The sequence below is a fragment of the Spermophilus citellus genome, assembly GCF_964194105.1.
Source record: "Spermophilus citellus genome assembly, chromosome: 12".
NCBI classification, from domain to species: Eukaryota; Metazoa; Chordata; class Mammalia; order Rodentia; family Sciuridae; genus Spermophilus; species Spermophilus citellus.
The window spans coordinates 77648566-77720654 of record NC_138198.1 but is presented as its reverse complement, the minus strand read 5'-3'; the positions used below and the strand labels follow the sequence as shown (position 1 = coordinate 77720654).

General features: G+C 39.6%; 2 protein-coding genes across 4 annotated transcripts; both read left to right on the top strand.

Moving 5' to 3' along the window:
* Nucleotides 1-14034: 14034 nt before the first annotated feature.
* Nucleotides 14035-23504, top strand: LOC308632084 (myosin regulatory light polypeptide 9). 3 transcript variants are annotated; one of them, XM_081263753.1, is made up of 4 exons: nucleotides 14035-14158; nucleotides 19390-19588; nucleotides 20044-20205; nucleotides 22998-23504. In XM_081263753.1, exons 2-4 carry the CDS (start codon nucleotides 19405-19407, stop codon nucleotides 23168-23170), a joined length of 519 nt encoding a protein of 172 aa, XP_081119879.1. In that variant the 5' UTR covers nucleotides 14035-14158; nucleotides 19390-19404; the 3' UTR covers nucleotides 23171-23504. The 3 variants fall into 3 exon arrangements, with proteins under 3 accessions (XP_081119879.1, XP_081119878.1, XP_081119877.1); XM_081263752.1 differs by lacking the exon at nucleotides 14035-14158 and adding an exon at nucleotides 14219-14376; XM_081263751.1 differs by lacking the exon at nucleotides 14035-14158 and adding an exon at nucleotides 18156-18311.
* Nucleotides 23505-26531: 3027 nt separating this feature from the next.
* On the top strand, nucleotides 26532-47849 carry LOC308632085 (myosin regulatory light chain 12B). Its single transcript, XM_081263754.1, has 4 exons — nucleotides 26532-27124; nucleotides 39734-39932; nucleotides 43437-43598; nucleotides 44818-47849. Exons 2-4 carry the CDS (start codon nucleotides 39749-39751, stop codon nucleotides 44988-44990), a joined length of 519 nt encoding a protein of 172 aa, XP_081119880.1. The 5' UTR covers nucleotides 26532-27124; nucleotides 39734-39748; the 3' UTR covers nucleotides 44991-47849.
* The last annotated feature ends 24240 nt before the right edge of the window (nucleotides 47850-72089 follow it).

Genomic DNA, 72089 nt, shown 5'->3' with positions numbered 1-72089 from the left:
GTTAATTTCAAATTTCCCAGAAACCCATATAACATAACATACTTTTCCCCCCCTCTCGTTTTTGGTACCAGGGATTGAACTCAGAGGCACTTAACCACTGAGCCACATCCCCAGCCCATATTTATTTTTTTATTTTGAGACAGGGTCTAACTAAGTTGCTTAGGGCCTCACTAAATTGCTAAGGCTGGCTTTGAACTTTTAATCCTCCTGCCTCAGCCTCCCAAACTGCAGGGATTACAGGCGTGCACCACCACACCCGGCTAATTCAACATACTTTTTAAAAAAGCATATAACTATAGAAGTTGGAAACTTCAGAAGATATTTGCTTCAAGAATTCTAGCTTCTGGGCTGGGGATGTGGCTCAAGTGGTAGCGCGCTTGCCTGGCATGCGTGTGGCCCGGGTTCGATCCTCAGCACCACATACAAACAAAGATGTTGTGTCCGCCGAGAACTAGAAAATAAATATTAAAAAAAAATTCTCTCTTAAAAAAAAAAGAATTCTAGCTTCTTAAAAAGTAGTCTTATTTAAAGTAGATACATTTTCTCTTTAAACTGTGAGGACATTAATGTTTTGTAAGTGTGAAGTAACAAGTTTAACTAACAGTAGTATATTCTAAAAGCCAAAATAAATGCATAAAAGATGTTTAGCAATCTAGCATTTTGCCAGCTCATTTTTGTTTTACAGTAGTAGAGAAGACATTAATAGCAAATTGTTACTCTGTGCACAAGGGAATAAACAACAAAAATATTCTTTAGAGATGAAATGTAAAAACAACAAAAACTAAACTCCAACTGAAATTAATCAAGTTTTTTTCTAAGTTGCTGGTTTTAATTAACAAATAAAACCCATACACCAATGACATGGAAAAAAAAACTGAGCAATTGCTCAGTTCAGTTCATAAGACATTTATGAAAAACCTACCAATGTTTCAGGCTTTGTGCTATCCTCTAGGGTGCAGAGGTGACTAACCCATGTCCTCAAAATAGCTGCCAGGTAGTTGAATAGACAGATTCCTCAATAGTAATTAATAATTATTAATAATTAATGATAATTATATTACAATAGGATAGATGAAATAGTGGATTTAATACAGAAGGACAATTTGGTCAGTTGTTACATCTGTACACAGCAAAACCCCAAAGAATCCCTCTCTTTTAAAAGATAGAAACTGAAGGGACAAATCCAATGACTTCATTCACTGTCCACCTATTATGTAAAGCACCATGATAGGTACAGAGAAGCAAAAATGACTGACACAGACCCTGTCCTGAGATCAAAGATTTCCAAATTCTAAGTAGTAACATTTTTCCATGCAGATGCTTTCAGGGCTGTGGATGTGGTTTAGTGGCAGAGCGTTTGCCTGGGATGTGTGAGGCCCTGGGTTCAGTCCCCAGCACAGCAAAACAAACAAAAACAGATGTTTTCAACAGACGGAATAGCTTAAAGACATTGTTCAGTGAGCTCTTTTGCAAGCAGTACATTTGTTGTAGCCTATTCATCTAATTAAGTATGTGTGTGCATGTGCCTGTGTGTGTATATGTGTGTGTGTGTGTGTGTATTGGGGGTGACAGGTTCTGGCATCTAATTCTGATATTTATTATTGAGGGACTTTAAAAAATCATTTCATAATTCTGGAGCTCCATTTTCTCAATTACAAAATAAAGTACTGGGACTAATGATCTCTAATATGATTTCCAGCTTACCTGGGTTATTGATCCAAAAGTGACTAGTCTAGTCTTGCCTTGCTTATGAGCTGATTTAGCAACATCCTATGTGGAGCAATTTGGGTGCAAAGGAGGGAAGGGTAAAATAAATCCTCCTTGCTCCAAAAAGTCTGCTTGTAGTTGATAGCTCACCTCTGAAACGCTCCTTCCTGAGAGCATCATTTCATGACTTTAAACCATACTATATTGGAAATAACCCGGAAATGTGTTTCAGATACACTATCATTACTTTAAGTCTGTATGTCATGCATACAGGAAGGGCGGTGAAGGAAAGAAGGGATGAAGGAAAGGCTGGAGGATGGGGCCGAGGACCCTTATCAGAAACCAAATTTGACCTAGTTATTGAATGAACTGGACCTCAAGTACATGAACTAGATCTAGTTCTAAAATTAGAACTGATGCTCATGTTGTCCATATCTAGGTATTGGAAAAATGAAGCCAAGCAGGCCCTCCAGGATGGGAGGGGGCTAAGTGAGCTCTTTCCCCAAATGGGGATGGGATAAGAATTCCTTGGCCAGTTTTCCTGAAAAAGGGCAATCCTGCAGTGATAAAGCACTGGCAGGTAAGTGGTGGGACAGGGCCCTAATCCCTACTCAGACCCTTACAGACTGCCCTGTCCCCTAGACTTGACTCCAAGCCTGTGGAATGCTGCAGTTATGGCTACAGAAATGCAATCACTTTCTATTCTTTATGACTTGCCCATCTTTATTCCTTTTTTCCTCAGTTCTCTTTTCCATCACAAGAACCTTCACTTTGGGCTGGGGCTGGGGCTCAGTGGTAGAGCGCTTGCCTCGAATGTGTGAGGCCCTAGGTTCGATCTTCAGCACCACATAAAAATAAATCAAGATATTGTGTGTTCATCTACAACTAAAATTAAAAAAAAAAGAACCTTTATTTTGCCTATCCAAACCTCTTCCCCTATTTGTAGGAGAAGAAAGGGAAGCCCTTGGCTGTTCAGGTACACCAGGCCTAGGATTGTTGGATGACTGGGCAGAGGCTGTATTAATAAACATTTCCCTATGAGCAGAAAAAGCAGTGGTTATCAAGAGGTCCTTGTGGAAGCTCTTGCTGATCCAGTGCTGAATCTGTGACCTTGGTCTCCCCCAGAGCTCCAGACCCCAGAACCAAGGTTTGACCCCACCCTACCTTTCCTAGAATGTCTACCTTTGAGGGTAAAAAAAGGGAAGAACTCAGTATGAATGGGCAGCATACTGAATGCCAGGCATGTCCAAAGTCCCAGGTGAGTCTCACCACCTTCCTTTAATAGAACCCAAGATGCTGGGCATGCTGGTGCACGCCTGTGGTTCCAGCTATTCAGCAAGCTGAGGCTGGAGGATGGCAAGTTCACAGCCAGTCTGGGCCACTTTATGGGACATTGTCTTAAAATAAAAAATTTAAAAAGGGCTGGGGATGTAGTTCAGTGGTAGAATTCTTGTCTAGCATGTGCTAGGCCCTAGATTCAATACCCCAGTGAGGGGGGTGGGGTGGGATATATATATATATATCCCTCCAAGATAATGAAAAGTTGACCGTAGTTATGTTCTTTTAACCTCGATCCATACCTTCCATTCACAATGCTCCTCCTGCCCACTACTCTGGTGATTGAAAAGTTGTCCGTGTGCTCCATAATGGCTAAGGACAGAGAGCAGTCAGGCAGTTAAGGCTGATCAATTTTTTTTTTTAGAACTTCCTGTGGTCTGCCAGGATCTTTGTTTGAGTTGGATTGAAATCTGTCCTTTCATTATTTACTAATACTTGTCAGGAAATGATGCCTTTGAATTTCCAGAAATATGATAACACTTCAACATCCTTCATTTCGGGGGGGGGGGGGGATTGGCTTCAGCAGTGTTTTCACGCTATGGCATTAGCAACTAGAACTATAACCAAACTAGAACCAAAATTCCCATTCATGAATCTGTTCATGCTGTCTGAGAAAGCCTGTAGACTATAGGAATCCAGGCACTGGTGCTGAGGACAGAATGAGGGCTGTGATTACGGACTGATGGAGAATAACAAGCAGAGCTCATTACGTCCTCTATCCCTTGAGACCTTCGCATGGCCTCTCATCACTTGTTCCTTCCTACTTGCCCTCTTCAGCATGGGATGAGGAAATCTTCGCCATCTGGCCCGGCATCCTTCTCCAGCTCCACACCTCTGTTTCCCTGCTTGCCTTCTGAGTTCCAGCCATAGGTGACTCCTTGCAGGTCCTGAACCCCAGGATGCTAAAGCCCCAGTTCCTTCACACATATTGCTCCTCTTGGTCCTGCGCGACACAAGCGTATTTCTTCCTTCACTCCTATTCCTTGAAGACCCCATGTCATCTCCTTCTGGAAGACTTCCCCAAGTCCACTGGGATGTGAAGTGTATACTACAATATACAATTTAGGTGTTTACTTTTCTGTCTTTTGCCCCGTGAGTGACCTGTAGGCAGAAGCTGGATCTCTTTTTTTGCTAAGTACTCCCAGTACGTAGCTCCTGACACATAATAAGAATTTGGTAAATAGTTGCTCAACAAGGAAAAATGGAAAATGTATGTAAAGGACAACTCAGAGTCAAGAGGGCCTTATTATTCCCAGCAGAAGCAGTGGCCAGAGCATATTCTTTACTGCTTGCTGACCCCCCAGTTCCCACAGGGAAACCACATGAAGACCAGGTGATACCTATTCACACAGTGGCTGCTTTACAAGAAAAAGCATCTTGAGCTCAGGAAAACTGTAGACTTTATAATGAGCATCAAGGGTACCTCCCCTTTGCTGCAGAGGGAGGCATTATCTTGATTACACCAGACAGTGAGCACTCTGCTTTTTGCCCTGCAGGGAGACACTTTATCTTCAAAGGCTGTTCAGTACACAAACATCCCTGAAAAGCTGGTTTGGGACCAAAGGAAACTAGCGCCTCACTTAGAAGATGAGCAGAACATAAGAGAGCCATGGGGAGCTGTCTCCCCAAAATGGACACGATCTCCTCTCAATCACAATTAATGAGCCACTGTACTACTCTACCATAATTTGTTACCTGGCCTCTAAATACAGAGCATGGGGATATTTCCAGTCATTTCCCAGCACTAGTCGTTGGAACCAGGCATTAGGAACATCTTCATTTTTCTTCTATCACTCCTAAGTGTGTTCTTTGGGCTTTTAACCTCTCTGGTTATTGCTTCCTCTTTGTTTCCATAGGGAGTGGGACTAGAAGAGTGTGGCTCCCTCCTGGCTGCACATTAGAATCACCCGAGGAGCTTTCAACAGTACTCAGGAGCAGGTCATATTCCAGGACAATTAACTCAGAGTCACTGACTTGGGACGTGAGTGTTTCTTAAAAGTTCCTAAATGAGTCTGACATGCAACCCAAGAGGAAGATAATCTCTTAAGTCTCTTTCAATTCTAAAATTATGAAAGCCTCTAAATTAAAAAAGAAAGCTATAAATATTTCGTACAAATAGAAGTTTTCCTTTCCAATTATCTCCTTGGGAAATATTTTTCCCAGAAGATACTATGAATCAAAGAGTATGTTTTATGAAATTGCTATTTGGAATAATTAGGTTCATCTACAGTGCTACTAACCTAATATGAATGTTCTCTTTCCTCATTGCCCCATCAATATTAGGATGTTTGACTTTTATTTTTTATTTTTTGGCAAGTTTAACAAATGGTGGAAATATTTATTTCTAATTGTATTTTAAAATTATTTGTGATATTGAACATTTCCTTAAATGTTCGCTATTTGGCCTTTATCTTGAGTGAGTTATCTTTTTACCTCTGCCATACAGATTATTTTTCTTGAGAACATTACGAGTCTCTTAAAATAGTAATACAACAGCCACCATTAGTTAATACCTGCTGTATTCTGAATATTATACCAATGCTTTACAGACATTATTTTACTTTTTTACAAAAAATTAAATATTAGTTATGATCCCCAAGTTACAAATGAAAAAAACAAAATAAAAAACAAACAAACAAAAATAAAAACTATGGTTCAGAGAGGTTAGGTAAGCCATCCAAAGTCACAAAGATAGTAAATATTGGAGCTGGGATTTGAATTCAGTTCCAATCAGCTCTAATGATCCATTCTCTTTACTAGTCAGGTAAGTGCTCAATACCTGTCCTACTCACATCCCTTCCTGAGGAATTCTGCCCTGCTCACAGTACCTGTAGGTGTTTAGTACTATATGACTCCTGCTCTGGGACCACAGGTGATGGGTCCTTTCTGATCCAAAGGTAACTAAGGTATTTCTTCTAACCAGCAACCTATAGTCAATGGTCTGAGCCAAAAAGGTGAGCCAGTCACATACTCCCTTGAGAATTTAAATTTGGAAATACTGAGTGTCAAGACACTTAATAGGAACAAAAGTCAAAAAGGCTGAGTCAAAAGATGTCTTGGGTATATATGTGGAATCACTAGACAGTGAGCAAGCCACCAAACTGAACTTATGGGGGACCATAAACTGAAGTTAGAGAAGGACAGTTGGTATAGAGTAACAAAATTGATGTGCTTCAAAAACCATCAGTGCAATGAGAAAATGGCCCTTGGACCCATAGAGAGAAACCAAGCGGCCAATCCCTCAAGCTACCTGTTTTCAGCAACTCTCCAGTATAGATCATCCAGTTCACGTGTACCCCTAAAATATGTATCCTTTTTCTTGAGCTATCTGGACTGTATTTCTAAATTCCTTGCTATCAAGCAAGCAAAAATAATCTATTAAATCTTGTATAGTCTGGCTATTAAACATTTATTTGTCATCACAAAAAAACTTCCATTCAATTCTTCCCTTACTTTTTCCCATTACATTCTGACTTTCATATAAGTAGATTCATCAATTAAATAATCAGTAACACTTTCACCCCAAACTGAAATACATGTCAAATATACTGACAGAAAGCAGATCAGTGGTTGTCTGGGGTTGGGGTGGGGGAGAAGTGAGAACAGTGGGTAGGGATGGACCACAAAGGGGATGAAGAAACTTGGGGGTGATGCATATTTCATGATCTTGATCGTGGTTACAGTTTCACAAGTAGATGCATATGTCAAAACTTGTCACATTGTGCAGTTTAAATAGGCATAGCATATTGTGTGCCAATGACACCTTGGTTTAAAGCCATTAAAAATATCTATATACTCCCCAACAAAGTACTTACACAATTCTATCTCATTCAACTTATTGTGCTTTGTGCTCAACTATAACTCACTTACATTTAATCGTGGTACACACTATGTGAGATTAAGTTAGTCTCAGTTTTAATATTCTGTTTTTCAATTGTATTTCATTAAAAATTATTTCTTTCACCATTGTTTATTACACTTGGAGAATCATGTGTTAAGCTCTGTAGTTTCTAATCTATTTCCATTAATATTTTTTTCATTTGTTAGCCAATTTTTTCTGTTTTTAAACTTTGTACCATCTGGCTTGGAGATCTGAAATTTTGTTCCTTTCTATTATTATGAAGTTATGTTAAGGAAAGGAACTTAATGAGGCATTTTATATAAAAAGAGTATACTTTTTAAGAACTAACATAGTAATACTAAAGATTTTATTCATTGTCTCTTACCCTGCCTTGGAAAATAATTTTTATTAGGCCTGTGTATCGGAACAAGACCTAACCTGTTTGTGGCTGATCTGGCCACCCATGTACCAAGAAAATTTCATTCTGGACCTAGCAGTTGATACAGAAATTTGATTACATTCAGCTGGTTGAGTTTCAACACAAAATTCCTTTCCCCATTTACCACTTCCCCAAACACCCTAATTTTATTTCTACTGTCTTTATCTCAAAGTTAAGTATAGAGTCTTAACTAAGGTTTTATTGAGCACATATGGTGTGCCTGGTATTCTGAAATGTAGTGGAAATACAAGCAGAATAAGGCACTTTGGAGAATTAGAGCCACCTTACTATCATGGTTCTTTAGGTAATAAATTGTAGCCACTTCAGACTTAGCCTCTGGCTCTTTGGTCTTTTGGAGATTACCAGGTTGCACAGCAAAGCTAGTGCTCTGATGCTTGCTTTACTGATGTGGCACTCTTGGGGGGGGGGGGGATGCAAAGGGAGGTATTCCAAGTGAAATATTGACAAGTTATATAAAATGCAAACTGTCAGTGGAAATTACTGTTATTTATTATTTCTGCAAGGAAAACTCAAGTTCAAATCCCAATACACTTACAGGTGGCTGGCAAAGTAGTTATTTTCCCAAGGCACTTATTTCACTGGAATTAAGCCTTGCTAGAAAATTACACAAGAGATCACAGAGTCTCTTTCCCTGGAGAGAGGGAAAAAAAAACAACAACACAGAAATAAGTCAATGCCAGATAAGTGTTCCCAAGGCTCGTGCATTGAAAGCTTGGTCCCCAGCTCATGGAATTATTGGGAAGTGGTGGAACCCTTAAGAGTGGGTCCTAGTGGGAGAAACTCTGGCTAGTGGTATGATCTTTAAGAGGATATTGGGACTCTGGCCCCCTCTTTCCTCTCTTCTTGCTTCCTGGCCACCATGAGGTAAAAAGCCTCCTACATGCTCTTACCATGACACATTGCCACCACAGGCCCAAAGCGACAGGGCCAATGCCCGTGGACTGCAACCTCTGAAATCATAAGCCAAAATAAACCTTCCCTCCTTTTAAGTTGATTACCTTAAGTATTTTGTTACAGTAACAGAAGGTTGACTAAAAGAGTCAACATTTTGTGTAAATATTTCCACTCCAAATTAAAGGGTCATTCTTCTTAATAGTGTGCATGCTTTGCCAATCAATATGACACAAAGGCTGAAAGCTCAAGCTCTGAAGTCCTACAGACCTGTGTCAGATTCCTGTGTTTTCCTCTTATCCACATGTGACGATGAGCAGGTCTCCATGCTCTTAAAGGACCAGGTCCCTCATTTGTAAAATGGAGGATGGGAGTGACAGTACGTTGCAAGTAATGTTAATGAGAGGAAATGTTGATAAAATGCTTAGCAGAAAGCCTGGCTCATAAGATGTGCCCCCAAAAGAATAATAACAATAAAAATGTATTACTTGATTATTGTTGCTAAAAGTATACATTCAGAAATTCTACTGAACCATTATAAAAGTAACAGAATATGTTTACAAGGTAGTTGGGAAACAAGTCAAACATACATAAGAAGGTAGAGAAGAATTCAAAATTATTTAATGTTTTTCAAGATAATGTTTTCATTTTAATGTTTTTCAATAGGACATTAAATATTATGTTCCTATTAGCTCAGAATTTTGGTGATGTTCCAAAGGCTGACAATGTTAGTTGTTAAAACATCTATTCAGGACATGGTACAAGATTGTGAAATCAATGTTGTGATCCTTAGTTAATTATCCAACTCAGGAATCATAAGAGGTAAGATTGATCTCTAGACCCAAGAGATACTAGAGAAACCAGCATCCAGAATTCTTTGGAAAGAACGGTCAGGTGTTGTCCACCAGGCCACACACACACACCCCGTGGTGCTTCTCGCAGCACTTTGAAGACATCACTGCTCCACCTTCAGTGTGTAGTGTTGCTGGAGGGAAGCTGTTGCCAGCCCTTCTTCCATTGTTCCACCGTAGACAATCTATCATTCTTTCAGGCAGCTCTTATGATTTGCCTTTTACCCTGGATGTTCTGAAGTTTCACTGTGGTATGACTTTGAATAGATTTTAATTTATTTTTTGCTTGATATTAGAGTGTAATTTTCATCTGAATGAAGAATTTTGACTCTTTCAATTCCAGAAAACTCTTATCCTTTTTAACTTTTTTTTTTTAACCTAAGTCCTGGTTTTTATCTTGTTCTGAATTTCCTATTAAGTACACATTGGTCACCTCAACAGAGTCTCCGTTATTCCTAATAGCTCTTTATATATATATATTGTCTCTTTATGCTGCATTTTAAGGAAGGCCTTGGTACTTACATTGTACTCACCTCAAAATGTTCCAAAAAATAACCATCAACTCCTGCAATCGCCACACCCTATTGTCCAAACTATTTCTCCTCTTTCCTTCTTTACTTGAATTAGTGGTGTTATCTATCAGAAATCCTGATTGCTCCTACCAGGCTCATCTTCTGCTGATCCTTCAAACTACTACCAGAGCAATTTTTTAAAGAGTACAATTTTGAGCATATTAATCCCACTGTTAAGACAAATATGTGGTATCCCACTGACCTGCAAAAACATGGCTTAGAAGTCACTCAGGATATGGTCACAGCTTACCCCATGGGCGTCAGATACCTACTGTTTTCCGATCATACTTTACTTTCCAGGTGTTCATTCATTCAACATGCATTTTTATGTATGGAGTACCTGTAATGTGCTGATTACTTTCTGGGTGTTGGGATACTTCAATAAACAAAGTAGGCAAAAAACAAACAAACAACAACAACAAAAAACTCTCTTCAGGGAACTTAGTAGAAAAGGTAAATAGTAAACAGATTAAGTGTATAATATGTCAGAATAAGTGTGAAGGAAAAAAATAAAGCAAGAAAAGGGGGGGGATGCTGGGAAGATAAGTGATGCATGTTAAATTGAATGACCAGAGAAGGTTTTTCAGAGATAGTGATGTCTGAGTGAAAACTTGAAAGAGTTGAGGGTGCAAGTAGCGAATCTACTAAAAGAAAGAACACGGAAATCAGGAGGAATATCAAATGTAAAGATCTCTTTTTAAAAAAATTTTTTAGTTGAAGATGGACACAATACCTTTATTTATTTGTTGTTATTATTTTTTTAATGTGGTGCTGGGCATTAAACCCAGTGCCTCACGCATGCTAGGCAATCGCTCTACCACTGAGCCACAACCCCAGCCCACAAATGCAAAGATCTTGAGGTGGAAAAAATACCTGACTTCTTTAAGGAACATTCAGGATATCAATATGTCTGGGCAAATTTGGGAAGGAAGGAAGTAGGAGATGAGGTCATAGAAGTTCCCAGGACATTAAATCATTGAGCCTTGTAGGCCATTGTAAGGCATTTGGCTCTTGCTCTGAAGTAGATAAGACTCCATGGGAGGGTATTAAGCAGAACAATGACATGATCTAATTTCTGTTTTGAAAGGATCACTCTGTCACTATGTGGAGAACAGACTGTAGGAGGACAAGGAAGCCAGGAGACCTGTTAGGAGGCTATTGCAAAAATCCAATCTTGAAATGAAAATAACTTGGACTAGAATGTAGCAGTAGAGGTGGAGAGACAATCAAATTCTGGATATATTTTGCAAGAGTTAAACAAAAGCGTTGTGCTAATTACTGTTTTAGGTCCTGGAGATACTTCTAGGACCTAAGTAGACAAAAACCTTATCAGGATTGACTGATCAGTTGGATGAAGGACGTGAAAGAAAAAGAGGGGGTTGGGCCTGGGGTTGGGGCTCAGAGGTAGGGCCCTTGCCTAGCATGTGTGAAGCATTGGGTTCCATCCTCAGCACCACATCAAAATAAACAAAATAAAGGTCCATTTACAACTAAAAAATATTTTTAAAAAGAGGGGAGGGGAGGTAAAGTTGTGTCGAAGGGTTTTAGCCTAAACAACTAAAAGTAGAATTAGCTTGATGGAAAACAGGTTTTGGAGGTAAAGAAGGGGAGATCAGTTTCAGAGTATGAACATTTAGATGCCTATCAGACCTCCTCATGGGGATGTCAAAAGAGCATATAGACATGAATTTGGAGCTAGAGATACATGCTTGAAAACAATCATGTATTAGCAATATTTAAAGCCGTTCAAGTGGATGAGGTTAGCTAGGAAAGGATGGTTGACAGAAATGAGAGGAGATTCAAGCACTGACTCTTAGACTACTAAAAATGACTAAAGAAATTAGGAGGAATTGGCAAAACAGACTGAAGGGTCTCCATCAGGAAGTAAGAAATCAAGAGAAGAGAGTGTTTAAAAGGTTGGAGTGATTACTCTGTCAGATGCTATTTGTGGACTGAGAATTAGCTATGAGGATATGGAGCTCATTGGTGACCTTGATGAAGACCTGTTGGGTGGAGAGGTAGGGAAAAAAGATTTATTCTAGTGGATTTAAGAGGTCATTGGATTTGTACACCCATGTTCATAGTAGTACTATGTCCAACACAGGTCTCATTGGGAGAAAATCAAGGTGTTGAGAAGACTGTGTTCTCCCCTAGGAGCTCTAGGGGAGAATAAATTTTCATCCCTTTTCCAGCTTCCAGAGGCCACTTGCATTCCTTGGCCTTCTTTCTCCAACTTTAAAGCGACAACATCGCCTCTTTCTGAATATGCTTCCACATATCTCTCTGATTTCTTCTGCCTCCCCACTTATGGGATACATTATATAATCCAATACATAGAGAACCCAATAATGCAGGAGAGGCCAGAATTATTGGTATGACATGAGCAAGAAAATGGAGGAAGTGAATTTTTTAGGAACAAGGAAAGTAACTCTAGTCTAAATAGGAGAGGTGGGAAAGGACATCTGGGGACAGATGTTAGCTGGTGAGCAGATGTGCTGGGTAGGAGTTTGTGGGAGTCATTTATTTTCTCAGTGACTTATGAACAAGTTCATCAGCTGAGAGTGAGGATGAGGCAGAGGGTGTTACAGGTGTGAGAGAGGTTGCAAAACTGCGAAAAACATCATGAGCACCACAGGCCCACTTGAGTCTGTAATCACTACAGTTTGAGTTGAATGATACTCTGTCATTGTTAGCTGTCTTATACATGACACCCTCTATAACTCTGCATCCTTATCTACTAAACCAGCCCACCCCATCCCAGAGGCAGCAACTGTTTAATTTTAAAACATGGTAAACCACAGTCCCCACCACAGACCTAGGCAATGCCGTTGCTGTGTAATACCAGTTGATTGAGTAGAAGACAGACAAGACAATTATCTGACACTGAGAAGCAAAAGAAATGTTTCTTTCAAGTTGGGAAGAAAACCCGAACTGTCCACTTCCTTATGATCTGAAGGTTTTTTTTTTTTTTTTTTTTTTTTTTTTCCCCTGAGAGGACACAGGTGGAAGACCATCTTCACGGTGATAGGCCACCACCCAGTGGAGGTGAGAAGCACTGCAGGTGCGTGCTCTGCCGCCCAAGACAAATGACAAAAACACATGGCTGTTCCCTTCCTACGGAGCCCTCTGGAGTGTGCACTGCCACTGCTTGCCATTCAGCTGTCTTCTTCTTCCCCGATGAGTCACTAGGGACTGTTAAATCCATGGCTTCCCAGGATCTGCCCTTGAAGATTCTGACTCAGTGAGTTGAAGATGTAACACCCAATTATTTGTATTTTAAACTAGTACCCCATGAATATTTTTGTCGAGGAAGTCTAGACAAACAAATCACTTTTGTTTCAGCCATCTACAGAATTGGGGCAATTTCTTTCTCTCAGTGACTTAACCTTTAAGTTAACTTTGAGTCTGTGTGTGTGTGTGAGATTACACGTGTGCAACACCACGCCCAGCACGGAATGTGTCATTGGGTAATGCTCCCGAGTTCCTGGAAAGCACCTGGATCTTACAAATATTTAGAACATGTTACATCGCAGCATTTAGGTATAATCTTCCTTTTCATTTCAGATTAATGATTCAAGTCAGAGTCAGCTTTGAAGGCGAAGACCACAGGGTAACCCCAAACTTCAGAACTGTGCTGGTTACAAGAACCGAACTAGTCACTGGACCTTAGTGCCAGGGTGATGGGCTGAGTGTTCCCGGATCCAACACAATAGGTTCACCGATGAGGTCAGAAAGCTGAGTAACAAGAGGCATTGTTAGGAAGCCGGACTAGAAAGAGAGCTGAGAAAAAAAATAGATCCAACTTTCTATTCCTATTTCCACCAAGCTGCAAGTCCTCATTATAGGAAGAGGTGAGGCAAGAGTCACCTTCCTGCCTTCCTCGGGCTCTCCTTGTTAATCATGGTCAGAGGGGAAAATAACAGCTACTGTTTCTTAAGAGGGAGGAAATCTTCAGCCACTCATGACCTTAGGAAGCCCGTCAAGAGTCAAAAAGATAAATAGGCACTTGGCTGGGGGCCTTAGGACTTCACAATGTTTATTCTTGTGTGGAAGGGGTGGACTCTTCATAAAACACTGCATAAAGTGACCAAATAGCCCGCAAGGGTCTGTTGAAGGGCTACACGCACAGCTACGAGAAGCGGCCGCAGAAACGGCTCAAGGCAACCCCTACGCAGGCGCACTAGAGCCCAGAGGGAGCAGCCGGGCCCTCGGGGGGCGGAGCAAGGGCTAGTCACGTGGGCCGAGCTGCCCTCTCGACGATTTCCCTACAAGGACTTAGGCTGTAGGACCCCGCCCCTCGCCGTGCCCTGGAATGTGCCGAGAGGCAAAGCCACAGGACAGACCCAACCATACGCAGACAAGAGAGGGGGGAATAGGAACACTTTCAATCAAGTAGAGATACACCAAAGACGGAAGCTCAGTAATCAGACCCAGCGAGCCATTACACATTCCGTTATGTTTCAAGTCCCTTTCTTTATGCTTCCTACCGGTGCACTCGGTCAGTATTTCGCCGGCTGACCACCCTAGCAACTTCCCTCCTAGGCGCCTTTCCATTAAGTTGAGCCCACTTTGTGGGCAGAGAATGGTGACTGTGCTTCCTTCCGGTTTGCAAAGCGGAGACCGGAAGTGTTGGTTTTCAGAGGCTCTGGGGCAGAAAGGTGGTGATAGAGGCAGCGAGGGATTCGCTAAGGTGCTTGGTTCTCGTGGCTGTGTAGGGTGAGTGATGCTCGCGGTCGGGCGCGTGAGGCCGGTTCCTGGGGCCCATCTTCGCGGGGCCGCGAGGCGGGCAGCGGCGCTCCGCCGTGGGATCCCGGCGCCCGGAGCGCACCTGGGCAGGTGTGCCAGCGGATCCCGGGTTTTCAGCCCAGCGGCCAGCTGTGGAGTCGAGGGCCGCGGCCAGAAGTGGCCCAGATGGCCAGACTTCGCTCCTGTGCTGAAACTTGTATCTCGGGAAATGTGGCTTAGCTTGCTGGCGCCTAAAGCTTGGGTGTCTGCCGGGCCCGCGAAACCCGAAACCGGCAGAGCTGACTCTGGGATCTAAGTTTAGTTTCTAACGTAAACTTTCCCGATTCCAGGGAGTTTGCGCTAAAATCGTGGCCCTCCCCGCCCAGCCCCCGTCCTCCCTCCGGTTGCAGCTGTTGTTTAGGAGGAATAACCAACTCAAATCGCAGCTCGATGTCCGTTTCTGTAATTAGAACTTCTTTTCTGATTATAATGATATTAGGCAGAGAGGAGTGTTGGGGTTTAGTTTGCAGCTTAAGGGAAATCCCCAAAATGACAATTTCCCTTTAAGGTGGAGACACAGGGCTAAGTCAGTGTTTCCTTTGTAAGTAGTTTAGTAGGTATACGAAAGCATATGCCAGTTCTTTAGAAATCTTCAGAACAGAAATGTGGGTTCAATTAAGATTTTAACATTTTTAAGTAAGAAGTTTTATTTCTAAAGATGAAGAAGGCAAGTGTTGATTAAAACTACTGGTGTTTGTTTCGTGTTCTGGAAGGCCTTTGATAAGGAGTTAACCAGAAAAGCATTTTATTTTAGAAAGAGGCTTTACTGCCAAATCACCTCTGACAACTAATTGTCTTTATCAAGTGGCAAGAACTTTTGGGTGTGGCAGTCGAAGAGAACTTTTCTGACTTCCAACCGGAAGTTTTTGTAAGAAACGAAAACTTGGTTTAGTTGGAACGGAAAAACCAACTTGCAAATATACTTTTGAAAAACTGGGTTAGCACCAAAAAATAAATCTCTTAGTTTGAAAAAAAAAAGTGTGCTGGTTAAATGAGATATATGAACTGGATTTTCACACTCTGCAGTTTTAAGATAGGAAATTTTCATCAAAGGTTATAGTACATTTCCCAGAGTATTCTTAATATAAGTGTTAGTTCTATAGAAAAAGTTTCTAGATTATTTTACATTTATTATCGCTGTAGAAATGCAGAACTCCAGAATTGTAACTATTAGTCACACTTTATAGATTTTTACATGGTTTTCAAAAATCTTTAGATACCATCATTTCTAGAAAATCTGAAAGATTCTGTTGCCCTTGGTGTTTAGGGAAAGTGTGTTTGAAGATCTCTGCTTTCTGGTTCTCCTCCTACCTCACCGTCTAGTCGGTAACATTTAAGCATTTTTGGCACACCTTCTTTTGTCTTGGCTGCTACTGATTGTCCTTACTATCTTCTTGATCACCCTCGACTCCCCAGTCATTCCTGAAATCCTCATGCATGTTAAAGAAGGCTGTTTTACAAATCTCCCTGCTTTTTAAATTTCACACAACAAATACCACTTCCCGCCAAAATTCTTTTTAAATGTTTCCAAAATAAGGACTCAGCTTTACAAGTAAGGATCCTTATGATTTGGAAATCTCAAGTGCTTCCCATCCATCCTAAATAAAGAAAACATGTACTGGTGTATGAAGTATTTTCAAATTTATTTTACCCTAACTTTCTAGACTGACACAGAGGTGTGCATTTCTAAAAGACTTGTTGCATGAAGAGTTATAGCATCACTTGTTTGAGAGAGAGTAAAATGGACAGCAAACCAGAATCATAGCAAAGTGGAAACACAATATCAAAGATGATGATCTTGATCACAGCACTGGTTTGATTCCCTCCACCTGTGTTTATTTTAGCCATGCTTTTAGATTGGTAGGAAAAAACAAACCAGTTTCCTTATTTTGGAATAAGGAATGTGAATCTGAACAATTCCTTGCTGCAAGGCTCCAGGTTCCTGGTGGGAGATAAACTCATAGATCAGAATCAATTTCCTTGAAAAAGTTAAAACCCAAGTAGTAACTTGGGCAACATGACACTCAGTTTTGGTGGAATTAACTGCCTTAATTGTTAGAATTAAAACTAACACCAAAATCTCTTTAACAGTATTTCATAGCCTGTAAGTTATACTCATGGTTTTTCAAAGTTTTCCCTCTATCCAATCTTTTAGAAATACACACATTTTTTTCTGAACTCAACAGTACTTGATAGTCATGTGCCACCTTATGGATTATTTTTCATTTTTGTCATGTTATTTTAACTTTTAGAGTCATACCTCTAGAATGAAAACTATGTGACCCATTTCCTAAGTTGAACCAGTCGTTTCATTTTTTTATAGTTGCCTCCCCAACTATATCTTAAGCTCCTTGCAGGTAGGACATGTGCCTTACATTTCTTAACTAGTATTCAGCCCTAATGATATTTGATGCACAGTAGTATGATTAACTGATCATAGTAGGGTTGATAAGATTAACTGTTGAATGATGTAAAGTTCTCTATGAGACTATTGTCTGTGCTGACCAAAAAAACCAAAAACAACACCTTTAGAACTATTTTTTTTTTTTTGGCAGTATTGAGGATTGAACACAGGGATGCTCTACCACTGAGCTTCATCCTCATCCCTCTTTATCTTGTATTTTGAGATAGGGTCTTGCTAAGTTGCCCAGGCTGTCCTTCAACTTGCCATCCTCCTTGCCTCAGTCTTCTGAGTTTCTGGGATTATAGGCATGTACCACCTGCAAGGTTTACCTTTTAAATTATTTTATGATGCATGTACATATTCAAAAAAATGCATGATTAAAATAATAGAAAGTACTCAAAAATTTACAAACTATCTATTACTTTACAACCCAAGCTAAGTAATTTAAAAAGGTATGTAGATGACCCCCATCAGCATATTTTTTAGATTAACCATTTGATTTATAATTCTCATCAGTCTTTGTTCTTAAAATAACTGACATTTTTGCATCATTAGAGAAAGACAATGTTGTCATACCAAACAGACTATTTTTAAAGATGGGCTTGCAAAGGCATGGCATACCTAAAATATTAAAGCGGTGTGGACTGGTAAGTGCATGCCATTCATTGGGTCTTGACCACTTGTGCCAAGTCCTTGAGTACATTTAAGAGACAGAGGAATAATATACTCCATAAATTTTTCTAGTTTTTAAAACAACATTTAGAATAGAAGGCGAAAATACAATTCTGTACAGTTTAAAGAAGATTTACAGGTCCCCCCCCCCCCGCCACAAAAGTATTAACAGAAAGAAAATATGCATTCAAGAATGCTTACATGGGTCATGAAAAGTACCTTCATAAAGAAGTGATAAAAGGAAATTCAGGAGGAACATATAATTTCTATGCTGTGTATGGTATATTTCAGGAATACATTGCAGTGTATTGCAAGGAGAGCTATATTGGATGGGCTGGAATTTGTGACTACTCTTTATGGAATTCGGAACTAAAATCTAAAAAGAGATTCAGTTAAAAATAATACAAGTAGAGCTTTTCTAATTATTTCCATAATTGAATTTAGTCTGGGTGATATAGTTCAATCAAGGAAAGAATGTGAAAAATAACATTTTAAACCCATAGGAAGCATTATATTCCAAGGGTCACTTTGAGTGCTGAGATCTAGGTAGCAGTTCATTCTTTGCAGTCCAGAGACTTATTTTTAGAGCAAGGGCATAGTGTTTTGCCACATCATTGCTAAATGTTGTTTTCAGAACGTAAGCTTTAAAATTGTTATCCTGGTCAGAGAGTGAAATCAGTAGTGCCTATTTTAGACCTGCTCAGAAGAATATAACTCAATACAGTGTCTTACTCTTGCTGATCAGAGGTTTTGCAGACTACCTTCTCAACCACATCACCTCTAAAGGATGGTACAGTAGAATTTTATCTGATGACTATGGGATTTGTAGCTTCAAATAAATATTATAGTCTTAAAAATGGAGTGTTGAAAGGAAAATTGCCTTTTCATTTTATGTATTAGACATTAGTTTTAACTTAAATTTTGTAGGGATAAATTTTGGTTATTAGAAAGCAAAGGTAATCTCTGTGCTTTTTAAGATGTTCTCTAAAACAAACTAAATTTAAAATCTTTAAGCTTTAAAAAATTGTACTCTGATTTGTTTAGATGTTTTAGTAATATCAATGGTTTAATATGGCTCTAATGCAAGAAACTGGTTTGAACGGAGAGTAATGTTTATAGAAGTTAATTATAGGTGGATTAACTTCAGTTTTCTATATTTTCCCATTATCTTTTCAACAAAATGTTTCTTGAACTATTTTGGATCCAGAAATGAAGGTGCACTGAGAAATGTTAGTTGAATGTGTAAGAATAGTGCTTGTGAATAGTGATTAGGAGAGAAGACCTGTTCCACCACTCAGTCTCCCTACTTTCTTACTTTCTGTCCACTATAGAATGAGACCTTTAGGTGGACCTACTAAAGATGAATTAATATTTCTCAGCACCCCCATAGAACTATACCTAAGTTTTGGGGGGTTTGTTTCTTATTCTTATATTGTTATTAAATATTAGTGTTATGGTTATCAGTTGTTAGGCTATCCAGCAGTATTGGGGATATGTAATTTTGTTGAAATGCTTTTATAAAAATTCATGATTTTAAGGATAATGTCTATAGAAGTTAATTATAGGTGGATTAACTTCAGTTTTCTATATTTTTCCATTATCCTTTCAACAAAATGTTCATTGAACCAAGTCTTTTTTTTTTTTTTTTTTTTTTTTTTTTCATTTAGTTTGGTTCTTTGAGTAATGGTTTTGATAAGTTGAGAGATTTTTTACCAAGTGATATTCTCCTGCTCCAGACACATCTCTAAGTAACTCAAACATATCAGGAAGGTCAATTCAGTTTACTTTTGCTAATCATTGTTTTTATTCAAACTTAAATAATTTTGGATGTTGATTTTGTTTTTCTTGAATTTCCCTTCTTAAATTAGGATTCAACCACCACCATGTCGAGCAAAAGGGCAAAGACCAAGACCACCAAGAAGCGCCCTCAACGCGCAACATCCAATGTATTTGCCATGTTTGACCAATCACAGATTCAGGAATTCAAAGAGGCCTTCAACATGATTGACCAGAACAGAGATGGTTTCATTGACAAGGAAGATTTGCATGATATGCTTGCCTCACTGGGTAATGCTCAGTTTTACTATTAATATACTGAATAGAATTTCCATGATGCCTTTCATGTTTATTTTGTGATTCTTAAAGCTCTGTGAAGCCAGTTTAATGTCTGTTAGATTCAAATAAAGTCCCACATGGACACCTGCAGATTATTATTCCTGTCTCAGAATTGGGGTGGGCGCCACATGTGTATGTTGGTGGGAGACACACTGGTCTTGAGTATGAAGCAGTACTATTCTTTCTAACACCCTAATGGAATATTTACAGTCTCCAAATTCTTAATTTAGGCTGTATTCATTCCGAAGACTTTTTCTCTAAAAAGTTTGCTGTCATGAATGCAAACAACAAACTGTACAAATGATCATCTTTCTTGTCAAAATGTTTACTATGATTAATAGCTGATATGCTTCATAGTATACTTGAAATTATGATCCTCTCTTCTTTTTATTTTTGTTGTCGTTTAGGGAAGAATCCCACTGATGAATACCTGGATGCCATGATGAATGAGGCTCCAGGACCCATCAATTTCACCATGTTCCTCACCATGTTTGGTGAGAAGTTAAATGGCACAGATCCCGAAGATGTCATCAGAAATGCTTTTGCTTGCTTTGATGAAGAAGCTACTGGTAAGTCAGAGGTAATCTTTAATTACAAAGTGATTTGATTTTTAATTATAATACCTGATATATAAAATAACCTAAAATGTGATAAAACCTTTAGGTTTATACTACCCCTACTTCTTTGAACAGGGTTTTCCTGGAGTGCCTTTATCACTTATTATACTCTCTTTCCTTAAATATTAGTAATTTATAAATTTCGTAGGTTGTATTTGAGATATCTTTGGGAAACTTGGGTTACCTCTTACTAAAATGTTAATTCCAGAGAGTTAGGTTCCCCGCAAATATGTGTAGAATGAGTAACTTTGGTGAGAACAATCTTGTGTAAAGTATATATTTGCCACAGTCTGTGGCACCAGTAGAAACCTGTTTGCTTACCAGGGATCTCTGAACTCTAAAATTTTTTAAATCTGCTAACCTCTTTTTAAAAATAAACCAAGCAGAGTTTATGCTCTGGAATCAGACTACTGGATTTCAGGTTCCTCTTCTGCAACACACAATAGCTGTCTAATTTTGTGCCATCTACTTAGCTTCTCTAAGCCTTGGTTTTCTTTCTTTTTCTTTTTCTTTTTAAATGTTTTCTTAGTTGTATATGGACACAATAACTTTATTTTATTTGTTTATTTTTATGTGGTGCCAGGGATTAAACCCAGTGCCTCACACATGCCAGGCAAGCACTCCACCACTGAGCGACAACCCTGGTCTTGTTTTCTTTTTTTTTGAAATGGGCATTAATATTACCTACCTCATAGGGTGGTTGTGAGGACTAAATGAGGAAGTAGGACAGTGTGCACACTGACTAGCATAGAGTTGACTCTCACAAAAACAATGCATTAATTACATAAATGTTTGATCCTTTGGCAGAAGTACATATAAGATAAAACACAAAGGGAATATTTTCCAAGATTCCCAACTCATGGAGGAGGAACATTGCTTAGAATAGTTTCAGTGCTGGGTGTGGTCTGGGCCTGCTGATGCCAGCATTGTCTCCTTACTCTGGCTTCCAAGGCTCCCCACAGTATGGTTGCTTTCTGCCTTCTCAAGGCACCCTCCATTCTTGTATTGTCTCCCTAACTTCTTTCCAAACACATTTATGCTTTGTTATGCTGACTTTCATCATTTCTTCCTCTGCCTTTCTTACCATACCACCTCTTCTTTCTGCATTTTCAATGAAGATTCTTAATTTATTTCTGGAAGGAGTAGAATGTAGGAAGAATGTAGGCAGACTCCTGAAGACACCCATGTATTGTTTGAATTTATTGTGAGCAGTTTCTACTTTTTTAATGGAAGAAAAAAAATTGTAAAAGAAGAAAAGGTTTTATGTGTTTTTCATACCCATCTCAATGGTCTCATCCTTTATGGAGCCTTGCCTGTGATTTCTTACTATTTTTTCCTGGCTCCCAGGAAAGCAAAAAGCTTCTCCATTCCTTGTACGTATCTGTATCTCTTTTGTGGCACACACGCTATTTGACTTTATATTTTAGTTGTGTGCTTGTTCCCAATAATTACAATTTCTTCCCACTTCCAGAGTAATTGCTCTTTGTCTTAAAAAGTATTTCATTCCCATCTTTGTAGCCCTTGCACACAGTAGATAATTAGTTATGGAATAGTTGAATGACTTGACTGGAAATGAGAATTTATTTCCACAAAGCGAAAATTCCAAAATAATGCCAATATAAGAAAGTAAATCATAGGTGACATTTGGGAATTTGTTTCTGTGTTTTATATTTACAAGTATTTATATATTTATTGTTTTAGGCAGGCAGGGTCTGTCTCTCTTTCTTAAGAGTCTCTCTATGTTGCTCAAACTAACCTTAAACTCACAGTCCTCCTGCCCTAGTCTTCTGAGTAGCTGAAACTATAGATACTATGCCCAGCTGGCAGGCAGGTTTTATGAAAACCTTTGTATCAAAAACCCACAAGTAACTGGGCATGATGGCACATGCCTGTAATCCCAGCTACTTGGGGAGGCTGAGGCAGAAGGATCACAAGTTTGAGGCAGACCTCTGCAACATAGGAAAACCCTGTCTCAAAGTAAAAAACAAAAGGCTGGGGTTGTAGCTCAGAGATAGAGCATCTCTGGGTTCAACCCCCCAATAGTGGGTATGTGCACGTGCACACACACATACACAAAACCCAGAGTAAAAAAACACCTTTCAGCTCACCCTTCACATTCCCAATTACCTAACACAGGGTCAGTGACATACTTTATGCACCAGTATTTATTCCATGTTTTTGCACATTCTAGGCTTGGCCATGTTTGTTATCATTATAAGTTAGATTTGTAAACATTAAAATTTTCCTTTCACATGTGAGAAAACCAAAGAGGTAAAGTGTAATACCTGAAATAATACAGCTTGTTAAACCAGGCTTTAGGACTCCACTATTCTTTCAACTAAAGTATTTTTATTGATATTCATGATGCGGTATTGATTTTAATGAGGCAGGTGACCGCTATTTGCTTGTAGCATAGGCATGACCATTCATGCCATTTCAAGGAGCCATGAGGCCTAGTTTCATTAGTCACACCATATTACTTTTGTTTGGGCATAGGTTTAGTTTCTATTATAAAGAGGTCAGAAGAAGGATGTGAAGGCAGGTTAATAGAGCAGTGCTGCGAAGCAGCTGGATATTTTTCTAGGCACCTGTCTGCTGAGGTTGCCAAAAGCAGGTGGAAACCCCATATCTAATTTATTTGTGTGTTTACAGTTTCTTAACTTAAACAGTATGTGTAGTCAAGTGTAGATAGGCCTTTTAGTCTCAGTAGTATGTATCCTGATCCCCTGTTCTTTATTTTCTAGGCACCATTCAGGAGGATTACCTGAGAGAGCTGCTGACCACCATGGGTGATCGGTTTACAGATGAGGAAGTGGATGAGCTGTACAGAGAAGCCCCTATTGACAAAAAGGGGAATTTCAATTACATTGAGTTCACTCGCATCCTTAAACATGGAGCAAAAGACAAAGATGACTGAAAAGATCTTCAAATTCCAGCCAAATGTTCCTTGTTGCCACTTTGGGTATTTCTGAGATTTTTCTCTTAGAGCCTATTGCATGCCTTTTAGCTTTACAGCTTTTGCCTTTCTTGTTTTGTATTTATTCTCAGCCATTTTGAGGCTCATGTATCTTTATAATCAGACTGGAAATGGGACTTTTTGTCATTTTCAGAATAGAAAATAGGGTAATTTAAGTTACCATTGCCCTCACCCCCAATAACTGCAGTCTACACAGAGTCAATATATTTTTTCAGAGAAAGTTATTCACTCAATTTTTTCTGAACCATGATTAAACTTTATGATAAAATACTGACTTGTTTTAACTTATTATTTACCAAAATTGGATTTTGTTAGTTTTAGTTTTATGTTTCAAAGAAAGATGGAAGAGGTAAATCCCAGAAAATGATAGGCTTGCCAGACCCCTCTTGTATTCCCTTCGGTTTTCCTAACAGTCCTATCTTCTCTACATTTATTTTCTCCTCCCAAGGAAGTATAATTTTAACTGCCCTAATCAGGTTTCCTGCACTTTGTCTTCCAGTTTTTAAAATAATTTCCTGTAGAATTTGTATATAGTGACACTGTAGTAGCTTTAAGTTCTTAAGTTTGATGTATCTGTTTTATGTGTCCCCACTTTATCTTCTAAGCTTTTGTACATTATTTTATGTCATTTAAAAATAGACTAGGTCACTGAGCATAATTTTCATTTGTCCTATTTTTTAAAAACTATTTTAGCTCAAGAGAGTCTATGAAATGCTTTTATCAAAAGACAGATTTCTGTGTTGTATTTCAAGGTATTTAAAACACAATATAGTATTTTTTATTGTATATGGTTTTTCTTTACTATAGCAACCCCAATTGAAAGACCATGTTTGTTTATGCAGAGATTTATCATGAGTCCATTTATAAATTTTAGACATTCCTGACCTGCCCACAATCAAAACAGCTGAAGCTACATGCCTGGGAAAGTGAGGTCATTGTTTCAGTCCTAAAAATAACTTCTGGTATTTGCAGAAAAACAGGACTGTTTCAGAGTTAATCAGGGAGTGGAAGACTTTCATTCTCTTTAAGTGTAAAAAATACTTTCAAGTGTTAAAACTCTGAAAGATTTGAGTTTAAAAGGATTTGAAGGAGGAGGAGAGTTGAGTGAAAACAGTCAAAATTGCCCTACCAAGATAAATAGTTAAAAATTACTCTAATAACTTAAAGTTTTATGCTACTACTAACAAGCTTTATCCTTGAAGAAAACCATTACCTCATTTAGTGAACAGTGAATGCCTGTGGGCAACAGACCTTTGTACTCAATAGGACAGAAAGGGAGATCCTTTAACCTGGTAAAAACAGCTATATAGAATACTAATAGAAGACTAGAGTAATAACTAGTCTTTTTCCCTTTCAAGATTAGAATTATAGAATCTGCCTTAATTCTCTGAATGAATCTCATTCAGGATTTTAAAAAGTGTATTTTTGCCCAGCTATTGCCATTGTGCTAAAATCTTGAAAAAATTATCACCTCTGCTTAGTTAACAAATCTCCAGTGAAGAATAAGTAACATTATTTCCTCTGGGGGCGGGGGACTACTAAAATTATCTCTTGCAGTATCTCCATTTTCATTTTGGATAACTGTTCAAAGACTCACTCTATATTAGAAATAGTGGATGATCTGGCCTGCATGAAATAAGTCTGCCAGCTTAGTAATAGCATTCTCTGCTTAGTAACTGGGCTTTGATTAATTCAGGGTGATTACCAATAAAAAGCTGAAAGCATCTTTTCACTAACAGTGATTTTGACAGTTCCTAAAATGTTTTCATGGTGAAAATTATCTTGAAACAAACTGTTTCAAGAGTTCTCATGATCCAGGGGCATGCCTGTAATCCCAGTGACTCAGCAGGTGAGGCAGGAGGACTGCAAGTTGAGGCCAGACTCAGCAATTTAGCAAGGTCCTGTCTTAAAACATTAAAAGGCAGGGGTAGTGGCTAGGGATATAGCTCAGTGGTAAAGCACCCCTGGATTCCATCCCTAGTACCCCCCCCAAAAAAAAAAACCCCTTTTGATGAAACCAAACCAGAGGTGGCAGGATCACCATCCACCTGCTTATGATTGTGTTGCCATTTGGACATAATCTTCACACTTAAAATGTATCTAATACAACAGGGACTGAATTTTACATTAAGTTTAAATAGCAACATGTGGTTAGTGATGATTAGGACAATTTAGAAACTTAAATACAGAGCTCAAAGTTAATGTATAGGCAGGAAGTATACTTCAGTGGTAGAGTTTGAAGCCCTAGGCTTGATCAGTAGCACCCAAAGTATAGTCAGGGTGATTTCAGCTATGAGCTTACATTTACCAGGGTAAAGGCTTATGAAGTAGTAATAAGATATTTGGCTCACAGCCCTTTGTGGGTTTTTTTTTTTTTTGGGGGGGGGGCGGGTGGTGCTGGGGACCCAACCTAGGGCCTTGTTCATGTTGGACAAGTACTCTACCCCTAGGTAATAGATCATACTTGGAAGAGCTCTGTGATAAAGACCTAAGAAGTCAAAATCTGATGGGTGTAAAGACAGTTACTTAAACTATCAAACAAGGGGCAGACTTCAGCTAAGGAAGATTTAAATGTTTAGAAACCAGGTGTGACTTACAGCATCAGCATCACCTGGGTGCTGATCAGAAGTGTAAATTATTCTCAACTTCTGGCACTGAATCATAATACTGGATTTTGAGGCTCAAGAAACTTTTAACAGCCTCCAGGTTATTTTCCATGCTACTGTTTTTAAGAACTACTTGTGTAGAGTGCTGAACACATGGTTCCTACCTTCTAGGATTTAAGATATAGACTTCTAGAATATAAACTCCTTAAGGGAAAAATAATTCAAATTATTCATCTCCCCAGCATCTGGCACCTGTGTAGACAATAAGAAGAGTTGAGTAAAAATTGGCTCTTAGGCTGACCATTCTCCATTGTTTTGAAATAGTGCTATTCCTTTAATTATTATCTTGACGATTATAGCCACAAAGAGTATCTAGAACAAAACCTGAATTATGTAGCTTCCTGTTTTCCATTTGTTGACCAAGAGCATTGTATATATGTTTATACGTGTGTGTAATAATTTTAATTTAAACAAAACTTTGTTATGTTTAAAAGGAGGAATGAAACAGTTGCGTGGCCTGATAAGACCATACACCTTATTATTTGACGGTAGGTCCTAGCATGCGCGATCCCCAACACTGCAAAAATTAATAAATAGAATTTAACTAAGAATAATTTTATTTTGAAGGTAGGAAAGGAAGGGCATAAACGACTTTCCTTGGGCTGGGATGTAGTTAAGGGATTCTAGAGCTAGCAGGAGTGTGCCTCTTGAACCTTCTCTTAGTGCATAGAACAGACCCTAAAAATGATCAGAAACTCAAATTGAACTATGGTAACTGTACTTTAATTTGCTAAATCTGTCAACCCTGGGTGGGCCGCTTCCTGCGGGGACCCCAAACTGGGCGGATCAAGGCCCAGGCAGGTCAAATTCCAGCGCTGTGCCAGGGGCCCTGCCCCTCGCCCCCGCCCCGCGGCCAGGAATGCGGAAGGGCGGTGGGGACCGGCCGCGGGAAGGCGGGGGAGGCGGGCGGGCCACGGGGTGGCCGCCGAGCCGCACGGGGGCATGCCGCGACAGACCTGGACAGGGAACGAAGAGGCCACTAGGACCCGGGCTGTGTGCGTTCAGCTCCGGCAGCCCCGGGCCGGACCCCCGGCCCGCACTGTCCTGCGCGCGACGCTGACCGCACCCCTCTCTCCCGGTTGGAGCCGCCGCGCCTTCCGGTGCGCCTTCCGCCCCGCCTCCCTAGGCAGGAAGTGCCGGCGCCGCCACTGTCCGACCGCAGCCCCGCGCTAGTCGCCGTCGCTCGTCGTCTCGCGCAGGGCATCCCGGATCTGGTACCTGGCGCCGGGTGAGTGGCGCTCGGCCTCGCGCGTGACACCCCTTGGGCTGCATGTGTCCCCTCCGGCTGCGCCCCTCTGCCTGACCGGGTTGCTGCGCGGCCGGGTGGCAGTCGGACCTGTCAGGTTGCCGGGGAAGTGGCTCGGGGCTGGAGGGGAGGGGAGCGGGGTCAGCAGAGAGGCCCTGGTAGCAGCCGGGGCTTGTAAGTCGAGGACCCGGAAAACTCCGAGGAGGATGAAGCTGGGCTGGAGAGACAGCCTTCTGGAAGAGGTGGCCGGGTCCCAGGCGCTGAGTGGGCCGGCCCTGCGTCACCTGGATGACTTCACACCTGGTGCCTGCACCTGCCCTCCCGGCCCCGCTGCGGGCCCAAGCAGTGTATTAGGGCCAACAGCGCGTGGGGCTCGGCTCTGTGGCCCACGCGGTCCTATGTGCAATGGGGGATACAGGAGCCCATCAGTGCCTGGCTCTTGCCTCAGATGAAGTGTTCAGGGAAACTGTTAGCGCACCGGTACCCGACCACAATCAGCGTAGGCACATGTGGAATAATTTCCATGGGAGTTTGAACTCTCGCTGTTTTTGCCTCTTGCAAAGATTTAGTTCATCGGTGTTGATTGAAGAAAAGGACAATTAAAAGAAATCTGGAAAATCTTCCTTGGAAAGAATCGTGACCTCAATGAAGTCCTTGATTAAGCTCTAGGGGGAACTTAAAATTTCTGGCTAGATCTGTCGTAGGAGATAATAAGAACAAAAGCTTTACGGATGGGAGTTCTGTCGTGTGAAAAGGAAACAGTGGGGAGACCAGCCTGAGTAGAGCACCACTCTAGTGAATAACAGCTGGAAATAAGAGTAGGTGGTTGAGGCTGGGAGTGTAGCTCCGTGCTAGAGCATTGTGTGTGAGGGGCTGTGGGTTTAGATCCCCAGCACCACACTAAAATGAGGGTAGTTAGGTAAGTGAAGCCCTTTTATGGATGTCTTGAAAACTTGACAAGAAATAAAAGATTATGTAAGATGCCTTAGGGAATCATTTGGATTCTTCAATATGGGAGTAACATGAAGAAAGGGGCACCTTTAGGGGATTGGTTTGACACCTTTTGTTGAAGATAGATTTGGCCTTTAGTAAGAGAAGAACCACATAGCATTTTAGAATTTAATAGGACCTTTATAGATTATTTCAGTAAAACCCTTCCATTCTATAATTGAGGAAACTGACACCAGAGTTAAGTAATTTGACTACGGTAACTTAAGGAATTCATACGGTGCCACCCCATTTCTCCGTAAACCTCAGGTGGACCCTCCTAGACTTCCTAAGAAGTAAGTGTACAGCTTTTTATTTGTTCAAGCTCTGTTAAATGAAACAACTTATATGTTGGATGACTCAGTACTCATTTATGCTTTAATGAAACTGAGTTTGAACAACATGAACTGCTCTACTTCTGAAAAACATTCCCAAGTGAGGGTGGCCAAGGTTAGGAAAGACTCCTAAAGAAGATTTAGAAACCTTAAATGGAACTAGTTTTCCATTCTCCAAGAATGAAAGACACCAGATAATCTAGGGATGAGTTGCATTATACTCTATTTGCACATGGTGGTTCCGTAGTAGAATTCTTACTTCCCACGTTTGTTATACACTATTTGCCAACATCATTGATTAGGATCTTCCTAAATTTACTTGTAGAGGCAAAGGGAACTTCCCTTCTGCTGAAACAAACACTAGGTGAACAGAAGGAAAGGCATATAAAATTTATTTTGTGGGAGAGAATAGGGAAATGAGTAGTCAATAACTTAATGAGGTTTTAGAAGCTTAAATATCCTATTCATAGGGAAGGGAGGGGGGGACATAGGCAATTTTAGAGGAAAAGGAAATGATTTTTAGAGGAAATGAATTATCATGAAGAACAGACAGTAGTATCCCAGGACAAAGTTCTTCTGGGCTCTGGGTGTGGTATCAACTCTAGTCTTCTTTCCACAGAATTTTCTTTGTAAGATGAGATTGTAGGGAGGGCAACTGAGACAACTGCATTCCTTGTTTAAGAACTTTCCATAGTGGGATGAGGGAACCTAAGAGACAGCCACTCCCTTTGCTTCTAGAGAGAAATAGAACCAGTATGGAGAATGGAGGTCACAAGAGACTTTGAAGCTGCTTCTTCACTTCAAAGTACTTAGCATGTCAAACACCATAATTTGAGGTATCATTTTCTGAGCACCAACACACGTATTAGCTATGTGGAGGCATTACCTCTTACTCTCATGATGGAGAATTTCAGCCGCCTATATGCAGGATATTAGAGGCTAGTGGTACAAGCTTGAAGCTAGATGTCCTGAATGTAGATCCTGACTCTTAAATGCTACCATTTTCGGGCTCTGTGGCAAGTTGTTTATTCCTTTTTAAATCCAATTTTCTCATATGAAAAATGGTGATAATAATAGTACCTCTACCATAAGTTGTTGTGAGGATTAAATGTATTAGTACACGAGAAATGCTTAAACCAGTGCCTGGCACACCTTTAATATTCAATTATTGTTCTATTAATAATGTTCCTGCCAGGTATGGAGCAAGGGGTAGCATTTAAGTTTTGTTAAGGATCTTTTCAAAAAGAAGACCAGTAGAGTTTCTGCTGACCTTACTTTGGAATTAAGATCCAGGATCTACCTTATAATAAACATGCATATAGTTGTGGTAGTAAGGAAACATGTATTTGCTTAGCTAGTATTTATTGAGCACTTACTATGTGCAAGGTGCTCTGCCAGACCTTATAATCCAAAATGCAAAGCCAAAGGTCCTTAAAATGTATTGGTGAATTGCATGGCAATGTAACATTCTGAGCAATAAGAATGGTGCCTTAGGTTTGATCCCGAGGGAGGAAAGGAGGGAGGGAGGGAGGGAAGGAAGGAAGGAGAACCATTGATAAACTCATTGTTGACAATAAAATAGATCAATCTCTCAAAAATATGTTGAGTGAAAGGAAGTCAGGCATATAAGAATATGCACTGTAATTCTATTATGAGAAGTTCAAAGACAGACCAAACTCATCTGTGGATATACAAATTTGAACAAGGGATCCCTGTGAGAGAGGGTGATTGATTTAAAGGGAACTTTCTGGAATGGTGTTAACATTTGTAACTTAACTGGGTTATGTGGGTATACACGTTTACAAAAATAGATTAAAAGTGTATTAAGATTTGTAAGTTTCATTTTATATAAATTTCACTGCAATAAAACATAATTTGGGAGGACAGAAAGTTTACTGCCAACTAGGACAATCATAAAACTTAGAAAAAGGAATGACAGTGTTATAATGTATACAGTAAATGTTAGAATATATTAAGGGGAAAGCCTACCTGGTGTTAAGAACAGAAAAGTTGTGAAAATTGAGTTTGGTTATAATTTATGGACTGACTTTTTTTTTTCTTCTAAATATGCAGCATAAAAGCAATGTTATGTTATTAAGTATTAGGTTAATTTTGTGAAATATTTAAACTTGATTATATACTAAATTCTCTTTATGATAGCTGTTTTCAGACTGTTGCTCATGTTTCTAGTCATTTTATCCCCTTAATTAGAACAAACATTAATTAGTCTGACTATAGTAATGACCATGGGAATCCATGAGAAATTCCCAAGATTCTGATAGATCTTGGTAAAGATGAGATTGAATTAAAAGTGACCTTAAGTTTTAGTTCAAGAACTGCCCTGTGTTTTTCTGTGAATTCCTCCACTCAGGGCCTCGCCTTAGCTTACAAATCAACCTTGCTAAAGAAGACCTGATGAACATCTTGACCTCTGGGCATCTCAACTACTGTAGGTTGTCTAGCACTTGAATTCTTTATCACCTCTTTGCTCTCAAAACCAGCTCCTCTCCTCTTCTCTCCCTAATTACCTCATTTTTTTGAGTGGTACCTGTGCACTATCAGTTTTTCAGGCAGTACTTAAGAAAAGCACATTTCAAGGACAGAGCTTTGAAGGAAACTCCAATTAGGAAGCAAAAAAACACCAGCAAATCAGCAGGATAGCAACCAGAAGAGGATAATAGTGATGGAAATGCTGAGGAAGAGATGACTTGAGATTAAAAGCCCCTACAGGGCTGGGGATATAGATCCAGTGGTAGAGCACCTGCCTGGTATGCATGAGACCCTGGGTTCAACCCCTAGCACTGCCAAAAAAATTAAAAGAATAAAAAAGAACTTAACAGAAGTTGAATAGGAGTTAAAATTTTCTAACCAGAAATAGAAATTTTCCTACCCAGTGCAAACTTGACTGTGGTCCTTTGAGCTTTCTAAAATTCTGTGGCTCTAATTCTGAAATAAAGGCACTGCCCTATTTTAACATTAAAGAGGTCAAGGAAACAGTGGCTTTGTTGGCTTCTGTTGGTATATGAAAGATTATTCCCAAATGTAGCACCTTAAAAAGTAAAATGGAGGGGCTGAGGTTATGGCTCAGCAGTAGAGTGCTTGTCTAGCACAGACAAAGCCCTGGGTTCAATCCTCAGCACCACATAGAAATACATAAAATAAAGGTATTGTGTCCAATTACAACTAAAAAATATTTAAAAAAAAAAAAAAAGCGATATGGAGTTTTTGAATTCCAGAGCAGCTTAGCTGGGTGGTTCTGGCTCAGGGTCTCTCATGAAGTCGCAGTCAGGATAGTGCTGGCTATTGGTAGGAGCCTATAGTTCCCTGCCACATGGGCCTTTTCACAGGAAAGGCCACTAGAGCCACTAGGCCCTCATGACCTAGTGCTAGCTCCTGCAGATTGAGTGAGCCAAGAAAGAGCAGGGCAGAAGCTGCAATGTCTGGTGACAAAGTCACACAGCAACCCTTTTCACTATTGGAGGAAACTGCATAAGGGCATGATAATTGTTGTTGAGTGCGATCTTGAAGCCTGTCCTACTACCTTGGCCAAAGGAATGGGATCAGATGCTCTCATGGGCCAAGGAGGTAACCACAACTAATAGCAGCTAGGACAAGGACATGGAAGGAGTAGGGGGATTGTTTGTTGAATACTCATTATCAACAGGAATTTGGAGGTGCTGGTCAAAATGATTCCTTATCATGCAGTTGTTCAAGATGTCAGAAATTCAGGTTTCTATGTAAAATGTTCCATTAAAAAAAGTACTAGCAAACTAATTCAGTTTTCTAAAGAGACATGTTAGAGGCTGTCCCTGGGGGTGCTAAACAAACCTTTCTTTTGGTACCGGGGATTGAACTCAGGGGCACTCGACCACTAAGCCACATCCCCAACCTTATTTTGTATTTTATTTAGAGACAGGGTCTCACTGAGTTGCTTAGGGTCTTGCTATTGCTGAAGCTGGCTTTAAACTCTCAATCCTCCGGCTTCAACCTCCTGAACCAGAGAGATTACTGGTGGGGCAACCATGCCCATCCCTAAACAAACCTTTCTGCACACTTCATATAGTTTAGTGGCTGCCAGTTTATGGTTTATAATCTACCTTTTATTATATTGATGAGTAAGGAAAATAAGACCTGGGATAGCTAAAAGGCCAAAGTTCATAACAACTACAGATGACAGCACTAGAATTAAGAGTCCAGGTCTCCAGAATCTTCATTAAAGCATAACAACCAACATTAAAAATACAGGAATGAGGGCACAGTGGCAAATACCTGTAATCCAAGCTACTTTGGAGGCTGAGGCAGGAGGGTCACAAGTTTGAGACCAGCCTGGGCAACTTAGTGAGACCCTCTCTCAGAATAAACTAAAAAAAGGGTTGGAGATGTTGCTCAGTGGAAAAGAACTTGCTTAGCATATGCAAAAGAACTTAGCTTAGCATATGGCTTCTGTTGGTATATGAAAGATTACTCCCAAATGTAGCATCTTAAAAAGTGAGCGACATTGTGGCTGAGTGGTAGAGTGCTCATCTAGCAGGTGCAAAGCCCTGGGTTCAATCCTCAGCACCACATAAAAATATATAAAATAAAGGTATTGTGTCTAACTACAACTAAAAAAAAAAAAAAAAAAAGCAATTTGGAGGTTTTGAATTCCAGAGCAGCTTAGCTGAGTGGTTCTGGCTCAGGGTCTATCATGAGTGGTTCAGTTCTCAGCACCCCCCCCCACACACAAGCAAACAAAGGGGAACTAGAAATATAAACAGTCAATTTGGCTTAAGTTTAAGTGGCTCTTAGCCTTCACTGTGCATTGGAGTCACCTGGTGACTAGATTCCTGGGGTCCACTCCTGACATTCAGTTTCATTTAGGCTAGACTAAGCCCCAGATTTATTTGTGTCCCCCACCCCCAAGATTCTAATGTGCAGCCAGCTGCTGGGAGAGATATATTTACTTGCTATATTGTGACAACTTGCTGACTTAAGATACTTGAAGAAGTTTCAAATGAATGTTAAGGAAGTCATCAGTGGCTGAAAGAATATGCTCTATGAGTATCTTTCCCAGGCTTCCAAGAAAGCCATATAGGCTGGATGAAATTTGCAGATTGCTTATTAATTATTATGGTATTCATGGTTTGATTTGCATATCAGTACTGCAGTTGGCTTTGCAGACCTTTCAGTTACCAACCTCATATATTGATACCACAGTCACCTCTAATACTATATTTCTACTTCCCTGCCCTTGATAAAAATTCTGTGAACATTATATGTATCCTTTCATTCACTCTATGTTACAAATTATAGAAATAAAATTAAAAATTTGAAGAGGAAGCAAAAGTGTTTTTACTGCTGTTGAAAGTAACTCTTTATATTAATGTTATAATCTATATATTTTCCTCTATAGCTGTGGTTTAGGGTAGGGTTGGGTTGGTTTTTTTTTTTTTTTTCTTCTTAGTTGTAGGTGGACACAATATCTTTATTTTTATTTATTTATTTTTATGTGGTGCTGAGGATCAAACCCAGAGCCTCACATGTGCTAGGCAAGCGCTCTACCACTTAGCTACGACCCTAGCTCAGGGTTGGGTTTTTTAAATACAGGTTAAGTATTAGTAATTTGGCCATCCTAGGTAAAGGTTTTCAAAGTCAATCATGACTGATGGAAAATGCTGCTACTTGATTAAACCCAACCATGGCTGTTATATTGCATATTTCCAGGGATGCCATTCACATTTTAGTCACCCACAGTGCAGTCCTGCACGGTATTTCTCCAGTGAAGTTTGAATTAATTTGAAAACTCCGTTTGTCTAGGATTTGAATTTAGAGGAGAGTAGCTGCTCAGAAATCAGTGTTGGATTATATTGGTAGCGGTGAAGGTCTTTAAATTTTTTATGTTAAAATAACTGGAAAAACAGTAGGAAGTAAAAAACATATAGGTAGAAATAACCTGTAACAATGGAATTTGAATCCTGGCTTTATCACTAGGTGACCCTGGGAAAGTTAATATCTTTGATTTTTAGTTTCTTCATTTGTAAGGCAGGCTTCTTTCACTTAATACACATAATGTGTGCCTTGCATATGAGTCCCTCAATAAATGGTAGTAGCTAAAAGTTAAGTAGACCTTTAATTTCTGCTTTGCTCCTAAGATAAGGAAGTGGGACAGGACGTTTTGATTTGGAAAAATAGAAAGAACAAAGGTACTCAAGGTCAGAAACTGCATGGTGCCTTGGAGACATGCCAACTGTTTCATGTTGCTAAAGGAAAAGCACATAGTTAAGAATAAATAGAGATGACCGTGGAAAGGACAGTGCTAGATGGAGTAGATAAAGGAAGACTCAAGTGTGGCCAGGTGATCCCAACAACTCCAGGCTGAGGCCGGAGGATTACAAGTTCAAGCCCAGCTTCAGCAATTTAGTGAGACCTTAGGCAACTTAAGGAGACCCTTCCTCAAAAAGGGCAGGAGACTCAGGGCTGTGCTCAATAGTAGAGCACCCCTAGGTTCAGTCCCTACTCCTGGTGTGGCAATGGGGGACCCATGTGCCATGCTTTAGAACTTACTCTATATCTTCTGTGAGGTGGAGGGGCAAAGAAGATTTCAAAAAGTAGAATGGTGAGGCCATATTCGTGTTTGGATGCCTCTGGCTAGAATATGAAGGAGTTAGGGAAACAGGAAGTAAGGAGGCTGGTTCAGAGGCCATAGAAATATTCTACACAAGAGGTGGTGAGGATCAGGTTTAGGGTGATGGCAGAGAAATGAGGAAGATGAGCAAATCTGAGAAATATTTAAGAGGCAGGACTTGATTCATCAGGGAGAGGGATCTGTGGAGGATAACTCCTGGGTTTCTGGCTTGGTGAGTGGGTGGATGAAGGTGAGTGGGTAGATTGAGAAAACAAAGCTGGAAGAGTTTAGGAGGGGGAAGAGAATGAATTCAGTTTTCAGCATGTTCTTTAAGAGGTGTCTGTGGGATATCCAAATGAGGGCCTTTCATAGGCAGTTGGGTGTTTGAGTCTAAAGCTCAAGGTTAAGGTCAGGCCTGGAGGCCTAGGCTTGGGAGTCAGGTGTTGTCAGAACAATGAGTGTTGATGAGGTCATCTAAGGAAAGCCGAATGAGAACAACTTTAAGCCCTGTACTGCCAGAATGCTGAGCAACATGAATATTTAAGTGAGTGGAGATATAAGTCTAAGAAGAAAATAGAAGAACTGAGACAGAGGGTATAGAGTACAGAACTTTACATAAAACAGTCTCCCCAGCATAGTGCTCATCTGTCTCCCACATTAGAGTGCAAGGTCTTCAAGGTTGGGCCTCTTATGCTCTTTTTCCTTCTGGGACAGTTCTATTTTAGTATTACTGAGCACCAGGCCAAAAGCTTCTGAGTCTCAAAGAAAAGAGGGATAAAATAGTGTCAAATACAGCAAAGGGGTCCAAGAAGATTTGGACTAGATTTGGCAATTTGAAAGCAGTTGCAGAGGAAAAGAGACAGCCAGATTGTGGTGGATTGGAAAGTGAGTGGGAAGTGAAAAAGTGGTAAAAGCCAAGAGACTTCTCTCAGAAGGCAAGGAGGAAAGAAAGGGTGGCAGTTTCTTGTGGATGAGAGTTCCCTTCAGTTTTATGGTTTTAATATAACTTGCCTCACTTTTTAGCTGGTATTTTATTGTGTGTGTGTGTGTGTGTGTGTGTGTGAGAGAGAGAGAGAGAGAGAGAGAGAGAGAGAGTGTGTGTGTGTGTGTGTGTGTGTGTTTAGTGTTTGTGGGTACTATGCATATACAATTTAATGAGGGAAAACTTGTTTTGATGTGATTCTAGGTATTGAACTCAGGGCCTTACACATGATAGGCAGGTGCTCCACTGAGCTACCCTAAAAACTCTTTTAAAAAGAAATTATACATGCCTGTAATCCCAGCATCCTGGGAGGCTGAGGCAGGAGGATCACAAGTTCAAAGCCAGCCCCAGCGACTTAGCAAGACTCTGTCCCTAAATAAAAATATAAAAAGGGCTGGGGATATGGGTCAGTGGTTAAGTGCTCCTGGGTTTCATCCCTGGTACAAGAAAGAATGTTAAAAAGAAATTATACTACCATTATATTGAGTTCTGTTTGCTCTATACTTTATTTTGATTAGGGCCAATTGGCAAATTGTTCTTAGTTCTCTTCCAACAACCTTCTTTCTGTTGTCCTTCATTTGAGGATCAGACTTACCTCACCATCTGAGTGCCTTTCTGATCTACGGAGCTGCTTCCCCATTCTTTCTTATAGACATATCCCCTAATAAAATCCTTATGTGTTTAATCCCATCTTGGCATTGGTTTCTTGGAAAGCTCAAACAAGTGTATTTTTAGTTATTGAGTTAGTATGATACAATTGACAGATCATTTTTTAAAAATAATTTACTCTTTGGGAAGTTTTTTTTAAATGACTAGTACGAATATGATTTACTGATAGAACTACTTGCCTTTAGACTTATGACAATATATCTTGGAGAAATAGAATCAGAATTTTTAGCATGAAAAAAAACCCTTAATCTAACAGTTTGGGAATATGCAGAAGATTGAATTGTAGTCAAGTGAGGTTATGGGTGTAGCTCAGAGGTGGGGCACATTAGTCTGTGTGAGGTCTTGATTGAATCCCCAAGACCCTCCCCCCTCAAAACAACAACAATAACAACAACAACAATAAACAACAGTCCATAGTTAAGTGTCTTACTAGTGAATCACATTCTATCTTTGATTTAACCTTAAAATTTAACTAAATTTAAGTAACAAGCTAAGTTATAGGAAAGAAAAGAAAATTAACATTTATTCAGGACAGTATGTGGGGAGGGCAAATAGTTGCAAAGTTGAGAGTAAGACCTCTAAGGCTTACATACTTCAAAACTACCACTAGGTCAAGTTTCAAAAACACTCTGCCTGTATTCATATCTATTACAATGGAGAAAGAAAATATATATGTATAGAAAGTCAAACCAGAAGTGCTAAAGACTTAGGTCCAAAATCTCCTTGCTCAGGCACTGACCTGGCTTGTTTTCTGCTTTCATGTTATGGGGTTGAAGAAATAGAGAATGGTCCCCAAGACTGCCTGCACATCTGACACCAACTGCAAGTTTCCATATCCCCAAGACTTCCCTCAGTTTTAATAATTTGCTAGGTATCACAGGACTTCCTGAAAGGTGTTATACTCACAAATATGGTTTACTAAGTGAAAAAGTATAGATTAAAATCAGTCAAGGGAAGAGTTGTGTGGGACAGATTCTAGAAGGTTTCAAATGTAGAGATTCAGTGTCTTCTAGTCAGTCAAGTCATGGAGAGTGCTAACTACCCCCTAGCAACAATATGTGGTAGTATTGACAACCAGGGAAACTTTCCTGATCCTCAGTATCCAGTACTTTATTTGGGTTCCATCGTGGACACAGTTAACTGCCTACATGGCTAACCGCAGTCTCCAGCTCCTCTCTAGAGGTCAGGCTGATACTGTGTGATCTAAATCTCCCATCATAACCCACACTGTTAGCCCACCTGGTGTGACTTCAGACTGCAGATGTCAGAGAGGACATTCCAGGAACCTAGATAGAAATTAGCTCCCAGGAGCTAAGGGCAAAGGTCAGACCTCTCTTTGGGCAACATTAAATTCTTTAGTACCAGGAGCCATTTGATTTTTTTTTTTGGGGGGGGGGGAACCAAACCCGAGGGTGCTTAAACACTGAGCTACATCCTCAGCCCTTTTCTGTATTTTATTTAGAGATGATCTCACTAAATTTTTTAGGGCCTAAGTTGCTGAAGCTGGCTTTGAACTCATGATCCTCCTGTCTCAGCCTCCTGAGCCACTGGGATTACAGGTGTGCACCACCCTGTCCTAATGATTTTTTTTTTTTTAAATTTACCAGTACCCAACTCATAGGATAGTTATGAAGATTGGATAAGACATTGGATCAAAAATTACTCAGATATTTGTGGGTTTTTAGAAGTTAATGACACTAGTAAGGGTGGAGCTGTTATTTGAATTCAGATTTCCTCCTCCAAAACTGATAATATTTTTGTTTTGGTTTGTTTTAGAATCACCTTACATTGTAAGTCACCTTGTTGGTGATATGTTTTGAGAGATATGTAGTTGGGCAGTTTTGTCACTGCAAACATCATAGAATGTACAAAACTAGATGATACAGCCTGTGCACTCAGGCTAAGTAGTATGTTCCATCATATGCAGTCGTCATTGACTGAAAAGTTGTCAGATGTTCATGACTCTATTTATTTATATTCTTTTAAACTATAAATAAAAAATGTCATCTCTTTGACAGTTAAATTAGTGATGGCTTTCAGTAGAGTGTTGGAGGCTAGCACCAAAGCCATTTACAGAGGATCTAGGAATGTTTGGGAAGATGAGGAGATGGAGACAGTTGAGTATTAATTTGCTGTTCTGAGAGTTTTGTCAAGGGAAAGGGGAAATGCATGTCTAGCTAGAAGGGGTGCAATATAGAATAGGGTTTTTTATATCATATTTTTTTTAAAGATGAGCGCTTTTTGAACATATACTATATACTAACTATGTGAGTCTCTTTACATACTTTATCTCATTTAGTTCTTCCCTTGCATTACAGTAGTTATCTGTTGACTCAGTGGTGCATGCCTGTAATCCCAGCAATCTGGGAGGCTAATGCAAGAAAAATCACAAGTTTGAGGCCAGCCTCAGCAACATGGCAAGACCCTCTCTCAAAGTAAAAAATTAAAAAGGGCTGGGGGTATAGCTTATTAGTAAAGCACCCCTGTGTTCAATCTCTAGTACTGGGGGAAAAATAACAACCACCAAAAAAACTGAAGCTCAGAGAAGTTATGTTATCTTGGTAGTAAAATGGAAATAATAATACTGCATTCCTTTGTTGTGAGGATTAAATGACATAAACTTGTGAGAGGAAGAGGTCATTTTTAGAGCCTTTATCTGTGGGGCAGCTCCAGGCCTTCAAAATAGTGGTTAGCTTATAGTAAGTACTCAGTAAATGCTACCTATTATTACATATAGCTAAATTAAATTTTAAATTCCAACTTAATAAAAATTGCTCATGAAATTTGGTGGAAAGTACATCAATCATTTCTATTCTGTTTCTTAATTTTTCAAAACTCTGATTTTTTTTTAGCCACTTAACTGTTACATTGAAAATGATGTTTAGATATTACTTAATTCCTGCCCAGTTGAGATAATAATTCTATATTAAGGTGTTTTTACTTGCTGACTTTAGATGTAATGTGTTATCTTCTGGCTGTACATCTTATGCATTCTTTTTTGTTTTTAAACCTAGAATTAAACAGCCACCATGTCGAGCAAAAAAGCAAAGACCAAGACCACCAAGAAGCGCCCTCAGCGCGCAACATCCAATGTGTTCGCCATGTTTGACCAATCACAGATTCAGGAATTCAAAGAGGCCTTCAACATGATTGACCAGAACAGAGATGGTTTCATTGACAAGGAAGATCTGCATGATATGCTTGCCTCACTGGGTAATTTATATTCTTTATATGATAGTGTTAAAAAATAATTCCATTCTTATGAATTTTTTTAAACATGATATACATATTACTCTGTTTCTAAAGACCTCTGGAGAGGTTTCTGGGTATGGGAGGTGCCATATTGGGGTGGGTTAGGCATGAGGGGATAGCTTGACAGGTGTGGGGATCTGGCAGGTAGGCTTATGTTCCCATTAGTTAAATACTTTATGTCTATTAGGCTGAGAGCCAGAATTACAAATAATAAATATGGCTAATCATAGAGTATAATAAGGTTAATTAAAGTTGAGGACAGGTAAATAAGAATTGATGATTGTGAGTGATAATGGTTGTCTTGGGGAAGATGGGTAGTATAACAGGGAAAGGAAATACAGGGAAGGGGACTTTTGCGCTCTCTCTCTCTCTCTTTCTAGGTGTGTGTGTGTGTGTGTGTGTGTGTGTGTGTGTGTGTACACACACACACACACACACACACACACACACACACACCACTAAGCCACATCTCCAGCCCTATTTTGTGTTTTATTTAGAGACAGGGTTTCACTGAGTTGTTTAGCACTTTGCTTTTGCTGAGGCTGGCTTTGAACTTGCAATCCTCCTGCCTCAGCCTCCCTAGCCTCTGGGATTACAGGCATGTGCCCCGTGCCCAGCCCAACTTTTACACCATATATGTATGAGATATTTTTTTTCTTTCTTTTTTTTTTTTTTATACCAGGTATTGAACTCAGGGGTGCTTAAGCCATATCCCCAGCCCTTTTTCTATTTTTTATTTTGAGACAAGGTCTCACTAAGTTGCTTAGGACCACACTAAATTGCTGGGGCTGGCCTTGAACTTGCAATCCTCCTACTTAGGTCTCCTGAGTTGCTGGGATGACACACCACACCCTGCTTATTTATGTTTTTTTATAATGAATGGTTTTTATAATTTATTGTTTTTTAATAATTAAAATATGAAGATAGAAGATTTAATGTGTATATAAACTGCCATTTGTTATTTTGAATTTGTAGATATTTTTTATTTTTTGTATGATTTTTGTTGCTGTTTGGATTGATTTTTAATAGATGGAAGGAAGTGGAAATCCGACATATTCTGCCTAGAATCAGCAGTGATTTTACAGTTTGAAGTAAAACAGCAAGCAGCAAACAGATGAGTTCTTGATAGGCCAAAGCATGGGGCCAGGGCATGGCTAGAAGAGTAGGTTAGGGGTCCTGCATAGAGGCTGTGTACTTCTGCTTGCTTGGCTAACCAGAAAGGGCAACTGAAGGGCCAAAGGGCATAGAAAAAGGTCGGTTTTTTTCTTTTGGTGTCCACAAAAATGCTTGGCTAGTGTTTGTTCCTCTACCTTTTTTTTTTTTCCTAACATACTACTTTGAAAATTGTCAAGCTCACAAAAAGTTAACAGCACAGTGAACACCATACATCTTTCTTCTATGTTCCCCAGTTGTGAACATTTTTCAGCATTTTCCTTTATCCCAACTGAGAGTAGATTCAAGATATTGATTTGTTGACTTGCCAGGTAGCTTATATCCCAGGGTTTTTCACATTCAGAGTAGCTAAGTGAGTTTACTTTTTTGGCAAGTCATTACTGAAGAACGCCCCTGAGGAAAATTGAAGGACTTAGCTTTATTGATTCTAAGGATTGAATACACATGTCCATTCCTCGCTCACAGTAAATGCTCCATAAATGTTGGTTGAATGGACAGGTGGTAGTAGAAAAGAGTAAGAGGAGACTTTGCATCCTTCTGATTGGGGAAAACCTTTAAATATATGTATTTGCCTTTCAGATCAACAGTTATATGGGATGTCTTGAATGAGTTCATAGGTGCTTAGCTTAAATAATCCATTTTAAATTCCTTTGTCTTTTTTACCCTAGAGTTTACTTGACACCTATGTGTTGTCCCCACCCCAACACGCACGCACACACACACACACAGTGCTATAAGAGATAGAGTTTAATCTACAAATAGAAAAGTAGATGTTTTCAGCTACTTTCACTTATTCAGTGAATCTTTTTCAGAGGTATGCTGAGTAGGTGTGATGAGGTAAGATTTTAGTACAGTGACATAGATGTCAGCATGGTATTTAAATCTCACCCCAAATTCCCAGGATTTGAAATTTACATGTGGACTATAATTCTAGATTTAGGTATCATTAGTATTTAGTTCATTGTAATTTTGAGATGCTTCCTTAGATACGAATCTCTAACAGATGTTCCTTTTATGTAGAATCATAAAAACTTAATGTTGAAAGGGACCTTTGAGATACCAATTTCAATGAGTTCTTATTTTACAGATGGGAAACAAAGATGCCCATGACACTGAATGCAGGATCCGGAATACTGGATTTGAATCCCAGCTCTACCACCTCCCTCAGTGTCAGTAGAACTGGAATTCAAACCTAGTATTCTAATTTTTTTCTTTTTTCTTTTCTTTTTTAAATATTTTTTTTTAGTTTTCAATGGATACCTTTATTTTATTTATTTATATGTGGTGTAAGAATCGAATCCAGGGCCTCACAAATGCTAGGCAAGTGCTCTACCACTGAGCCCCAGCCCATCTAGACCCTTCATTTAGAGCTGTTTTGCCTGCACTGCAGGGTCTCACAGATATTCTCATCTTGACTGCACATTCCAGGGTATTTTTCCCAACTCCTAGGGGAGGATCCAGAGATCTCTCACCATTATTCTAAAACAGGGAGTATTCTCAGTTGGAACTGAGGTGAAGATTTATGAACAATACTAACACAACTGTAGTTCAGCAACATGTGTAAAGAACACTCAAGGATATCTGTTTATTGAACATTGTTCAAAATAAGCTCCCAATTCCAAGCCAACCTAATACTTTTAACTTAAAAGGCCAACTAATAACTAAAACTTTAATATTTACATTTATAACTAAAAACATTAATATTTACATATTTTTGATAACTGGTATGGAAATGATTCCTGATGGACCTTTAATATTATCAATATTTAAGATGTAATAATGTGGCATTTCCTGGTTTATTGTTTCAGGTTTTTGTTATTGTTCAGCTTTTAATTAAAAGTAGGGAAAAGAGGAGGCATAAAGTATTAATGAATGAACAACTTTCAACCTAAGCCCAGAACAGGATTTTTTGGTGGTGGTGGTGGTTGTTTTGATTTTTACAGTGCTGAAGATTAAACCCAATACTTGCTAGGCAAGCACTCTTACACCCTGAGTCTCCAGAATGCATTTTCATAATGATGTATCAAAGATTTTTTAAGTTGTCAAAAATTATCTTTTTAAAATGTTCTGTTTCCATTTTTGGCTCTTTTCTGTGCAGACCCAACAGAAAGCCTTCTGCAGGCCATTCTTCCACTAAGCTATATATTCAGCACCTCATAATGTTCTTAATGAACATTAATTGAAAAACTACTTTCAAGTGATAATGATGTAATGTTGGGAAGCATAACAATAGCAAAATATTTATTGAAATTAGCTCTTTGTCCTCACATGTTCAACTGTGAATTCTTGCAGGGAAGAATCCCACTGATGCCTACCTGGATGCCATGATGAATGAGGCTCCAGGACCCATCAATTTCACCATGTTCCTCACCATGTTTGGTGAGAAGTTAAATGGCACAGATCCCGAAGATGTCATTAGAAATGCTTTTGCTTGCTTTGATGAAGAAGCAACAGGTGAGTGCTTTTTGTTTCTTTACACCTAGTCTCATTTATGGTATCTGAAAATGAAAAAAAAAATTAGTAAAATAACATTTTTAAAAAATGAATAAGTAGAAACTGTTGTTTACAAGTAGGATCAAACAATAGAGATGGCTAAGAAAAAAGTTGTGTATTATTAATCTTTGAATTCGACTCTGAGCTTCCTAAAAACCAAAGGGAGAGTTGTGGTCTATTAGCTAGTATTTTTTAGACAGTGAAAACTACTCTCCAAGATATATTCAATCTCACTAAAAAGCATAGTTAACTAACAGAACAATAAAAGTCTTAGTTTTGTTTTTCTGGCTTTTTCTTGGGATTTTGCTTTGTTTTGTCTGTGTCTTCATTTTAATGCACCTGTGGAGAAATGTAGTTTTTAATGCATAAAAACCTAACTATTCACTTTTCTTCCTCTCATTAACCATCACTGCAGCCCTCCCTCACTGCTCTGTCTTGCTTTTCCCCACCTCCAGGTGTCAAGTCCTTCCTCACATTTGCTCTTGGCAGCGTGCCTATTGTTTTGCGCAGCCACCTGTTTTGTTGTTGTTGATGTTTGTTTGTTGCTTGGTTGGTTTTTTGTTTTTTTTACTCTATCTCTAAAATAGAAAGTTGATTTATTTTTAACCTCCAGATAATACTTGCTTAACATTAACTTTATAAACATAATAATCTATTTCTAAGTTTTTTAAATGAGTTAATCTAATTTTTTTTTTTTTTTTTTTTTTTGGTGGTGCTGGGGATTGAACCCAGGGCCTTGTGCATACAAGGCAAGCATTCTACCAACTGAGCTATATCCCCAGCCCAAGTTAATCTAATATTAATAAAGAACTCCAAAAGTAATTGGAAAGCAGTGACATGGTTATGTATATAAACTTTAGTTTGCTAATTTATTTTGTTCATGTAAATGATGGATATTCTGAAATATTTTATAAGATTGACTTGATTTAGAAATGAACCATTTAAGCCAGGAAGGATAGTGCACAGCTGTTATCCCAGTGTCTCAGGAGTGACTTCAAAGCCAGCCTCAGCAACTTGCAACTTAGTGAGACCTTGTCTCAAAATAAAAAGAGCTGAGGATGTGACCCAGTTGTTAAGCACCCCTGGGTTCAATCCATGATACCAAAAACAAAACAAAAAGAAATGAACCATTCAAGTGTGGTGAAATGTTCATGAGTTCCTTCTTTCTATTGCCTTATAGGCACCATTCAGGAGGATTACCTGAGAGAGCTGCTGACCACCATGGGTGATCGGTTTACAGATGAGGAAGTGGATGAGCTGTACAGAGAAGCCCCTATTGACAAAAAGGGGAATTTCAATTACATCGAGTTCACGCGCATCCTTAAACACGGAGCAAAAGACAAAGATGATTGAAAGAACTATAGCTAAAATCTTCCAATTACATTATCTTTCTCTATTTTATTTCTCAGATACTTTCCCTACCCTCATAAAACCTGTTGCATGCAACTTAGTTTCACAGCTTTGCTTTTTTTTTTTTTCTTTGATGTATTTATTCCAGACCTTTTTGCCACTTAGCACTTGTATAATCAGATTGGAAATGGGGATGAGGTTGTAAATTGTGTTGAAAAGAAATTGCGAATAAAAATCAACAAATGTGAAAGCCCAGGAAAATATATCCGTATTTCTGGTTTTGCTGGATTTTTACATTTTTATATAATAAAAATGCTATTTTGAAATAAAGATTATGCTGACTCAAATGGAATATAATGGCAAGTTAAAAAAAATGATTGGTAGTTGGGGGGTAGTCCTTTACTCAGGTTTCCAACTTTACATAATTTAAATCTCATGAAAAAATTGATTTTTTCATCTATGTGGGACAGTGTTCTTCAGAACTTTTAACTATTTAACATTATTATGCAGTAAAAAACTAGTTATGCCTTTGTTTTAGTTATGGTTTTAATAAATCATATCTTTAAGCTATCACATGATAAATATAGAATATTTCTGGAATAGCATTAAATATTTGAGATTATAAACTACTCATTCTGAAGAAATGAGTAGTTGTTATTGAAGATTTATTCTGTATGAGCATTGTATATACATGATTTTTACTAAATCCTTCCAATAATCTTATAAGATAGATTGTCATTAGTCCTGTATTTGGGATGGAAGGGTACTGGGGACTGAACCAAGGCCTCATTCATTCTACCCCTGAGCTGCACCCCTAGTCTCTATTCCTGTTTCAAGTGGGGAGACTAAGCTCAAAGAAATTGAATAATTGATCAGAACGACTACTCATAAGTCAACATCGCAGTTCCTCCTAGTCCACCTAATTCCAGAATTCATGGGGCTAGAACCATGGTGCTGACTATATGAAAAGCCCCAAATGCCATTACATTATAATTGTTGTAGACATTGTTGAAATTTAAAAAATAACTTTGGACCAAGCTTGTTGGTATATGCCTGTAATCCCAGCTACTCTCAAAGCTAAGGCAGGAGGATCACAAGCTCAAGGCCAGCCTGTGTAACCTAGTGAGACCCTCTCTTCAAAAAAAAAAAAGACTAGAGATGTAGCTTATTAGTTAGTGCTCTTGTGTCTAATCCCCAGTATCACAAATAAATAATAAAAATAATCTTGGGGTAACTGATTCCAGAAAATTATGTCTCAGGTAAAAAATAGAAGACAAGATTATAAGGGGTCTGAGTGTAGTTTAGAAGTAGAACCCATGCTTGAAATCCGCAAAACCCTGGGTTCAATACCCAGTAAGAAAAAAAATTGAAAAAAAACAAACAATTGTAAGTCTTGCTGCTATATGTTTGGTTTGAATACAATTCATGAAGTGAAGGATAGAAAAACAGACTACTGTGGATGGATTTAAAATCCTCAAGGTCAAAGAATGTGAGAAAAGTTTAAAAAGGAAAAATCCATAAAAATAAAAGCTTGGCAACGTTGTTCAGCAAGTGTCCTAAAAGTGTATTGGGATTTTCTCAAAGTCAATTATTTACTTTTTTTTTTTTTTTTTTTTTTGTAGCGAGGATTGAACCCAGGGGTATTCTACCACTGAGCTACATCTCCAGTCCTTTTTATTTTTTGAGTCAGGGTCTCACTAAGTTGCCCAAGCTGGATTTGAACTTCCAATACTCCTGCCTCAGCTTCCTGAGTAGCTGGGATTTCAGGTGTGCACCACCATGCCTAGCACATTTATATATTATTTAATATTTGTGCTTTATAGCTTGGTGCAGTAGGCAAATCTGTATTCACTTGCTATCATTAATTTGTGTTTACTTTTTACCATCTTTAAAATGGGGGGGGGGGGGGCTGGGACTGTAGCTCCGTGGTAGAATGTTTGTCTTGAATGTGTGAGGTACTGGGTTCAATCCTCAGCACAACACAAAAATAAGAGAATAAAGATATTGTGTCTATCTACAACTAAAAAATATATATTTTTAAAAAATGAGGGAGCAGTTCAACTATGGTGGTTTGGCAGAGTGCTTGCCATTTCAGATGTATTTCCACATTTATTACCTAATCCTCATGGCCCACAAGAGAGTCCCACTTTAAGTTCAAGAATCTACACCTGGTTTCCTTTTCTAGTTAGCTTAAAGTGGCCATGAGGAATCGCTGTGTGTTTGAGGAAATGTGGAAACACAGTGGGATAATCTTGACCATTTAAACCACCATTTACTAATCACCTGTACCTGCCAGGCACTGTTGTAAGTTGAGAGCCTGGAAGCAGGTCCATGAAGTTGCTGCCCTCGTGGGGCTGGAATTCTATAGCAAGAGATGGACAATCAAATATTAGATGAATACGGTGCAGAGAATAACAACATATCTGGCAGAAGGTGGTCAGGAAAGGCCTCTGGAAGTTGAGATCTGAATGACCAGAAGGGGTCCCCTTGTGACAAGGGGATTTACTCACAGGGGACAGCTTAGCACTTCCCAAGGCATGGGTACAGTAGCCTGGGCAGAGCAGTAGGATGTTATGTATTCCAAGGTGGTATTGGCTGCAGACTCCAGGTAGGGAAAAAGCATTATGTTTTTAAAACTCAATGTTGCTGCTGTGTATAGAATGGAAGGGCCCAGGAAGAAGCAAGAAGACCAGTTAGGGGGCATCCTGAAGAGATGATGTAATGGGGTAGATGACTAAAAAGCCTCTCCTGTCCTACTCATTTTTCTCTCCTCCACCTTTGAGTTGTTATCATTTTGGGAACATTGGTAACTGCATTTATTCTATTGCTCTGCTTAACTGAGGTAAGGAAGGGGTTCAAGATTGCCTCAGTCTGGCTGGGCACAGAATCACGAGCCACTCAAGCAGGAACAAAACTTTATTTTTGAAAATGCCGCCAATCCGAGCCAGCCGGTCCACCCATGCAGTCGGGTCTACCGGAACCGGGGGCCCCGACCTCCCCCAGAATTCCCTCCTACTATCCTTCCCCAACCAATGGGAACTCTCCAGGAATCCCATAACATGAGTCCCGTAGCAGGCCAAGGTGAACAGCAGGAGTCCAATTTCCATATGAATGTAAATCTTAACATAATCATATCATCTCAATGGCTAGCTGGCGTCACCTTACAACCGGAAGTGCCATGCATCATATTATTTGCTTGTGGCTCCTAGCATCTGCCCCCTTCTGTTTAATTAAGCAACAGGCAATGTGGCTAGGGACCGTGCCTGTTAGGTATGTCCAATTCAACATATGGTTCTTACCCGTCATCGGAAAACTGACCTCTAGGCGCCAGCCTCCTGTCTTAGGTTGATACCACTGCAACTGAATCATACCCGTCACTGACTATCGGTCCAGTATATAGCCATACCTGTGGATAGGCCTATGCACCAGTGGGGGGGTGAAGTTCTTTGCCTCACCTCAGTTGGCCCCCAAAATTAGACCATCACTAGTAGAAGGGAGGAGGATACAGAAATGCCACGACATCAAGTCAATAGACGGCTCTTTAGGAAAAATTGCATCACTGGTGACACTACAGCAAAGATACGCCAGCACTACCATAATTCGCTGCTTCAACAGATAGAGCACAATGCATACAAGTGATACATAGTCCAGGCAAGTTTTGTAAGCAGTTCAAAGTGGAGGAATCTATCAATATGTCCATTTCCTCCCAAAATAAATCGACTCAGTGATTGAGCATTACTTGTTATTATTCATTGATGCATCAGTTTATACAGTTTGTTGTGATAATTATTGAAGAAGTTGTAGTTTGGTTTCATCTTTGTCTTCACTGGCACTGGGATGAAAATAGGGATTGACAATGATGTTAAGAAAAGAGAAGAAAAAAAATGTAACATTTCAACAGGTATTAAGAAAACAATTTTTAGAACAATTTACATTATCCTGAACAGAATTATTAAATATAATGAAAAGGAAAGGTGAAAGTAAACAAACAGATCTGTTAACCTGCTTATTTGTACACATATTAAAACAGTCTTCAACAGCTATTTACCCAAATTAAATTAAACCATTAAAATCATGTGAAATAATAAAAAAAAAATTTGGGATCCATATTTTTATGAGCGCTCCTCATATATGATATATGGACATACGCACATACAGACATACGACACAAAACAGAAATGTGCACACGTAACATACAACATATAAGACAATAGTAAAGGCCTTGTAGATTACGTAGGTGAAATCTACATTGCAATGTTTAAAAACTCCATAGTCAAAAAATAAAACTGATCAGAAAAACATTAATTTATGTCTGTATGAGCTCAAAATTAAAATGGAACTTTATGATGTGGGAAAAGCAATAATAAAATAGATATTGAAAAAAGCATCCTGGTTGATCACTGTCAAAGATGTAAGAATAGCCAAGCTAGAGTTCTGGATATCAGCTGTTACGGATTTGAGTCAAATCATCTTCTTTTTCAGTAGAAATTGTTTTGGTTAATCTCTCTGGAATCCAAATCGGCTGCTGTTCCTCCTATGGAAAAACACAGACAGAGCCCCGACTCCAGACTATCACTGGATCTGGACCTTTCCAATGTCCTGTTAGAATATCTTTCCAAAGTACCTTAGGCTTATGTACATTTTTTGGATACAAATGTCTTTCCGCAGCACTAAGTCCCGATGAATCCAAATTTAAAAAGTTTAGAGTAAAAAGGGTTATTTTAAGTTTATCTTTAGGGGATATATACCCCTTTCCAATTCCCTCCTTTTGTTTTAATAAGTACATTTTAATAGTTTGATGAGCTCTTTCAACTATGCCTTGTCCTTGTGGATTGTATGGAATTCCTGTTATGTGAGTAATGCCAAATGATGAGCAAAATTGTTTAAAAGAGGTGGAAGTATAACCAGGACCATTGTCCGTTTTTATCTGTTTTGGAACACCCACAGTGGCAAAATTTTGTAAGCAATGAGCTATAACATCTTTAGTTTTTTCTCCGGCATGAAGGGAGCCCATCAAAAATCTGGAAGAAGTATCAACTGTAACATGTAAATATTTTAATTTTCCAAATTCTGGCAAGTGTGTGACATCCATCTGCCAAATATGGTTAGGTATCAGTCCTCTAGGATTGACTCCAAGATTAACTTGTGGTAAAAATGTCACACAATTTTGACATTGTTTTATTATACGTCTGGCTTGTTCTTTAGTTATTTTAAAACGCTTTTGTAAAGTATTAGCATTGACATGGAACCTTTTATGAAAATTTATAGCTTCTTCTATTGTGGAGAAAATATGTATGTCATGTGTAGATTTATCTGCTAGTTCATTGCCCATACTAAGGGCTCCAGGCAATCCTGTATGTGCCCTGATATGTCCTATAAAGAATGGATCTTTTCTGTCCCAGATTAGACTTTGTATAGTGGAAAACAAAGAGAAAACAGTAGAAGAAGGTGAAATCCTACCAGCATCTTCAAGGGATACTATAGCATTAACTACATACTGACTATCAGAAAATAAATTAAATACAGAATCTTTAAACATCATAAAAGCTTGTAATACTGCATTAAGCTCTACCTTTTGAGCTGATTGTTTGGGTACTAAAAATGTAAAGTTTGATCAGGAGTAACTACTGCTGCTGTACCATTGTTTGACCCATCAGTGAATATATTTGGAGCATTTATGATAGGGGTTTTTCTTGTCATTTTTGGAAAAACTACAGGATGCTTAGACCAAAAAGACAACAAAGGATTAGATGGTAAGTGATTATCAAATGAAACACTAGTTTTACACATGATTATAGCCCAAGTATTTAACTCATTAGCTAACTCATCAATTTGATCCATAGTATATGGAGTAATAATTTTATTGGGAGAAATCCCAAACACTCCCTTTGCTGCTTTTATTCCTTTGAGTATTAATTGTCCTACAGCCTCAGGATATCTAGTAAGAATAGTGTTAGGAGAATAAGATAAATGTATCCACAATAATGGACCTTCTTGCCAAAATACTCCTGTAGGAATATTTTTTGTTGGTAGTACAATAAATAATAAAGGCAAACTTATATCAATTCTATCCAAATGCATATTTTCCATATATGTTTCAATGATTTTTAATGCTTTTCTTGCTTCAGGCGTTAACATGCGGGGTGAATTTGGATCTGATGGACCTTTTAGAATATCAAATAAAGGTCCCAACTCTCCTGTTGGTATGCCTAGATAAGGCCTTATCCAATTTATGTCTCCCAATAACTTCTGAAAGTCATTAAGTGATTTGAGTTGATCTACTCATATTTGAATTTTTGGTGGACGGACCATGGTTGAGGATAATAGAACTCCTAAATAATTAATTGGAAGATTTAATTGTACTTTATCTATTGCTATCCCTAGAATATAATTTTTCAATAAGTTTGTAAGTGTGGCATAACATTCTAGCAATGTGTTTTTATCTTTATGTGCTAATAACACATCATCCATATAGTGAAATATTTGTAGTTCAGGATTTTGATTTCTAAGTGGCTGGATTGCTTTATTAACATAGATTTGACACATAGTTGGGCTGTTAGCCATCCCTTGAGGGAGTACTTTCCATTCATATCTCTGATCAGGACCTTCATGATTCAGTGCAGGGATAGTAAATGCAAAATGTGGACTATCCTCGGGATGAATTGGAATTGAAAAGAAACAATCTTCAATATCTATAGCTAAAACATGCCAGGTTTTTGGTAAAGCAGACAATTGGGGAATCCCTGATTGAGCAGGTCCCATAATAACCATCTCATTATTAATGGCTCTTAAATCTTGTAATAATCTCCATTTACCAGATTTCTTTTTAATGACAAAAATGGGAGTATTATGGGGGGATATGGAAGGTTGTATATGTCCTTCCGCTAATTGTTGTCTGACCAAGTCATGGGCTACTTGTATCTTTTCTTTAGTCAGGGGCCACTGAGGAACCAACACTGGTCTTTCTGATTTCCAAGTAATTTTGATTGTCTCAGTGGCCCTTTCTGAAAACCCAATCCATGTCTATTTATTTCTTGATCTATTTGAATAGGTGCTGTCATACCTTGTTCTTGTTCTCTTAATCTTTTTTCTTTCCTAAAGCCTTGTTTAGCCCTAGTAGTGGGCGCGTTAGAATTGATGTTATTTGTTAATGTCAATCCTAATTGATCTAGGACATCTCGTCCCCATAAATTTACGGGAAGATGATCCAATACATAGGGCTGTATAGTTCCTTCACATCCTTCAGGATCCCTCCAATCTAATACCATAGCACTTCTATGGGGATTTGTTGCCACTCCTAGGCCTCGAAGCATTTGAGTGGCTTATTGTAATGGCCAATGTTTTGGCCATTCTTGACGAGATATGATGCTGAGGTCAGCACCTGTGTCCAGCAGCCCATTAAAGTCATGTCCTTGAATATTTAATTTTAGCATTGGGCGAGAATCTAAATTTAAAGACAGCATAGCCCAATCTACACCTGTGGAACCTAATCCCTTGGAACCTCTTTCTACATTACAACTGGAAAATTTATCATGCAGGCTGGGTATTATTAATAACTGTGCTATTCTATCTCCTGGTGAAATTACTGATATACCTCTTGGAGAACTAGCTATAATTTTTATTTCACCCTCATAATCGGGATCAATTACCCCAGGACTTATCATAAGTCCTTTTAGTGTAGAAGAACTGCGTCCCAATAATAAGCCTACTGTTCCCTGGGGAAGAGGTCCTTTTACTCCTGTGGGAATGATTTGAACTCCCATCTCTGGAGTTAATACTGCTCTGGCAGAGGCACAGATGTCCAACCCTGCGCTCCCTCTAGTTTGTCTGATGAGGGATTTAATGGATAATGCGTCCTGGGCACTACCTTGATGGTGCTGCTAGGTTCCTCCATTGCCCCGTATATTTGTGGTTTTGGGCCCCGGGGCATTGGGCCCTCTAGTCCGTTTTTTGGCAATGGAGCCTGATACCTTTCTCCATGATATCCTGGGTAAACACTTGGTCCTTGTCTGTTTTTTGATAACGGAATACCCTCTATGGTGGTTTGAGAACGGCATTCATTAGCCCAATGTTTCCCTCTATGGCATCATGGGCAAATACCCGGTATTCTATTCCTTTGATACCTAGTTTTGTTAAACCCTCCTCTTATGGGGAAACTCCTTTTAAAATGTCCTGTTTGATCACAATTATAGCATGTTTTTGGCCTGGCATCTAAAGCCTGTTGTACTGCTGCTAAGACTTGCCCTTGTTCATTAATGTCTCTACATAATTTAATATATGTGTTTAAATCTTCATGTCTCCATGGTCTAATGACCTCTCTGCAGCAACGATTTGCTTGGTCATAAGCCAGTTGTTTTATAAATGGCATTGCCTGTTCTGTATTTCCAAATATTCTAGAGGCTGTCTGAATAAGCCTATCTACAAATTCAGTGTAAGGTTCATTAGTTCCTTGTATTACCTTAGATAATTGACCTTGTAAATCTCCATGCCCCTGTAAAGTTTTCCATGCCCTAACTGCATCTACAACAATTTGTGCGTATACGCCAGGGTCATATTCAATTTGCTGTCTTTGACCCTCATAAGGTCCCTTTCCTAATAACATATCTAGGTTTCTTTGAGGGTAACTGGCTTCTGCATTTCGCCTAGCTGTCTCCATGCAAAATTCCTCATTGGCAACCTTCCATAACAAATATTGTCCTCCATTTAGCACAGATCGACACATGTTAGCCCAATCTGCTGGTGTCATGTCCAAGTTGGTAACAGATTTGACCATGCTTACCGTGAAGGGAGCTTGCGGTCCATAGGTTGTTACAGCCTCCTTTAATTGCTTTACTGTTTTGAAATCTAAAGCACGGTGAATTTGTTGCCCTCCTGCCTGCTCAAGTACAGGGCATGCTAATCTTTGGGGTCCTGCCTCAGAATTCCGTCCATCAACTACGGGAGTTGAGGGCCGCTCAGCTGTAGATGGAGCTGTTGGTTGAATTACGCCCTCTGGTGATAGAACGGAGTTAGTAGCAGCCTCCTGTTGTAATTCTCCACCTGATGGCTGTTTTTCCTCTAAGCTTTCTTTCTTTAAATTTTCCTCTGTCTGACTAGCTTGAGAGACCTTCTCTTTTGCTTGACCTAGCGTTTTTTTCTACCATAGTTTGGACCTCTAACAATTTACTTAACAGTTTTTCGGTTTGTTTTTTACTAGATTCTAATCTACTATAAAGGTAACGTAACCCAATAAGATAGGATAAAACAAAGCCAAAGCAGAATGAAACAAAAACAGAGCAGAGAATGGTTATATCAATTTTCTCTTTCTCAGGGCCGAATAACTTCAAACCTCGAGCCAACCATTTTTCCCAGTTCGCCTGAGAAAATTCTAGGGCTAGGGAGCTTGAAATAAAAACAAAATAAATCAAAACAAGAACACATTGTTTTTTGAAATGGTCACCCATTCTGTCGCCTTCCCTCAGGGGCGAGCAATTTTACTCACCTCTAAGTTTCAGGCGTTCCCCATACGGGCCACCAATTGCCTCAGTCTGGCTGGGCACAGAATCACGAGCCACTCAAGCAGGAACAAAACTTTATTTTTGAAAAAGCCGCCAATACTCCCTACGCGCCGGCAAGCCAAAACCCCGGTCCACCCACGCGCGCGTCTACCGGAACCCGGGGGGCCCGAAACTCTCCCGGAATTCCCTCCTACTATCCTTCCCCAACCAATGGGAACTCTCCAGGAGTCCCGTAACATGAGTCCTGTAGCAGGCCAAGGTGAACAGCAGGAGTCCAATTTCCATATGAATGTAAATCTTAACATAATCATATCATCTCAATGGCTAGCTGGCGTCACCTTACAACCGAAAGTGCCATGCATCATATTATTTGCTTGTGGCTCCTAGCACAAGATAAAAAACAAAAACACTTAGTTGATTTTACTTGATATTGTTTCATCTATGTTCTATAGTGTTGGGGGACCCAGGACTATTCAGCACCTAGCCAAGACCTTCTTCTTCCTCATTGTCCAATAAATAGTATTTCCAATGTTAATGAGAATTCTGTTTTAATACTTATTTCTTTTTGAGAACCTCATAGTGGTAACTAGATCATCCATTCCATGGCCATCGCAGCAATAATTGTATATGTGAGTAACCTTGAAAGGTCCAGGTCTGCTGCCACCCACAAAAGCCAATGACTGGAGAGACAGTAAGGGGGCGAGAAAGGGTTTGATTAACAACAAACTGGCAAATTGGGTGTAGGGAAGCTAATACCTTCTCCAGCTTTCCCAGCACCATGGAGAAAAGGTTTACATAGCACCTTTTTTTAAAAAAATTTGATTTTATTTTTTAAATACATGATAGTGGAATGCATTACAATTCTAATTACACATATAGAGCACAATTTTTCATATCTCTGTATATAAACTATGTTCACACCAATTCATGTCTTTATACATGTACTGTGGATGATGATGTCCATCACATTCCACCATCATTGCTAACCCCCTGCCCCTTCCCTTCCCCTCCCACCCCTCAGCCCTATTTAGAGTTCATCTATTTCTCCCATGCTCCCCCTCCCTATCCTATTATGGGTCAGTCACCTTATATCAGAGAAAACATTCGGCATTTGTTTTTTTGGGATTGGCTAATTTTACTTAGCATTATTTTCTCCAAGGCCATCTATTTACCTGCAAAAAGAGAATAAAATCATGGCATTTACATAGCACTTTTTGTGGGAATATTATCTCAATCTTGGGCAGGTGGGCACCAGGGTGGTTCATTAGTCTTGAGAAATGATCACTTCTGCAATGTGGGATGTGAGCATCTTAACTCCCTTGTGAGGTCACCGAGCATCCTGGACCTGGGAATTTAAGAAAACTTGGGAATGGGGTTGCATTTTAACTAATTCTACAGTTAGTTATTAAGGTATGGAGCTGCATATGGGCAGAGAACAAAATTCAGCTAATACATTGAAAAGAAGGAAAGAGGGAAAAAAAAAACCTTTTAAGTCCTCCTTGTGACTTCAAGAGGATGTAATCAAGTAGTTAAAAATGTACTGAGCATTTACTATGTAAATGATACACTACTGCTCTTTGAAGTAGGTATTTTCATTATATCTCTTCTTCGTACGAAGCGCCAAGGAGCAGAGAAGTGGATTCTCCAGATTGTACAACTAACAAGTAAGAGATGGGTGCAGGCAATTGAGCTCCAGAACCTGTTCAGGAAAATGATTGGAAATAAGAACACTAATTTTTTACCATTATAGAGCAATTTTTTAAAGCCTTCATTATTGTGTTTCATTCTCAGAACTCTAGGAAGTGGATAAGGTAGGCATTATTAACCCATATGGGTAAGAATAATGAATTAGAGACGTTACCTGACTTGCTCAAATTTATCTAACTAGGCAAAGTATAGCTTCTAAGCTTTCTGCATAAGATAGGGCACTTCTCATCAATCCTACCATTTCCTAATTAAACAATTAGTACCTGTAGCCTGATGGAGATGCCCTCCAATTTTAGGGGTGTTAAAACTTTCCCTCTATTCTCTGAAGTTTCAATAATTTGAGTCACTGGGATAAACTGACAGTACACAGACCAACAAGAGAAAAATTATACAAGTTTATGTGCACAAGCACAGGAGCCTCACAGAATTTAAGACTCACAGAAGGGCCAGATGATCCAAGTTCATATGGAATCTGAATGGGGGTTCCTACTGGAGGTAGTAACTGGAATGGGAGGGTGATAACAAAATAAATAAGTGGGAACCTGAGGCTAAAACTCTCTGAGCTCGGTAAGGACACTTAATCTCTTTTCCTGTGCTGTGAACTTTCCTAGAGTCCCCTTTAGGCATACAAGGGGACCTCAAGGAAGACCTCTGCTTGCCTCTGCTATACCTAAGCACTATACCTTGAGGTATTATTTTCTGAGTTAAATGCAATCAATCTGTACATTTAATAGAGTGTCTTCTGAAATATACTCATATAGTTATATCAATATTGCACCTCAAAATGATATGTCTTAAAATATAAGAAACATATAGTCTTTGAAATACAAACACATAAACTACTGAACAATCTGGTGTGAAGAGGCCCCATAAAAACATCATCTGGGAAATCGGAATGAGGATGTGAAATTTTATCATAGACTGAAATTTAGAGAAAAGTTTTCTTGGATAGAAAAATGGTGACGATCACAGATTGCACATGTCGCACGCTTAGTCTCTTAAGTGAATTTGTTTTTAGAAGTTGTCATGTGCAATTTTAGAGATGATAACTAGAAGTGTCACTAGATGGCACTATTATTCTTAGGACTGTAGTAAGCCATTCCTAATGAATTGAGAGTGATACAGCAGCCATATCCATTAGTACTAATAATGCTGTCACTGTGTCAAAGTTGCTTCTTAAAGAGAAAGAATTGATGAATAGTCTATTATGATGAAATTCATGCTATTCCATGAACCCCAAATTTAGGAAGCAATCTCTAGGACTCCTAGGTCAAATCAATCCTTCTCTCTTTTATTCCTTCCTTTCTTTCTCTCTCCTTTCTTCCATCATTTATTTATAGATATGTATTGAGTACTTGGAAAGTGCTAGGACCTTGGTAAAACTCTGTTTGCCTTCATGCTAGAAAAAAATTTTATTTTGTTGAAAGTAAGGCCACAGGCTTTTCACCTGTAAGATTTGACTTTCTCCAATACTTTTTTTTTTTTTTTAAGACTGAGTCTCTGTTTTTCCCAGGCTGGTCCCTGAGCTCCTGGGCTCAAGTGATCTTCCTGCCTCAGCCTGACCCAAGTCACAGGGACTATAAATATGCGCCTCTGTGCCCAACTGCACTTATTTCCTTGGGTCATCTTGAGTTAATTATCATCATCATCATCATTACTTCTGATTTAGAGCCAAGAAGACTAAGGCACAGTCAGGCATGGCTGGGCATGGGTGGGCACTGTGGCACACACCTGTAATCCCAGTGGCTTGGGAGGCGGAGGCAGGAGGATGGAGAGTTCAAAGCCAGCCTCAGCAATTTAGCAAGGCGCTAAGCAACTCAGTGAGACCCTGTCTCTAATAAAATACAAAATAGGGCTAGAGATGTGGCTCAGAGGTCCAGTGCCCTGAGTTCAATTCCTGGTACCCTCCCCAGCCCACCCCAAAAAGACTAAGACACAAAGCCAGTGGATATGTATGAAATTACTTTGTAAAATTATGCTTTATGTATGAATGCTATTATTTCTACCTCCAACATGTTGAGAATCACTTCTTTAATGGTTCTATATAGTATACTTTTTTTTTTTAGAACGTGGAATTGAACTCAGGGATTCACACATGCTAGGCAGGAGCTCTACCCCAGAGCTACACCCTAAGCCCTTTAGTAGTTCACATAATCTAAGCTTATTAAGATCAGCTCCAACACAAATGACCTATGAGACAGCTTTTTGTCCCTCTCTCCTTGTCTCTTGGAAATACCATCAGAATACAAAATGAAGCAGATAGGCCTGAAGCCCTTTTTGGAAGAAGAGTGCTAGAAATATTTTGTAGGATGTGTACCAGTGGGTGTGTTTAAATATGCAAAGTTGTTTCAATACCTCTTGCAGGAAGCCAGGCTAATCTCTCAGCAGCCAATTGTGTTCCCTGCACACAAAGTTGCCTTTCAAGCTCTTATTCCAAATGAACTTGATGATGAAGCATATTTCTTCACGGACCCTGGTAACTAGCACAGCAAAAATACATCTGAACACTTTATTCACACTTTCTAATAATCAGTATAAATTGACATTGCTTATTTAGGGTGTTGTTTATACAGAACTTCTTTTGAGTGATATTTTTATGTAATCTGTTTACCAGCTTTGCTTTTTTTTTTCTTTTTCTTTTTCATATTGGGATTTTTGTTTTGTTTTTTTTTCGAGAGAGTACTGGGGATTGAACTCAACCACTGAGCCACATCCCCAGCCCTATTTTGTATTTTATTTAGTGATAGGGTCTTACTGAGTTGCTTAGGACCTTGCTTTTGCTGAGGCTGGCTTTGAACTCTCGATCCTCCTGCCTCAGTCTCCAGAGCTGCTGGGATTACAGGCACCTGGTGGGATTGTTTTTTTGTTGTTGTTGTTGTTGATGAGGTGGTTGTTGTTGTTTGTACCAGGGCTGTTCTAACACTGAGCTACATTGCTTTTTATTTATTTTATTTATTTTGAGTCAAGGTCTCCTTAACTTGCCCAGGCTGGCCTTGAACTTGTGATCCTCCTACCTCAGCTTCCAAAGTCTCTGGGATTACAGATGAGAGCCACCATGCGGGGCTTCTGCTCTCATATCTGAGGATTGAGGGTGATACAAAAACTCTGATCCTTCTCACTGGGATCTTATTGGTAGGGCACTTGCATGAGATTCTGGGTTTGATTCCCAGAACTACACACACACACACACACACACACACACACACACGAGTCCTTCCTTACCTAGAGCAATAAGTGTGAGTTTCCTCCCTTTACCAGAGTAACAAACGGAGCTGTTCTGGAGTTAAACTGATGTGTAACAGCCCACTGAGGAGGCGCAAGATGGCTTTGGAGCATGCTTGCTCTAACAATGACACTTATTTCCTCAGCACTCCCCACTGTTTGCCTTGACATCAGCCCAGTTACCTCACTAAGAACTCCAGAAAACACATGAGAAAGAACGACTTCCATCTTAGGTGTTCTATATTGAAGATACCAAAGATTTCCTGCTGCCTTTAGAGACAGTGAAAGAAATTTGACATGTTATCTCTGACATCTCTACTGGATTGTCTACAGTTGAAAGCAAGGTCCATCTGAAATGGCATCTTGGGAGATGAAATCCCACTTCTCAGATGAGAAGATGAAGGCTCCAAAGCCGTCCCAGGCTCCCTGGAGGCATCACAGCCAGTTGGGGCAGAACTGGTCTCCTACTCCAGGTCATCAGGCAGTGGGACTTGCTTGCCTTCCTCAACCCCAGAGCTTTCCCTTTTGTTTTTAAAACAAAACATAAGTTCTGCACCTTCACAAGGGTTTTACACCTCCGTTAGAAAATGAGCACACTGGCCAATTATAGTCAGTGATTTGGAAAAACTCCTCCTAAGCAAGAGGATTTGTGTCTGAGCCTCTCCCTCCCCCATTCTGAACGTTAGTTCCCAGCTCCAAGAGCATGAGTGGGTTTCTGCAGCATACTCCTTGAACTATATCACATTCATATACGTTTTTCCTCCCTTGTCTATATGTCTGTTAAAAGGTAAAAATGGTGCACTCCCATAATCTTAGTGGCTCTGGAGGCTGAGGCAGAAGGATCTCAAATTTGAGACTAGGCTTAGAAATTTAATGAGGCCCTCAGCAACTTGGTGAGACCCTGACTGAGGCAGTAGGATTCTGAGTTCAAAGCCAGCCTCAGAAACTTTGTGAGGCACTAAGCAACTCAGCGAGAACCTATCTCTCCCTGGTTCCATCCCTGATACCAAAAAAAAAAAAAAAAAAAAAAGGGTCTGTAGCCCAATCTATTAACAGAACATCAACTCAACAAGTACAGGATGGCCCATGTTGAGAAGATGTGCAGATCAAGGCTGACCCATCTAGCAGGCAGGGTTGGTCAGAAGCTGAATAAATAAAGAAAAATGAAAGGTGTATGGGTGCAATCAAATTATTACACAGAACAGGCAACTTTAAAGAGATGAAAAATGAGAATTTCTACACTCCCTACAATTGTGGGGATTGGAAATGTTAGTGTTCTTTTCTCTTCAGCAGACACCTATTTCTTATGCATACAGTTTTTATTGTGATTTCTTTTTTTTTACCTCTCGTGTGCCACATGTCTGTCACCTTCAGTACTTGGCTACTTTATTGAACATTTCAGAACAGACCTTGATTTTGAAACTCTTCCGAGGCACAGTTTTCTTTTATTTAAAAAGACACATCGGATTTAGAAAATACAATGATACTGTCCTACTTTCTTGGTGGCTGGGATGAATTGGAAGTAGGCAACAAAATGGGTTACTACCTGACCAGTGGAGGAAACGATGGCCAACAGATGGGGTAGTGTGGGCCAGCTGTGCAGGCTGGGGTGAGTCAGGCCAGGGTCAAGTGCATGCTTCAGCCTTTGTGCTTCCTGTGCCACTGAGCCACACAGACCCCATAGGGCAAATTAGAAGTCTACTCGTGTATGATGTGTGTTCTGAGCACGTTTGCACACCTGTGCATCCACGCAGACATAAGAGCATCAAATGCGTGGCAAAGACATAACAGAAGCTAGTTGCTGTTGCGATGGGAATTTGGTAGCCATGGGTCAGGATTGATAGGAAAACTTAAATTCATTGTAAATACTTTCTATCTAAAATTTTGGAACTTGGACTTACTTTTTTTTTCATTGAACATTTTTCATTAGTGAAAGGAAAGAAAGACAGTGAGAAATGAAGGACGGAGACCAGAGATCCACACAGAGGTTTATTTGTCAAAGCTGACAAATAAAGGCCATCCCTCTATAGACAGGAGAGAGGCCCCAAGATGTTTGGGTGTTCAGCTTTTGTGGGGTGGGGGTTTGGAGGTGTAGCTGTGGTGCTATGGGATTGGCTGGGGGTGCTTGTGTCAAAGCAAGGCTGGTGGGAATAGCATGGGATTGGCTTGGGTCAATGGCACCATGGGGCTTTCCAGAGCCAAGGGCTCATGTCCTTCTGGGATTGGCTTAGGGCTATGGGGCCATGGGTAGGTCACTAATGGGGGTGGGGGGAGTTCGGGTAAGAGGAAGTACAGGGAAGCAAAACTTTATCTCATAAGATGGCGGTTAACATTCAAGGTGGCTGCTCCAATGTTAAATCAGGACCCTATAATAAGACCAGGAAAGTCTAAAAGCAGTTCCCTAGAGCAACTTATCCCTTTGCATGAGAAAAATAAAGTCCTACTTATCACCACAGTCTGAAGGGAGATGAATGTGACAGGTCTACATGCTATGATTTTGTTACAGAGGTGTTGAGGGACAGGCATAGATTCCAGTGTGTTATAGTTTGTGCTATGGTTTGGATAGGAGGTGTGCCCCCAAAGCTCAAGAGACAATTTAGCGATGATCTGAGGTGAGATGATTAGAATGTGAGAGATGTAATGTAGTCAGTCCATCCTAGTGTGAATGACTAACTGGGTGGTAACTATAGTTATGGGACGTGCCTGGAAGAGGTGGGTCACTGGGGGCAAGCTCTGGAACAATTCATCTTCCTTGAGGATCCTTCCCCTTTTGTGTGTGTCTCTCTTTCAACTTCCTAGCCCCTATGAGGGAGCTCTTCAGCTGCCGCCCTTTTGGCTTGGTGTTCTGCCTCCCTTGGGCCCACAGCAATAGAGTTGGCCAGCCATGGACTGAACCTTTGAAACCATGAACCCACAGTAGACTTTTCCTCCTGAGTTGGTCTTGTTGGGCATCTTGGTCACAGCAATGTAAAGCCGACTCGCACAGTTGGGATCAGGAATGTCCCCTAAAGGCTCCTGTTGAAGACTTGATCCCCAGCTGGTGAAGCTATTGGGAAGTGGTAGAAATTTTAGGAGGTGGGACCTAGTTGAAGGAAGTTGGTCAGTGGGGACATGCCCTCAAAGGGTATATGGGATCCTGGCTCCTTCCTCTCTCCCTCTCTTTTGCTTTCTGACCACCACAATGTGAAGAGTTTTTCTTCACTCCATGCTCCCCACCATGATGTTTGGCCTCACCATTGGCCCAACGTGAGGGGAATAAGAGATTATGGACTGAAACTTCTAAAATCTTCATCCAGTTAAATCATTCTTCCTTACAAGTTATCTCAGGTATTTTGTCTTAGTGACATAAAGCTCATTGATACACCCTGTAAGCACGTGACTCCGAAATACCATGGATTTGAGGGCTCCTGATTAAAGTGCCATAGGAAAAAATGGTGAGCTTTGGGCCTGAATGACACCTTCCTTCCCCGGTTATTGGAACACTCATGTACTTGAAAAGATATGAGTAACAGAGATGAAGAAAATGAATGAATTTGAAGAAGATAATGAAGGAGCAGATGGGAGTAGGTGCATCTGCTTATGGAAATCCTTCTTTCTTCCTCCTCCTCAGAGCAGGTGGAGGTTTCAAACATTATGATCCTTATGCTAGGCCATGTTGGTTCACTTCTTGCCACTACCACAAGAAGCCTGTTCAGTCCTGGGATGTGAATCTAGGCCTTTCTCCAATTCCTCCCAGTTTCTCCAGCAAGATTCCTTTTCCCTATTTGCAATGGCTCAGAACAAATAGATGATGGTTTGGATCCAGACATCTACATGTTGAAGGCTTGGTACTGAGCCTGTGGTACCACTAGGAGATGATAGAATTTGAAGAGGTGGATCTCATTTGGAGGAAGTTAGGTCATTGGAGGCATGCCCTCACGGGAGACTGGCAACCCCTCTCTGTCTGCCTCCTGGCTTCCACAAGGTGAACAGCTTCCTCCCTTCCTTCTCAGCATGGCAAAAGCATGTACTCCCTCATGTTCTGCCTAGTCACAGGCCCAGAAGTAAAGGAGCCAACTGGCCACGGACTGAAACCTCTGAAACAACGAGCCAAAATAATCCTTTCCTCATTATTAGTTGATTATCTCAGGTATTTTGGTCACATTAATGGAAATCTGACTAATATGGCTGCCCCATGCCAGTTCTAAATGCTTTCTGAATGACTTAGAAAGAAGGAGCTGAGAGACAAGGCCACTGGGTGGAAAGTGAAGGAGGGATGCAAGGAGATGCCACTGTGGCCTGATTTGTGGAACACTTGCACCTGCTGGTGAGTGTCCTGGGTCCCTTAAGGAACCAACATGAGTCACATACATGGAGGTGGGGAAGAGTTCAGGATCACTCACTCTCTGGCTTGAGTAGTGGAGTGGATAAAGTCTAGGGTGTGCGGGGAGAGAGAGACTCTGTGTTTAGGAAGAAAGCATTGGGGAGAAGGCCATGTATTGGGTTTCGAACTTTTTGAATTGTAGGTGCTTGGGATTCATCTAGTTCACATTAAATCCAAAAATCGTCTAGATCATGCAAGAGGTGTGGCGGAAACTAAAAGAACAGAATCTAGAAAAGGGAAAGAAATAAAAATTCCCATTGCTTCGGTGAAATAAAATAAGTGTCAGTTTGACTCAAGGGTCCTTGGAATGGGAAAATGAGGAAAAGGGAGTGCTGCATGATATGAGTGGGGGCAGCAGGTATAGAGATCAACTGTAAGCAGTGATTCTCAAAAGCCTTCCAAAGTCCTGCTTACCAGAAGCACATGGAAACGTATTAAAAATAGTGTACTTCCAGTTGTATGGCCCATGGGAGCCAGCTACATGGGAGGGCAAGGAAGGAGGATCACAAGTTCAAGGTCAGCCTCAATAATTTAGCAAGACCCTGTCTCAAAATAAAATAAAAAGGACCAGGGGTGTATAACTCAATGGTAAAGCATTCCTGGGTTCAATCCTCAACATCATAAAACAAAAACTAAAGCAAACAAATAAACATAGTCCTGGTTTGACCCATCAAATCAGAATCTCTGGAGAAAGAATTCTGCAATATGCTTGACTCGTACTCCTGGAAATCCTGACATACAGTGGATCTAGAAACCACTGAATTAAATCCCGTGCCTTATTTTCACACAGTGCCTCGGGTTTCCAGGGCACTTTTGTTATGGTTCAGATATGAGATGACTGTCTCCTTAACGCTTGAGACAATATAAAGAATCTTCAGATGTGAAAGGATTAGACTATGAGAGGCATAACCTAATCAGAGGATTAACCCACTGATAGGGATTAACTAAGTGTTAACAGTAAACCAGTAGTGTGACTGGAGGAAGTAGGTCACTGGGGTTGTGCCTTTGGGGTTTATATTTTGTCCTTGGTGAGCAGAGCTCTCTCTCTGCTTGTTGGTGGCATGTCCTGAGCTGCTTTTCTCCACCTTTTGCCATGATGGTCTGCCTCCCCTGGGGCCCAGAGTTATAGAGTCAGCTGACCAGTCTGAAATGATGAGCCAAAATAAGTTTTTTTTTCTCTCTAAATTGTCCACTTTTTTTTTTTTTTTTTTACCACAGGACACAAAAGCCGACTAAAACAACTTTCATACTTTGTGGGCGCTCAGTCTGGAGGTTTGTCATTTCATTTAGTGGCTAAGACATTAACACGCTCCAGTGAGTCAACCACTGGGGAGAGGTGTGGTGGCACCATTCACATATCCATTATGCCAGGCTCTGAAGGAACCAGATCTTGGATAACAAAAGTGGAAATGGCATTTGTAAATTATTTATGAATTTCAGTAATTTGTTTTCAGTCATAAGACAGGCTTCCTCCAAAGCGGGGGGAAAAAGTCAGAGGAACATGCGAACACAATAGCAGAGCTTACTGGGCCACCATGAACTTGGGCCTCTGACCTTCTACGTCTGGCTGCCTCCCGTGACCCTGCTGCAAACTGGGGCTTGTTTGTGAATATTTTCTTTATATGGGCTCGGGTCATTCTGAGAGCAAACATGGCTTTCAAGGATTTGAGGACAGTTCCTTGTTAAAATGTTAACATTGTTTTCTCTTTCCAGAGACACATTCTGCCTCATCCTTGCAGATTAGATTCCAGCTCCCTTTTCTTGGTACCAGCATCCATCACTCCCTTCTCCTTCAGCTTGTTGTTGCTCTTCTGTCACATCTGGCCCTCACCCAAGTTCAGCCTGCTGCTGAGTGTGTGTTTGTCTGGCATTCCCAAACATTTCAAAGAAGCCCCTGAGTATTTCCATTGCATTCGAATGGTTACAGGAGGAATTGATGATGTTGATTTATTCATTACAGTTATTTTTCAATCATCAGGTAGAGTAAAGCCAATCAATTTCAAAACCTGAATGAGTTTTGGGGATGCTCTGAAAAGTGCCACCTGTCTTCTCCTCATGCCTATGTGGACTTTTTGTGAGAAATGGAACACCAAACTTGTGGACCATTCCGAGGCTGTTAACACCACTGGAAGAGGTAACTTTGGCGCCCCCTGCAGGGCTTCCCATCTTTTACTGGGAGGTCATAGAGCGGATTCCACAGCCAATTGAAATCCTTTGTGAATTATCCACTCCATCCTCTCCTCCTGGGTCAACTACCAAGACCCAGGGGAAAGGTTCAAATCAGATTGCTTCAATTCAAATCTCAGAACTAACGGTGCCATTTTGGATAAAATTACAAACGTTTTTAAACCTCATTTTGTCACCTGTGCAATGTGGAAGATATTAGCACATACTTCACAGGGGAGTTGTGAATATTGGTTGTTATAACTCATGGCAAGCACTTGGCATAGTGCTGGTTCATTATAAGTATTCAAGATACATTAGTTATTAATGTTTTTCCAAGATTCGGTGATAAATATTCTGTTGTTAACACTTTACTATCATTACTTATAAAGTCATTTTGGTAAAAATGCATTGAGTCAAGATTCTGATCAATTTGATAAGAGGAAACTAAATATATAATCAATGAATTGAATTGACCTTTTCCAGCCTTTTGATATTATTTAGTCCAATATATCCCTTGTTTGTGCCTCTTTATAGCCCTTTGAACACATGGACTGGCATGCTAGGTTGATCTTGCACAGAATGTCATTGTACCAAAACGTGACTAAATCAAATTATCTTGGTATCAGAATTGCCACATATCATCACAAGGAAATTTCAGAAGGTCTGCTAATTTTGCTTTTCTACTTTAAAAGAAAATGCCGCTCAATAAATATTTGATACAGAACAGCAAACATTCTGGTTCTCTGCATCCCAAGTCATTCAGTGAGAAAATATTCTTTGACTTCATTTTAAAGTAAAGAATGCGCATGATAAAAAATTAACAGAGGAAATAAAGATGTTAAGTGAAAAGAAAAAGTCTCATTATTATTAATGATGATAAAGTCTCCTCACCCCAGCAGCCCCCTCTTCACTTGTCAATCATAACCAAGACTGACAATTATTTATCTTTCCAAAAATTTGCAATGTGTGTACTCGTATCTATTATGGTAGCTCTGTAGTTCACCTTGACCTCAGTTTGGCCCAAATCTGAGCATTTGGCTTCATCTTTGGCCTGTGCAAGACTTAATATCAACTTCAATATCAGTTCTGGAATTCTGATTCTTGTTCCTGATGATTTATCATCTAGGTCAGGGGTCTGCAACTTACAATTCTCAGGCCAAATATGGCATGCCCTGATTTTTATAAATAAAGTTTTATTGCAACTAACCACACTCATTCATAATGGCTGATTTTCTATTTGAGCCACAGGGACAGGATATATGCAAGAGAAACCTGAAAAGTCTAAAGTATTTAATTGGCCTTTTACAGAATAGGCGTCCCCATCTCTGATTAGGTACCATCGTAGCTAATCAGCTTAACAACATTCATAATTGAAAAAATGCAAGTTTTTTTATTGTCCTGAAGATTAAATTCAGGGCTCCCTTCCACTGAGCTACATCCTCAGCCTTTTTTATTTTTTATTTTGAGACAGGGTCTCATTAAATTTCAGAGGCTGCACTCAAACTTGCAATCCTCCTGCCTCAGCCTCCTGAGTTCCTGGGATTACAGGCATGCGGCACCACATACACCTAAACAAGTCATTTTTTATTAATATCTGAACACATAATCACTTTTAAATATAGGAAGCATCCTAGATATAATTTGAAGATGAAATCTATGTTGAAATTCTTTCCATCAAAGTCTGTACTTATTACAAAAGAAAAATTCTTGAATAATTAATATGGTTAAAGTTGTTAAATTTACAAACAAAAGCAGTTAACAAATTTTAAAACAGTTAAATAAATAATAGAAGAGCAGTTAGTGCAAATATGAAGGCAAAGTTTTTTTTTTCTTTTGTTTTTTATTTAGAGAGAGAGCAGAAAGAGAGAGAGAGAGAATTTTTTATTATTTATTCTTTAGTTTTCGGCGGACACAACATCTTTATTTGTATGTGGTGCTGAAAATTGAACCCAGGCCGCACGCATGCCATGTGAGCCGCTACCACTTGAGCCACATCCCCAGCCCCGAAGGCAAAGTTTTATAACTTTAGGAATGAATGCAGTCTTTTTTTTTTAGTCCATAAATATTTATTAAAAAATTAAGGACTGGGTAAACCCTTATCAAAACAAGAAATATAAGTGGTCAACAAATTTATGAAAAAAAATGTTTAACATCTTTAGCAATTAGGGAAATGCAAATCAAAACTAAGCTCTAAGAGCTGGGTGTGGTGGCTCATGTCTATAATCTCAGTGGCTCAGGAGGCTGAGGCAGGAGGATCATGAGTTCAAAGCCAGCCTGAGCAACTTAGTGAAGTTGGGGATGTGGCTCAGTGGTTGAGCACTCCTGGGTTCAATCCTCAGAACCAAAACAAAAACAACAACAAAACTACACTAAGATCTCACCTCACTCCTGTCAGAATAGTAGCCATCAAGAATATAACTGATAATAAATGCAGAGAGGATTTGGGGGGGGGGGAAGAACGCTTTTATACTGTTGGTGGGATTGTAAATTAGTACAGCCACTGTGAAAATCAGTATGGAGGCTCCTCAAAAAGCTAGGAATGGAACCACCATACGAGCCAGGTATATCACTCCTCAGTATTTATCCTAAAGAATTAAAGTCAGTATACTGCAGTGTTACATGCATACCCACATTTATAGCAGCACAATTCACAATAGCCAAAGTTCTAGGATGGTTATGAAACCAGCCTAGAACTCTGTCAACAGATGAATGGATGAAGAAGATATAGTATACATACACCATGGAGTTTTTTTTTTTTTGCCATAAAGAATGAAATTATGTCATTTTCAGGAAAATGGATAGAATGTGAGAACATTATGTTAAATGAAATAAGGCAAACTCAAAAAGTCAGGGGGTCATATGTTTTCTCTCATATGTGGAATCTAGAGGGAAAAAAAAGGTGGAGAATTAAAATAGAAGGGAGACCAGCAGAGTAAAGGAAGTAGGAGAGAGGTGAGGGAGGAGAGGAGAGAAAGGGGAAGTACTGGGGAAATGAAATTGACCAAATTATATTGTTGTATTGTGTGCAAACATGAAAGTGTAACAAAGCATTACGTTTAAGTATAATGCACCAATAAAAAAATTAAGGGCTAGAGATGTAGCTCAATGATAAAGTGCTTGATGAGCATTCAGGAGGCCCAGGACTCAATCTCCAGTGTGAGAGCACACACACACACACACACACACACACACACACACACACATTAATATAAAGAATAGTTGAGATTAAACATCTGTAGAGTTGTTTGATGAAGTGAGTAAACAAAATATCCCTTAAGAATTTCCCTTAGTTAACTGGGCAAGGTGGTACGCACCTGTAATCCTAGTAACTCAGGAACCCAAAGCAGGAGGATTACAAGTTCAAGGCCAGCCTCAGCAATTGTAGGGAGACCCTATCTCAAAATACAACAACAACAAAATGGGCCAGAATGTGGCTTAGTGCCCCCTGGGGTCAATCCCCAATTAAAAAAAAAGTTTATTTAATTATTTGTTATTTAATTTCAATCAAGCTATGATTATTTTTTTGAAGTCACATTTTTATTAGTTCCAATCAGTTATACATGACAATAGAAAGCTCTTCAATTAAGCTATGATTATTTTAATAAAAAATTACAAAAATTCTGTTTGGGAACTTCTCACATCTAAAGATGAATTCAACACAAACTATCATCTTTGTTATCACTGGAGATTTTCCCAAGAGGAGAAACTCTGAAATCGTATGTAACAATAATCATGATATATTCAGACGTGATCGATCTTACATAGAAATATCAAGAAAAGTGTGGTATCTTGAACACAGTTTGTTTTCACTGGTCTAACTTCAAAAGCAGACTCCATGCTGACAGTTTTGCACCCCTGTGATCTCAACAACTAGTGAGGTCGAGGCAGGAGGATCACAATTCAAGGCCAGCCTGGGGAACTTAGACTCTCAGCAACTTAACAAAATGCAGTCTTAAAACAAAAAAATAAAAAACAGGGCTGGAGGACTGGGGATATAGCTCAGTTGGTAGAGTGTTTGCCTCACATGCACAAAGCCCTGGGTTTGATCCCCAGCACCACAAGCAAAAACAAAATACCCCACAAAACAAAAAACCAAGGCTGGAGATGGTAGAGCACCTACAAAAAACCAAGGCTGGAGATGGTAGAGCATCTACTCAGTGGTAGAGCACCCCTGGGTTTCATCCCCAGTACCCAAAGTAAGAAAAAAAATAAATAAGTGAACTCCATGGAAAAATCCCAAGGACACTCTGCTAATTGCAATAAGCCTGTCACAGAAGGACGAATACTGTATGATTCCACTTACATGAAGCACCCAGGGTCCTCAAATCCATAGACGCCAGGGGCTGGGGGAGAGGGAACTGGGGAGGTGTTGTTGAATGGGTCCAGAGTTTCAGTTTTGTGAGGGGGATGGTGGCAATGATTGCACAAGGTCAAAGTGCTCAATGCTGCTGAAATGTACACTTAATGCTGATGGTAAATTTGAAGTTATGTGTGCTTTGCCCAAATTAAAAAATAGATCCACTTCAAAATTCTCTGTTTTAAATATTCATGTTTTTTTCTCCACACAATTCTTTAGCCTTTTGGGTACCTCATATTTTACATGAAATTCTGTCTCAAGTTTATTTTGTGATAAGGCAAGAATCAAAACTTTTTTCCCCCTTAAGTGGTTAGCCCATTAACCCAAAACTATTTATTGGGTAATCATGCTTATCTTACAGATTGGTATCATTTTAAAATACGTCTTTATTTTCTAGACTAATTACCGGAAGGTCAATTAATTGTTGATATTTTATAATAAATACGACTATCTGAGAGAACTAGGTAGTCAGTCTCCCTCAATTCTCTTATTTTAAAATATTTTCTGCCTATCTGTCTCATAGCTATTTTCAGGTTATTCTTGCACATTTATTTTTCATGATTTTTTTTTCAGTCAATGACAGACCACATATACAATGGCTGTCCCATAAGATAATAATGGAGCTGAAAATTTTCTATCACCTAGTGATGTGGTAGCCATCCAACTTCACAGCATAGTTCTCACATCTTTGCAGTGATGCTGGTGTGGACAAACCCACTGCACTGCCAGTCATATAAAAGTATAGTACATGTAATTATGTAGTCTGTAGTGCTTGATAATATTAATAAACCACCCTGTTGCTGGTTGATGCATTTATTATACTTTTAATGGCCACGTTTAAGTGTACTCCTTCTACTCATAAAAAAAGTTCATTGTAAAGCAGTATGCTGCGTTATGCCCCTCATGCATCTCTGTTTACTGTGTCCCTAAGACTGTATGGTTTTCTCTTGTTCTTGATTTAATTTCATGTGTTTTGTTCATCATGGCCCCTAAGAATATAAAATCCACTGCTACTGTTATCATTGGTGTGACTGACCTGGAAGTGGAATCAAAACTGATGGAGAAGGTAGGAAATCAGTGCTGATTATTACTTGCCAATCAGACACATCCTGTTCCACCATGGCTCTGATCTTGTAAAACAAGAACAAAATGATGATTGTTAAAGGCTCTGCTTCACAGAGGGCACCAAGACTAACAAAAATTCAAGAAGAGTCTGTATCAGACACGGAGAAACTTTTTTTTTCTTTTTTTCTTTCTTTCTTTTTTTTTTTTTTTTTGGTACCAGGGATTGAACCCAGGGGTGCTTAACCACTGAGCCACATCCCCAGTCCTTTTTTATACTTTATTTAGAGACAGGGTCTTCCTGAATTGCTCAGGGCCTCGCCAAAATTGCTGAGGCTGGCTTTGAACTCCGGATCCTCCTGCCTTAGCCTTCTGAGCCACTGGGATTACAGGAGTGTGCCACTGCACCTGGCTACATGGAGCAACATCTAACAATCTGGATTGAAGATTAGACACAGAAGCATATCCCTCTCCACCTGATCATCATGGCCAAAGCACAAAGTTTGTGGTGATGAAAGAAAAGTCTGGACCCCAGGTGCAACGGTGGGCACCTGAAATCCCAGTAACTTGGGAGGCTGAGGCAGGAGGATCTCTTGTCCAAAACCAGCTTGAACAACTTGGTTAGACCCTGTCTCAGAATCAATAATAAAAAGGCTGAGGATGTAGCTCAGTGGTATAAAGCCCTGGGTTCAATTCCCAAAAGTAACACACACACACACACACACACA

What these genes read in the sequence shown, in the direction of transcription:
- LOC308632085 (XM_081263754.1), top strand. Translation starts at nt 39,749, where the DNA reads ATGTCGAGCAAAAAAGCAAAGACCAAGACCACCAAGAAGCGCCCTCAG. An exon ending in TGATATGCTTGCCTCACTGG is followed by an intron (nt 39,933 to 43,436) that starts GTAATTTATATT and finishes GAATTCTTGCAG; the next exon opens with GGAAGAATCCCACTGATGCC. An exon ending in CTTTGATGAAGAAGCAACAG is followed by an intron (nt 43,599 to 44,817) that starts GTGAGTGCTTTT and finishes ATTGCCTTATAG; the next exon opens with GCACCATTCAGGAGGATTAC.
- LOC308632084 (XM_081263751.1), top strand. An exon ending in TGATATGCTTGCCTCACTGG is followed by an intron (nt 19,589 to 20,043) that starts GTAATGCTCAGT and finishes GTTGTCGTTTAG; the next exon opens with GGAAGAATCCCACTGATGAA. An exon ending in CTTTGATGAAGAAGCTACTG is followed by an intron (nt 20,206 to 22,997) that starts GTAAGTCAGAGG and finishes TTTATTTTCTAG; the next exon opens with GCACCATTCAGGAGGATTAC.